Source organism: Etheostoma cragini, chromosome 20 (genome assembly GCF_013103735.1).
Source record: "Etheostoma cragini isolate CJK2018 chromosome 20, CSU_Ecrag_1.0, whole genome shotgun sequence".
NCBI classification, from domain to species: Eukaryota; Metazoa; Chordata; class Actinopteri; order Perciformes; family Percidae; genus Etheostoma; species Etheostoma cragini.
In genome coordinates this window covers 15,633,045-15,695,786 of record NC_048426.1, presented here as the reverse complement: position 1 = coordinate 15,695,786, position 62,742 = coordinate 15,633,045, and the positions used below count along the sequence as shown (strand labels likewise).

Below are 62,742 nucleotides of genomic sequence, written 5' to 3'. Positions count from 1 at the left end.
GTTTGAAATGTTAATAAAACCAGTGATTTTCTTGCTGCTGTTGAGGCACTGCTATTATTTCGAACACAACTGTATAGTAGCGGATGTCAAAATACTTTTGGTATGAAAGAGGGTTGATGATGATTAAAGGCAAAAACAACATACATTTGTGTTAAAACAAACAATAAAAACTCATCTACACTGTTAGAAGTTTTTGTTGGTTTGTTTTGCACCTCCACTAATAAAGATAAAGGTTTCCTGTTCACAATAGAGCCATTGTTCTCCATGCCACAATTGGTCTGACTCCTCTTCTTCAGCACATCAGAAAAGACCTAAAGGTCTACAACCTTGTGGAGTTGATTGGGAGGCACCCAGATCTCTGCTCAAACCGGTTTGTCCTCAAAGAGGACAATAACAGAGTAAATATGCTGGACATTTCATCATCCACATTTGCTTAAATGCTTTTATTTGACAGGATTGTACATGTTGTATAGCTGCATCTCTTTTTGTTTATTGCACCATCATCTTTTCATGACTTGCTGTTATTTGGTGCACATCATTTTGGAAGAATATAAAGTATATAGTGTACACTGTTGACTTTTTTTATTTTATTTATCTTTAGATAGATGCTTATTACATAATGAGCATCCTATTGCCTGAGCTGAGGGAGAGGGGAAGTCCAAGGCATCTAAGAGAAAATGCCATCATAAACTTCTTCCAGGACTTTCTGCAAAACATCAAAATCACATGTTTGATTTATTTATTTTTTCTTACAGCAAACAAAACTTAAGTTTTCAGCACAAATTGTCACACAAACAGTTGTTACTTGAATATAACTTATAGCTTTCTTCTACAATCATTAAGTGTACTTAAAAAAATAAATAATGCAGTACGTGCAGGCCGAATTGGGCCACGTTTTGTATTTGTAAGTGTATTTTTTTATTTTTCCATCGTAAAAAAAAAAAAGCTGATTTGTTTAAAAATTGTTTTGGTTTTGTTGTTGATCAATCATGCATGTCAGGATGAAGTCCAGGGTGGTGGTGTGAGCCTTTGACCTGAGGAGCACCACAAGGTCTGAATGAAAAATGTCTGGAACGGCAAAAACTCAAGCCTGTCGGTCCTAACAGTGATGCAGTGGTAAAGTTAGTTTAGTGGTTAAGGCACAAAGCCCTTCTTCCTTCAGAAAGGACAGATTTTGGAATATATGTAAGATTTGAACACCACTGCAACGCACAAATTCCTGGTTACCACATGTGTTACCTACTTGTAAGTGCCGGCACAAATACAGCGACTCTTCGTGTTGCACATATGAGTACATGCAGCGAGTTCAGAGATATGACAGAAGCTATCAGATTGAATGGAGGTTTCAGGCAAATTTAGAAGCCATGTTTTCATGACCATCCATGTTTTATTAGCCAAAGTCGGCCAGTATTGTTTGTAAGGCCTTTTTAGGAGATGCCGTTAAGGGCAAGATGTTTGAAAAATGTTCAGTGAACGAGTCACCATTTTGTGTAAAAAGTCAATGTAACACATTTGCATGGGAAATTAGTGCCCGATTCCTCAGTAGCATGTTTTTTGTACTGAATAATTACAAAATGTGTATTTAAAAACTGCAAATGTGATGCTCCGTTTCTGTTCCTCAGATCAAAGTTACCAAAGAGCTTTCAAATGTTTTTATCTTCCACAGATGTAGTACTACTTTTCATGTTATTGTAATTGAAATACACTTTCTAAAATTAATTTCTCAATGCAAATCAAACTAGCTTAAGCTATCTGAAATAACAACATGCCAATCTCTAGACATGCGGAAGGGTTTGTGATGATCTGGGGGGGGGGGGGGGTTATTCCAAAGGCCAAGGGAACTTTGTTGGGATGCATAGTATCTTAAGTCCATGAAGTATTTGTTTAAGGCATCATGTATTTATTCATTACAATTTAATAAAAATGGTGTTTCTAATACATTTATTCATAACTATACAACACATATTTAATTATGATCACTATAAGGCTGATAGGTTTGCAACTTGTAGATAACTGTACGGAGATAACGGCATATATTGGTGGGCGCGTCCAAATCCGTGGGCTTGTGGGACATGTAGTTCACATTCCGGTGCAAAGGGGACTGCGTGTTGGCAAATAACGTCATTACCCACAAGGTCTTGTTTTGTTGCGCCTGCGCAGTTAATGTTTTCCCGTCCATGTGTAGGCGAATCACGTGTAGAGAGAGACCGTTGATCGTCATGTCTCTGCTGTAGCGAAGCTCCGTGCTAGATTTTATTATTTGCCTCCAGTTGTCGCTGCGATTTGTTTTGACAGCTGCTTGTTTTCTTTGCTGGTAACAGTTTACCGAAGAATGAGCGAAAACGATGACATCGAAGTCGACAGCGATGTATGTGGTTTAGTTTCCTTTAGGAGTTACGTTAGCTAGCTAAATTGTTAGCCAAACAGCAACTTTAACATTCATGCCAGCCTAACGTTACGCTATCTGATGGAGCTAATGTTAGTTAGCTAGCTAGCTAGTTGGGTTTCTTGGCTAACCCTAGCTAGCTAAATTTTAAGACAAATAGGGAGTGAGCTATTTGAAACTAAGTGTTTTGTCGCGATGATTGGCTGACTGGCTTGTTAATGAAAGTCAAGCACATTAGTCAGGGGAATAAATTGTGTGGTTTTACTGTGGTCAAGTGAGCCGCCGTTTGTGAAATCCAGTTAAACCAGCCATCGATTGGCTTTGGTAGCTTATCTATCTACATGTACAATTACGGTACAGGTACTGGAAGTGGCCAAAAGGCACGTAACGTTACGTCTTCTTGAAAATGTGATAAAAGGTTTGATAAATATATTTTAAATAAATATAAATGAGCCTTTACTGTAAATACTATGATAAAATCGCTTTAATAATCCCAAAAGATGAACTTGGCTGTAATTCTACTTTACATTTAAGAGAAAATAAAAGTAAAAGTCACTTTAAAGTCAATGTATTGTAACTCATAGAGCATGCCTTCAAAGTTGAACATAAATAGTTTTTTCATAAACATTAAAACTACATAAAAATGCTTTCAAATGTTATATCAGTCGAGGAGACTCCGATTAGATCTCTTTTGTTGTAGTTAAGAAATGAGGGGACTTCCCACACATTACAATTCGTATGTACAGTGGAGGTTGGATTTACATTTATGTGGAGTTTCGATATTGCTTCATTGGGTATGTGGAATGTGAGAGTTATAGTGTGTTCCAAATCAATTCCAAATCACACCATGAGTGTAGTTACTGTAGCGTAACTTTTAACATCCATCTTGGCCGCCTTAAGCAGTGTTACTGTAATTGCATTAATACACGCGCAACAAAAACCCAAACGGTGGCTGTGCAAAATAGCACCCTAGAGACTATGTTAATCTGTTGTTTACCTGCAGCTTTGTGGACCTTTCAACAATATGTTATATAACAAAAATCCAGTTCTCCTGCAGGACGTCGCACTGCATTTGAAACATACTTGCAACATAAAAAACACACCGTTTTTTGCTAATTTCAATTACCCATGGTTTACAAACCAGCTACATTTAATTGCACATAATACATGTGCTGTGTTGTTGTAATTGAGTATGCGTATGAAAGCATGTCAGATCCTCAGTCTGGTCACATATTTCTCAGAGCCTCTTGCAGCTACATGTAAAATGTGTTTAGCAATCTTATCCCAAACTATATTTGTGTGTTTCTATACATGTTTACATTTATGTGGTTGACCTGGTAAATTGTTCAAATGACTGTATGATAACTATAAGATCAAGATATGTGTGAGAAGTTCCCCGCCATCTAGTGTGTCTTAAATATTTGACGGACATTGCACAAATCAATGTCTACTGCCAGTCAAGCCTCCAGGAGCTTTGAACTAATTTGAGTTCCTGTGAAGGACAGTTGTTGGACAAGGTGTTAAGACGGTCCGGAAATGCTGGTCCAACCCTTTCAGCAACTGAAAGCAAACAGTACACCTTCAGTTGAAATTCTGAAACAGATCCCCTACTTATAAACATACTTGAACTACAAGTTCCTGCTGTGAGATGGCTGGAACAATTAGATTTCCACTTGTACACACAAAGACCTTGTGAAAGATAAGACAACTTATTCAACTTCAATCTTAAAAAACACATGGTAATCAAGTAATAAACTTTCTCATGACTTCCTTGGTTTTATCTTGTGTGCTTTTGAACATATGACATGCATTGTAAATATTAAAACATGGCCTGTCCCTTGCAGGCAGACAAGCGAGCCCATCACAATGCGCTGGAGCGCAAACGCAGGGACCACATTAAAGACAGCTTTCACGGATTACGAGATTCTGTGCCTGCTTTACAAGGGGAGAAGGTGAGAGGAAAATATATGCATTTTCTACATTCTATAACCCTACCAGCAAAGACATTTGATCTTTTTAAGGTAAGACTTATGTCAGCTGTCTATCTCAGGGCACAGCAACCTTGTTCCCATAAAGAGCCATGTTTAGATGTGCGACCATCCATTCATCTTCCTTAATGCTAGCGTACTAATGGCATAAGCCTGAGCTGCATGTCCTTATGAGGGAAGAAACCAAACTGATGCCAAAAAGTGTATTAAGTTGTGCACATGTCGTGCACATGCCAAGCACTTTTTTGAAATGCACGAGAGCTGGATGTTGTCATCTTGCACTACTATGCTTTCTGTCCTGATTCTAGATATAGATGACGTTGACAGATAAACCAATGTGTCATAAACCTGTGTCATTGAGAACACAAGGCAAAATTGGATTTTACTTGCATTTCGTAAATAAATCCTTTTTTTCCGATAACATAATTTTTGTGATCGTTGGGAGCTGAAAAAATGATCAAAATTCAATTGGACAGTTCTAGTTTGTACCCATCGACGTCTATGCTGTTCGGTTGTGTTCTGCTAAGACAGCTCTCTTAGAGGTCGAAACCAGAGGAATGGCAAAATCATGGGCTCGTTTTAAAAGGTGCCTTTCCCAAGCAAAGCTAGCCACGTGTCAGTCAGGTCCAAATGATGCGATTTGAGATTGTCCATTTCAAGTCTTCATTGTATTTTTACAGACTTATGCAACTGCTCTATACTTTTCAGCATCTTCTCCCACCTAACCAAGACAGATATGTTTGTAATTATAGTCCATTTCATTTATCATTAAATTAAATCCAAGTGCAGCAGTCACTGGTATTCAGTGTGCATGTGTGACGGTGCTACCACATGAAGGAAATAGCTGTTTTTGTGCTAGGTCATTCTACATTTTCTAAATGTGCTTAAGGTTGCTGACCTTTGGAATAGTCTTGTTATTTTACTCTTATTTTGTAATCCAGATTAAAAAAACTAATTGCAACATGCATTTATAACACTGTGATCACTGCATAACTGTGTTGGCACAATTAATGTTGTTCTGCCTGAACAGACACTGCAGCTTTATTCCCACGGCTCTCTGAAATTTTTGCTGACAGAGTTCTGTCAAACAGGCTTCCCGAGCACAGATTCTAGATAAAGCCACCGAGTACATCCAGTACATGAGGCGAAAAAACCATACCCACCAGCAAGACATCGATGATTTGAAGAAGCAGAATGCACTGTTGGAGCAGCAGGGTAAGTGAAAGTATTCCCCTTTTTGTTGTTGTCGTTGTCCTTTTACGTAGAAGTGTGATGTGGTCTTTTAGTCCCAATATGCAATATTTGATGAGATCTCCTGCAGTCTTTGTCTCTCTGTCTGTGGGTACTGCAGTTCGTGCGCTGGAGAAGGCGAAGGGGAACACTCAGCTCCAGACAAACTACTCTTCTGACAGCAGCTTGTACACAAACCGCAAAGGCAGCGCGGTGTCCGCCTTTGACGGCGGGTCAGACTCCAGCTCTGAATCAGAGCCGGACGAGCCGCCCAACAGAAAGAAGCTGCGCGTGGAGACCAGCTAGACTCGGGTCGCCCCCTCCCTCTCCAAACAGACTCTTTTTGCCCACCAGCCCCAACTCCTCTCACCTGTCCACACTCAGTCCTGCCTTCTAACGCCAGTCCAGAAGACAAGGTGGAGACTGTGAGAGAGGTGCTATTATGTATAAAACGCTTCTACCTTCCTTTTTCCTCCGGGCAAGCATCCTGTCACTCCGTTCGTGGCCCAGCAACAACTTTTTAAGACCCCCCAAGTAAGGCAGCTCTGCAGTTTTGAAGGACTTTATGCTTTTTTTTTTTTAAAACCTCATTATAACTATTCGTAATCAGATGTGGAGACGACAAGGTATGACGCTTTAGTAAAGCTACACAAAATATATTATTATTTCCCCCTCTTCTGGTTGTTTTGGATGACCTCTTTGCAATCGGTTGGGGTTGTGAGACTTTTTCGACCTTTGACAAAACGGTAAATAGGGATAGTTTACCTTTTTAATATTCATACTTTTCCAGAAAAGAATGTGAAGTTGCTTTTGAAAAGAATTGTCTGTTATGCAATATGCAACCCTCCTTATTCAGTAGGTGGCTGTTTTTGTCTTGAAAATGTATAATCAAATGAACCCCTCTATTTATAGTGACTCACTGAAATTGATTTCCTACCCTCATGTCTGGTCTCCCTTATGTTTGGCGTGAGTTTCCAGAGAGCACAGGAGGATCAACAAGTTGAACTGCTGTTTTAGTGGATTTTCCACAGGTTCAACTATTTATTTTCCTCTATTTTTATTATCAGATAAAATGTAGGTATAAAAAAAAAAAAATCCCCAAATGGATACTGAATGTTAGGCAATGCAGTTAAAGGGCAGTGACCTTTTATTTTTGTTAATGAAAGTCCATTTCAGTGTGTAGTATATAACACTGTATACTCTTTAATGGTGTCAGTCCTGCGAAGAAAAGCCTTCCCTTGAAATATTTGCCTGTGCTGGGAACGTTTATCTTTCTTTCTTTCTTTTCTTTTTGCAGAGGTAAATTAGTGTGTATGTAATCAATATTTGTTTGTTCCATTCCATGGAAATTACAGGTATGTTGTACATACTGCCAACGGTTGTCTTGCAAGTTAAGGCAAACCTTTATTATGAGACTATAAATAAAACTATTTTATCCTTTTGGGATGTATTGGTGTCTCAACATGTTTTTAATAACATCTTATGATAGCTTTTGTACATTAAGTTTCCTGTTTCCTTTAACTACTTTCTTTACGTGTTTGTTGTTGGAGGGAAACAGCTGAGGGAACTCATTACCAATCCCAGTTAATGAAATAATCAGATGTTTGATTACATTTTAGAGACTGCTATAGAATCAAAGCGATCAGTGATTATTTAATGAACTATTGTAGGATACACATTTTTAGATATAGAAGACGATTCTGATTTCTTTCGATTTTTCACTCCGTTTCAGATATTAGTCAAACAATGGGAGCATCGGGGGACGGGCGCAGGTTACCAGGCCAAACTCATCAAATCGCCGGCAGAGTGGGCGAGGTTTACGTAGTCTAGGTGGGGGTACCATAGACATTATGTACCAAGGCTACTAATGAGGAGACAGACGTCATATCCTCTAATGGGGCGTTGCATTAAATCGAGAAGAATTGAGGGACTTTACACACGATTATTATTTTTAAAGCCTTATTCTGCAGTTTTCTTCTATACCTTTTAAGATTCAAATTTTTTATTCAAATATGAGATTAAATATTTTTTTTATAAATTGCCATGACATAGTGCTCTTTGGATGCTGTTATATAGACCTTAGTGGTCACCTAACACCATGTCTGAAGTCTCTTTCCCAAAAATGTATTCTTGGTGCAGAATAATAGCAACTAGAGCCAGTCCCACAATGAGCTTTCCTTAGTATGTGCCATTTCTGAGTGTGTACTAAACAGAATGGAACTTGTGATTTCCCCACAGGGGATCAATAAAAGTTCAAAATTATTATAAAAAAAGGCACAAGGTAACGCTGGATTTTCAGTGTCTATTAATTTGCAAGAGGAAACTTAATAAAGCCATTTAACACTAATTTTCAAACAAAGCAATCTATTGTATAACTTTCTGTGCGCTGTACAGTCACCACCTCTAGCAAAGGCCGAACATATCTTGGAGCAATGCGAAAGTATCTCAGAGCTGACCTGAGGCCTGTACTACGAAGCAAGAGTTGGTGTTAACGAGGTAACTTCAGGCTCAACCCAGTGTTGTGTGCGTGGCGACGGTGGATCACTCACGGGGAGCTTGGCGCGCGGGGACCGGACATTAACGTTACGTTAAGACGTATAGAGACCGACAACCCCCGTTGCCCCCATGTTTTGACAGATGACTGGTGTCAAATACAGAAAATGTTCTCTCTCTCTCTCTCTCTCTCTCTCTCTCTCTCTCTCTCTCTCTCTCTCTCTCTCTCTCTCTCTCTCTCTTTGTCAGGTATTCTAACAGTAGGCCTAGTCGTAGGCTACAATGTCTTCCTCTGATGTAGAAGTAGCTTAGCCAACTCTATAAGTGAGTGTAGGCTACAGTGGAGTTGAGGTGTTTGGTAGTCCTTCTGGAAGTTATTTTGGGTTACAATTTGTTTTTTTAGAGAATTCTACAAACAAACAGCAATACCACAGGCCAAGCAATCAGCCCTTTCCAAACAAGCACATCTTAACGGTCACTTTACTAGTTTGTTAAAAAAAAAAAACATTTTGGGATCAACCCTGTGTGATTGTCCCAGTTTACGCTCCCACAGCAAGAATTCAAGCCGCATCTTTAAGGATGCTGGTTGGATGCTGCCTTCTGGGGCAATAGGTAATGTTTAAGAACACACCAGCCTGTCGCAACAGCTGGCACTAGCTGTGTGTAAACTGTGTTCTGAATACCTTGAAATTACCGGAACTCAAAGTTCAAATGTATTTTTTACGCAGTGTAAAAATAGGAGAAAGTACTAAAAAAACATGAAGCAAATGGGATGCATTTATCACATCGTGTGGTTTAAAAAGCCTACTCGGCAAAATCGAACCGAAACATAAAATAGACTGCTATATTTGTAGCAAAAAACTGCTTCAACAACCGGCTTTGTAAAATTGTGCAAGTTGTTGTTTTAATTGACTTAATTTACAAATCCCGAATATAGAAGTGCGATTGTCCGAGGGGCCCTGGAGGCAGCACACAGCAGTGAGCCAAAGCTACATAGAAGAGTCATGTTTTCTTCTACATGTTAGTTTTTGGTCATGGCTAAACAGTACGACTTTTTGTTCAGGTTGCTCATGCTGGGAGACTCGGGGGTCGGGAAGACGTGCGTGTTGCGAAGGTTCACAGAAAGTGAATTCGATCCTTCACATATTTCCACCATCGGTAAGACATCCAACAAGTTTTCAGTGACGCGTGTTTCGAAAACTCCTGTGGCTGTGTGTTAGCCGCAGATTGAACCGGATTAACATAGGTGAATATTTTTTGCAGAATGAATGTCGAGATGGCAACTTTTTAACTAGACTTTCTACCAAAATTGACCCAAATTTTCTCTTTTGTTCAAAATGTGTAAACTGACCTCCTTGGCTAGTAGGATTAAGTTAGTGTACTAAGTGCATCAGGTCTTAACAGTCCTGAATCTGACTGAAAATGTCTTAAGAAAGCAAAACTGATCTTAAAATAATTGCATTTTATAACAAAGATATGCCCCCTAAAGAAAGATAGGGGCATATCCTCTCACACATCCTTTGGTTAGAAAGAAAAAAGAGAAAAGAAACAAAATCAGTGTAAAGGTGTGTAGGCATGGATGTATGCATCTGTGTTTATGTGTGTGCATGTGTTTATGTGAGCAGTAGGTAGGTAAATATAGGCCTATGGTGTATGCGTATGTCATACTGTGTAAATAAGTGAAGCATTAAATTGTTTTTTATTTACTAAAGGATAAAAATAGAGAACGGGGAGGACCTGGAAAGTTTGTTCATGAACTACTTTCTACTCCTTTTTTAACATGGGATTTTCTTGTTTGAATTACTTACAATAATTTTGGAAGATTGTGCTGAGATATACATTACCTTATTTATCTGTCATTTTAATTTTATGTGTGTGTGTGTGTTTGTGTGTATATATTTTATATATATATATATATATATATATATATATATATATATATATATATATATATATATATATATATATATATATACATTGTGTGTGTTAATAAAGGATATAGGAGAGGTCTGAAAAAGCTGATAACTGTCACAATAACAATGGAAACAACATTTTCTCTGCCCTCCAAAGTGTGTTTATCCTGTTTATTATTACGAACACGGCACTTGTAGATTGATATGCACATTAGTGCTTCATATCACACACATCTCATAAGCCTAGTTTCCTGACTGTTTGATAAACTGATGACTTGGAGGAAAATGGTGTGGGAGTTTTAGACTAAGAGTAAAGCAAAGGAAAAACAGTCACAAACACTTTCATTGTTGGCCATGTAGTTAGTTGTGACTGTGAAAGAAAGTCCCGTAGTGTAGCGTGAATTCAGGCTAAAAGGTTTATGAACTGCAAGCTGAAGAGCTGATTTGAGGAGAGCTTTACATGGGATTAAACCCAGTTATTTAAGAACGTGCATGGCAAGTAAATTCCCATTGCTTTAAGATCCCTGATGTTGTGATTGTTGTTGTTACATTAGACCGCTTCCCTCCAGATCTGCATCCCCATTTCTCACAAACTGTGTCAGTTCAGAGAGCTGCGGCAACAAGAAGACACGGACACGGAGGTTGAACAGAACGCACAGCTTTGCATATATTAAATAAACAATCTCAAAGGAAGCAAGAATGGGACATTATTAACATGCAAGCTTGTGTCAGTGCATGGTAAGATGGTAAAAAGGCTTCGTGGTCCATGAGAATCCATGTTTTAAAGGTGACACGTGCCATAAATTAACACTATAAAGAAGTGATTTATTCTTTAGTATTGTATTTAATACATTTGAATTTCAACTAGTCTCTCCTGAAGCCAAACATTAGTGTTACCTAGGAACAGGATTAGGATTTTTATATAATTTTCCTGGGATGTAGTTTAGAAGCCACATTTTCTGATTCATTAAAGACTTAACATTCAAATCAAATGCATTTGAACGTAACGTACAGAAATTCTGCCAGCCAACAGAGTCATTGATCATTTTAGTGTCCTTCATAGCGGAACTTGAAAGGGAAGTACAAAAGACGGGTGTAAAGGGATGGCTCACACAGCCGTCCCCCTTCTGAATCAGGTTTGTGGTTCGATCCCTGGCCCTTCAGTTCCATGTTGAAGTGCCCTCGGGCAAAACACTGAACCCCAAGTCTGCTGTAGAAAAAAGGCCCATAAATAATTCTGTCTTTTTCAAGCAAAAATGCCAAACCTGATCTTGTAACATCTTCTCTAATCGGAGGCTTAATTTGCTGCTTTATTTTGTTTTTGGTGGTAGTTTATTAAATTGCTGGGTTTTGGATTGCTAGTCAGACAGAACAAGCAATTTCAAGGGATGTTGTTGGCTTTACAAAAGTTTGATTGCTATTTTTCACAATTTTCTGACATGTTTTTTGATTAATTGTATAATCGGGAAAAAAATCAGATGAATTATTATTGAAAATAATAGGTCACATAGTATATTTAGGACATTAATACAGTATATAAAAAGTAGGTGGGAAAAATGAGAAATTCTTAGATGCATCGCGACAACAACTTAGTTTAGGCAAGAGTGCAGAAACAAAATTCAGAAAAATAGCCAAAATTATATATTTTTTTGTATAAATACACATGATCTAATAAATACGTAAAATAATTTGGCAAGACACATAATCTGTTTATCTTCTTTTATCACATTACATCTGGCCACCTCATGTTTTATGTTCTAAGAAGCCAAGAGAGCCTTCCATAATACATAGTATGTAGACTGAACAATGAATATATTTTATATTCTAATATTTTATAATTTTTAGGTTTTGTGTCAACACTGTTAAGGGGTTGCTTCGATCTCAATGCACAGGTACTGCAATTGTGTATGATGACAATAAAGGCATTCTATTCTATTCTATTGTAAAATGAGTTTTTTTAGTGGGCTCAGCATACAAACTAAACTAAAAGTGACTTAAGAAGATAAACAGGCTGGCAGCTGGTGTTATTCTGCCACATTTCTTAACTCTCTCGTCTTGTTACCCAGCAGTAAAAACACACCGCTGCAGCTCACATCAGTTGCAACCCCCTTGTGGAGACACAATGATTTAAAAGCTGACACTATGCAGTGCTAGAGATGTTATTCATTAGGGATAATGGTGTCTCTGAGCAACCCTCTTTTAAGTGCTTACAAACACACAATAGCCCATGGAAAATAGCACAAAGCAGGATTTTTGCATCAATTTGCCACAGTTGCATAAGTGATTCCAGTTTGACCTTGTTAAGGTGTTCGCAATTGCATCACAAATTGCTACTGTCATGTGTTGACTCTGTTTTTCTGTGGAATTAAATGTAATTTTCTCCTTTATTATTTTTTGGCAGGAGTAGATTTTAAAATGAAAACACTAGATCTCGATGGAATCAGGGTGCGAGTCCAGATATGGTAAGTTATGCATGATTTAATTGCATTCATAGAACGCTGACGTGCATATTGTGTGATCTTCTTCTGCTGCGTTTGGTCGTCTGTGCAGGGACACGGCAGGTCAGGAACGTTATCACACCATCACCAAACAGTATTACAGGCGTGCACAGGTGATCCCTCCATATGAACAACAAGTTACCTTCATTGGTTGCTGTAGCATTCATTCTTTAATCCTTCTTCGTTGATTCTCGACCAGGGTATCATCTTTGTATACGACATCACAAGCGAGTTGTCCTTTCAGCACCTAGTGAAGTGGGCCAGTGATGTAGATGAAGTAAGGCAATAAGCACTCTCATTTCACTCTTACGGCCTTCACAGTAACCCAGTATTTGTACCAAGTCTCTGACTGACAATATGATTAATACCCCTTATCTCTATGCTGTCTGTCTTGACTTTTGTTTTACGTTGTTGTGTTTTGCAGTATGCCCAAGACAAGGTGCAAAGGATCTTGGTAGGAAACAAGTGTGATGAGGAGTTTAGGAGGCAGGTGACAAAGGACCAAGGAAACAAGGTTTGATTTAACCTTAGTTTTTTTTAATTGTCTTTTTTTTACATGTAGCTTACTCAACAGCATAATAATATAACTTCATAAGTGATGTTGTAGATATACAAAAAGATCCTAAAGTACATCATTTTGCAAGTTTTTCTGCAATATAAGGTGACCAGGATTAAATGGTAAGCAGACATTTCTAAAGGATACACAGCTAAATCTAACAGTTTGGTTTATCAGTTTGGAAATTATTTCACAAACTATGGTACGGAAATACTGTATTAATGTGAGTTTTTCTTAAACATTTTAGTTGATGAACAAATTGGTAGGTTGGGTAAAAACAACTTGTATCCAGTTTCCTAAACCCTGTGTTCTTTTACTTGTGGAGAAAACTGACCAAGGCAAATAAAATACCTTTTTGTTGTATTTATCTCAAACCATATCCGTCTGGACAATGCAGCTAGCCGAAACTTATGGGATGGAGTTCTTTGAGACCAGCGCCTTCAACAGCATGAACATCTGTGAGGTAGGACACCTGATGCACCTCCAAAGAAACGGTGTGTCACATTAGAAATGTGCACACATACTGCAGGGTATTTACCCGCTGAATTCTTGTTTATTATCTTACATATTTATTTTTCACTTCCTCCTTCCTTTAGTCCTTCACTCGCATGACAGAATTGGTGCTGCAGGCCCACAAGAGAGACATAGACAACTTGTTAGGCTCCCTCGATGATTATCTGGAGAAGGCCATTTTGGAAGAAGACAGTGAAGGCCTCGACAACAACACTCAGAAGACCTGCATCTGTTAGAAAGAGGGCCATCACGGTACCATGGCTCATACTGTAGCTAAAGACATATGTTGCCAACTGTGACATGACCCAGCCCTCCTCTGCTTTTGTCATAGATACTGTGACCTGTTGGCCAGGAGGGCGCTCCTTTGGTTTCACTTTTCCTATGTTGGTGCAGTGGTAAATGCAGTTACCAGCTTCACTCACTCTCTTTACTTTTCCGCCGGTGTAATGCAGTATATATCTACAAATTGACTGGTGACAGGTGGATCCCTTTAAAAAAAAAAAAAAAATGTATTATGACAAGGCAGCCAGACGACAGAGTTGAATTATTTACTTCTTGGAACTCAAACCAGAGTGGATTCTTTTACACAATGGGCTTATTTCTTCTAGAGCAACAGTGTTTTGCCATGTTCAGTGACCTTTCTGAATGCAGTGCATGTTGGTTTACCATCCTGAATGTTTACAAGTATTTGTTTCATAAATGTGACTGGCATTGCTTACTGTATGTTATGCCTTTTAAGCAGTACTACAGCTGCTTAGAACATGTTTCCGGGGTCTGCTCAGTTGCCACGCAAACGTCATTTTAATGTCATGTTTGAAACTCAAGGATGTTGCGAACATTTTTGCTATGTTTAAGTTAATAAATTCCGATTAAAACAAATTTATTGGATATCTAAGCCTTGCTGAGTCACACAATTTTGGATTGAGAGGAAAGTTAGGTCCACAGGCAGTTGGGATGGGTTCATTTATTTTTCATCACCTGCTGTGTGTGCTCTTTAAATCTTTGATGACTGAGAATACTGATACATACAATGCCGAAACATCCTATAATACCATTTGACCATGTCAAAACAGCACATACTCAAAATACGACAGAGAAATTCTAAATGTAAACCCTTTTCTAAGCTTGTCCAAAATAGGATAGAACATTGTAAATGACGCAAACCCTACTTCGTGTACAGTTACATCAATCTGCTCCAACTGAAACTTGTAAAAGAGTATTGTATGTCAGGTGCGGATCAGTTTCTTGCGGATCCATTCGACACCCACAAAAAGCAGCGAGTCAGGTGACCAAGCAGTTGGATGCAGTCACAAGTTGAGATCCCCGTCTGCCTCCAGTGAGGAATAACAGGAGTCGAGATGACGTTCATCGCCAAGACCTTCTACGACCTGAGAGCCACCAAGCTGGAGGGAGACTCTGTGGATTTCAATGTGTTTCGGGGACGGGTGGTCCTGATAGAGAATGTGGCCTCGCTCTGAGGAACCACACCCCGGGACTTCAGTGAGCTCAACCAGCTTCAGAGCAAGTACCCTCATCGGCTGGTGGTCCTGGGTTTTCCCTGTAACCAGTTCGGCTATCAGGTGAGTTGAGCAGCATGGTTTCCTCAGACAATTTGTTATGACCCTGCAATATCTGCTCTTAATATAAACCTAAATATCTCATGCGTATACGCCGATGATGGTTTATTATTCATGTGAAATGTATCAATTCACCTGTTTATACTTCACCCAATTAAGTATCTCCAACACTCGTATATCGGGTGGTTTGTTTGCTATAGTGTAATCAGCTTGATTTATTTTATCATTTTCACAATATGAAAATAAACACTTGTGTTTTGCAGGAGAACTGCAGCAATGGTGAGATCTTGAATTCCCTGCAGCATGTGCGTCCAGGCGGCGGCTTTCAGCCCAGCTTTACCATCTTTGAGAAGTGTGATGTTAACGGGACAAACACACATCCAGTCTTTGCCTATCTTAAAGACAAGCTCCCCTATCCCGATGATGACCCCACCTCCCTCATGCAGGACCCCAAATTTCTGGTTTGGAGTCCCATCAGCAGGACAGACATCTCTTGGAACTTTGAGAAATTCCTCATTGGCCCAGAGGGAGAGCCCTTTAAAAGATACAGCAAAGTGTTTCCCACCATTGACATAGAGCCTGACATTCAAAGACTGTTAAGATTAACCAAGACCTAAGAATAGCCTCCACTTCTTAATGACGTCTCATCCATCACAGTCAAAGCTGACATGCTGTCCTCCACACTTTTAAGCCTTATTAAATGAGGGTGGTATTCTTAAAAGCTAAGGGAATATTATCTGAAGCCTTATAAGTGCTTAAGAGTAGTAGAGGAATGAATTCAAACTGTCAAAATGTGGGTATACTTCATAGAAACGATCACTTCTAAAGCCAGATATTTTCTCATGGATGTCCTTTTGTTTCTTGTCCTATGCTAGCCTGGCCAGCAGATGGTGCTACCGATTTGATCATAAAAGAAAGATAACTTATTTTGTTCATGCTTTTATGAATTAAGATTCATCACACACACACACACACACATACTCTCTCTCTCTCACAAAATGTTTGCACTGTAATAAAACCCAAAAACCAATAATCTCTCTCACTGATGCATCTTCTTTTAATTGGACCAGTGAAGCACCTGCTATAAAGATGTGTTCCTCTGATAAAAAGGTTGGTTGTCACTTCTTGACAGCTCTGTATGGGCATAGCACTGATGCTCAAAATACAGTGGGAAGGATTTGGAATTAGGATACATGTGGTCACAGGCCATTCATCTACAGTATGCATCCTCTAGGCTGCTGATTCGTTCTTTATTTGTTGAGATCTCTTTCTGCCAATTCACAGGATCTAAATTTCCAACTAAGACATGCTGACACCAGTAGCCTACAGCTGCAGGAATGATTTACTACCGCAGTGGCATTTAAAGACGATTCCTAATTAATGCATATACAGGAGCATCACACTGCTACTGTCTTAATGTTTAATTGTATATGTACAGTGTACACTGTTTGCAAGCTCTACATATTAGCAGTGGCTTTTTTGCACATCCGCTCACATCGACATCAGCTGATGATGTCAGAGCTACAGATTACACAGGCCGAGCAGTGCCCTGATGTCTTTGGCAGGTTGCTGCGGGGACAACAGTCACCGGATACTGTTGTATTTCCGTTTGTAGACAGCCTGTCACTGTCTTTGCATATTTGTGTTGTTGGGATACATGAGAACATCTGATTAATATATTTCCCACATGCCTGCTGGTATGTGGTTGACACTCAGGTAAGCATTGTTGTCTATTAGAAGCAATAAATATTGGAAGAAGAACACCAGGGACCTCTTCTCCACTCTCTGCACTGCTCCTCTGCACACAGTTTGCAGAAAAATACCACCAAAGATCGTTTGTGTTTAAGTGAGGTGAGACTCTCAATGAAATTCTCACCAAATAATGAATAATTAAAATAACAGAACAAAACTCATCACATATACATTTGTGTTAAATGGCACACAAATTATGACTTCATCTCTTGAAAATACTTCCATAAATTTGCATGGGTGTTGCTCCAAATAACCCAGCAACTAACTGCAGCAACATCGTGTAAATAATTACAATAAGCACACTAGTCTTTACAACAGGAAATGTATAGCACTGTAAAAGTTCATCTTAAGACAGTTTTAGAAACTGCTTTGAACGTTCTCCAAATTTTTTCCAACAAACATTACCTGTTTTTAACAGGAGATTTGCAACAGTAGGTCAAAGGTTGCTGGGTTAAATGAGTCTTGCACTATAGAGCATGTGTGTGGTTACAATATTGTCAGTAGAAATTTGACCAAACTTAAACACAAACATAGTAAAACATAAAAAGGTGTGTAACTGGATCTACAAATAAAAGGATGTAAGTAAAGATTTGGAGTTTACAAACTATGTTTTCAACGCAGAGTGAGAGCTCTTCATTTCCCTCGTCTACCCACTACAGGTGAGCGCTGTTGCCACGGAAACGTTTGCTTTCCCCACGAAGCTTTCTCGCGAGACTCCGGGGGGAGAGTGCGATAGAGAGAGATAGCGAGGGGAGGCTGCCTGAATGATCTCATCCCTCCAGCAGCTGCATAGCGCAGCGAGGCAAACCCGTAACTTTCTATCAAACTTCAAAGTTGCCTTTCTGAGGACGACACCGGGCATTTTCGGTTTAAACCGGAGCAAACACGTTTCCCGAGAAGGTAAGAAAGAGTGCTACGCAGTTTGTGTTTCGGACTCCCAGGACCTTGTTACGAGTTGAAACAAAAGGAGGAAAACCAGCTTCGTAGTGTGTGACATCCAAAAGCTTGAGGCAGAAAGGGGAAAAGGTGAGCCGGGAACGTGGTGCTAGTCATGTGTGGGGTGTTTTTTGTGGTAAAAAGGTGCCTAAGGTTACACAAAACATCTGGCGGCTGTCCGTGAACGACAACGCTCATCTATGTGCTGTGACAAGGTGCAGTGTGGAGCCAGTGCGCAGTCAGTGCCACCACTGCTGTTATTTTAACTAATGGGGTTGGTGGTAGACGAAATGGACTCGGTAAGAAACGGTTCTACCCGACTATAGCACCGAGGCTGTCAACATATAGCCTATATGTACCCGCGGCGTCGTTGTGTAGCTATGTCAAGGGCATTCTTATCGCTGCTTTGGGGAGACGTTTTACAGGTGGCATCGTGCACACTAGGCTACATATCTCCTTGTGTAACTGTCACCACACGAGAATCAGTATGGTGTTCCCCGTGTTTCATGCAGGTGATCTTCATGTGCCACATCTGGCCTGGGAGCTCTGATTTGTTTACAGCATTGCCTGGTTCATCAGTTTGTTGAACAGATTAGCTCAAGATGATTGCAATTTGTTTCATCGATTAATCAATATAGCCTACCATGTAACATTGTGTACCACAGCGTGGTAGTCATGGGCCGCCATGGCATTCTGATCAGATATAACCCAATCAGACCCACCTTTGCTAAATGTATTTGTTCATAATGTGCAGAATACACACAAATCCAGAATTTGATGTCCACTATGGGCATAGAGACTGTTTTGAATTAGATATAGAATACAGATCAGGGCTACATGATAGAATGGGAAGTATTTGGCAATGCAGGGCAACATGGCAAACAGAGGTTTGTTTAAATAGCAACATCCAGCAAAGTGTGCCAACCTTTCAAAGTTCAATGCAGAATTGTGCCCAAAACCAGCATGTTTACAAAATATCAGCTGTAACAAACCAGTCACAACTATGCAGGTATAGGGCCATAGACAGGTAGGACATGGAAAGTCATTGAGCTCCCCTTAGACTGAATAACAGCGCCTGCTCCAGTGGCTTGTTGGAGGTGGATAATTTAGCATGAGTCTGCTGCAAAAAAGGAAGCTTGGGAGTTTAGCTTTTGGCAAGGATCAAGGATTGTTAGCATTCTCGATAGGCTTAGCTGACCTGCGGTGGGCATGACTGATCATACACTGCACTGCAATTTTGACTAGTGAGTCTAATCTCAGCATCGTCCTGTCTAAATTAGAGCTATTATTCACACTAGAATGCTTCTTGCTTCTCTGATGGGGTTTCTTATAGAGAATTCCTCTTATGCAAAGGCAGCAGCCTTTTATCGCTGTTGAGGAAAGCATGCATCCTCTCTTTTTATCTGCCACAATTGGCCAAGAACTCTGTCTTTTATGCTGTTGTCAAAAATACCTTTCAAGGATTAGACATTACTGCGTGGGCCTTAAACATCTTATTTAAGGAGACTAGTTTGCAGCCATAGTAGCACTAGGCTTATATGGTCATTTTGTATCCACGTGTAAACTCTAAAAGTTCCTTCAGAAAAAAAGCCATTGCTTCTCACGTTTCTGATTACCATAAATAGTCCCCCCTCCTGGTTTATGACTGAAGGACAGTGTTTCTATTTTAACCTTTTTCATCATACTTCTCACTCGCAACCATAACAATTGTTATTGTGCTTCATTTGTCGTAGAGTGTTTTGAAATGTGCACAGAAGGAGGCTTCCTGTTGCTAAGTTGAGCTCATGTTTCTATTGTCTCTTGTGCATTGGCTCGAAGGGAATAGCTCGAGCAAAGATAAAAGACAACAACAAGAGGGGCATTGTGCAGCTTTATAATTTGCCACTGTGGAATTTGTGGGTTGCAATTATGCTAAGTGGCCAGCATGATGAAATGCTTAAATTAACTGTTTACATTTTATGATGAATAATGGCATTATTGTTATGATTAATTCTCAAGTTCAAAGTGCCTTATTCTTAACTGGTGCCATGGTTTTAATGTATAAAGAAGGTTTTTGACCACACTCCTTTCACAGTAATGTGCTGCTTGTTGGTTACACGCTGCTGTTAAGCCTGTGCCCCTGTCAGCGCTGGCTGCCTGTTTCTGATGACAGACAAGACTACAAACAAAACAGACCTTCAGATATGGCCCTGGATGATCTGGTGCACCAGTGTAGCCAATGTCGGCTCCAAGGCCAATTCCTTCATGCCGGTTTGTTCTATGCCAGACACCAGCACGAGTCATGTATTCATGAGTTTTGACACAACCTTCAGTCATAGTTTGAAATATATCACTTTTTGTTGTTGTTAAAAAAAAAAAGGAAGCTCCTTTAGTTTTCACATGAGTGGTATGTCTGGCTGGTATTAGTCAGCCTGTAGTCAGATGTCAAATGACCTGATGGTAATAGGGCCTCCAGCGTTTCTTTCGTGTGATTGTCTTTTTCGCTGGTGACTGAGGGGGTTGATGAGTTTGATTGTAATGAGGTGTGACTACGGGTCCGCGTTTCCTGCTTGCTAAACTGTTGGAATGCTGTGTCTTTGTCTGGATCGGACGGTCCACTGTATACCAGCCAATGGAGGAAAGCAGAGGGCTTGGAAGCTACAATAGTGATGATGTAATCCCTTTTCAGCGAAATGTCACAGAATAATTGTGTGCAGACAAAGGAAAATTCCCCTCCTTTTCACCCCACCTGCCACAAAGTTCGGGGAATTTTTCGGACACTGTAATTATCTATGCGGGAGATTCTGTATTGGTCACCTCCACTGAGGGAGTTTAGTAGTCGGGTACAGGTGCAAAGTCTTGCTACTGACTCTGATCCGGACCTTAGCTGATTGACAGTTGTGTCTCCATTTGGTGGTCCGTTACAATACTTATACACTCTTAACTTAAGCAACCTTTCCAAGACTGGGTTCTGTCATGCGGCTTCCAACTCTCAACCCCAAACCAAAACCCACAGTCATGCAGAGATCAGACGGCGTGTAATTCCCCTTTTCTGTTCCCATCAAAACTCATGCGTGCTGAAAATGGTCCGACATGGCCTGGAGATTAGTAGATGGAGAAGACAAAGTTAAAGTTTGACAAACGACCACTTAAGAATAACTTAAAGTGAGACAAGGGGGGGGAAAAAAACTTTCCATAGTGAAGGAATTCTGATGACGACGATGATGATGTGCTGCTGCAGGCTGCCTCGCTGCCACGCAGTGATGATGACATGCTCAATATTGTCTCGACACGTCTGCCAGTTGCTACACTGTCTCTGCGCTTGGCCTGCACACTCTCTCCCTGGAACAGATTACAGAACTCAGCCTCTGAGAAGAATCAAAACACCAAGCAGAGCTGCAGGCCCATGCCCCATGCAGAGCTTATGTGGGCAGCGGTGGAAAATCGTTCCACATACAAAAACCCCAGAGTTCTTTTTTGCTGTTGTCCCTCCTGTGGACGGAAATCTGAGAAGCAGGCAGGAATGCATGAGGGCTTGGTCATGGCTGAGGCTCAAAACAGATCTCAATCCGTAGGCAGGTCTGTTCAGCTTGTCCTCATTCCTGTACATGCTTACAACTGTTTTTGTTTCTCTCAGGAGCCACTGTTACCATTTGATTTGTAGTAAAAACAGGAATGCTGGCACAACAATTTCAACACGGGAGGTTTTCTCCTGAAAAACCCTACTCTCCGAAGTTGAAGTTGAACTCTATCTGAGCTGTTTTTAGTTCTCTAATATAGTCACAGCATTCTTTCTGTAGTTTGTGTTGTGCTTTTTTTTCCTGTACTGAAACTCAGAAAATCCCTCCTCCATATTGCTCCAAAATTCCACATCCGTTGCTTTGGAACCAGGGAATCCATTTCCACCCTGTGAGTTCCTGCCTTGCTCTTAGTAAAGCTGAGAAGGAAGAATGAGACCACTGTGAACCCGAGGCAGCCTTTGCCACATTTTGAGGACTTTTTTAACAAATAGAAGTCTTCAGGTGGACTGTGTGAAGTAGGAACGTCCCACTCTGCAGTGGGTCCATACAGTATTGTGTTACCTCAGCCTTTAACAAAAAAACATATACTCAATATTGATGTTGAAATAATTAGTCTACGGTGTAAAACAGAGCACTGTCTGATGAATAAAGCCATAGTCTTTTTTTTCCATATTTCTCCAGGTGCAAAAAGTAGATAGGGCTGGCTAATAACAAACATGGCTACTTTCCCAGCCTTTCCTCTCTCGCTGCCTGTTTCCTGTGTGTTTCATTGATGTATTCCTGGATGCCCTGTCTACAGCTTTGCTACACAAGAACACATTTGAAACTTGGAAGCTGTCTTGTACATGTAAAGATGGACATGCGCGTAATCAATACAATTTAAGAAAGTGTATATTGTACATGTTTTGCCATATTGTTTCTATTGCAGTGTCGAAAAACCAGCAGCCAAACTGCGTATCGGCAATATTTACGTCATTGGGACGCTTTCCGTTCTGATCCTTGCACGTTATGATCATTTTGCACTAAGATTCTTAATAAAATGAGAAATGGTACTTTTGCCAAGTATGTAATTTACACAGCAATATACAAAATAGGCTTTACCAAGTGGTTATTTCGTATAGTCTAGAATATTTATTTAATAAATTACCAGAAAACATTCTATATAGTGATATGTACCTGTACACATCCTGTTTTGCTCTCCTGAACATTCATCTTTGCCTAATTTTAAACTGACCCTAGTAGCCAGAAGTTAAAATACCCAACACTAGGTAGCCAAACCCTATGGGAGATGCAAATGAGGGCTCCAGTCAAAACTATCATGTCTTCCTCCTCTGTGACTTGTGGGGATGCAAAGTCCTGGTTTTTGCCAGCTGGGGGAGGAATACAGGGGAATGGTGCTGGGGCATGTTAATTGCATTCTGCTTCACTCTGTATCCATGAGCCAAGACTAAAACAGTAGAATTACTGGGACAACCGTCTGATGTTGTCTGATTAATAAAGCAGACGTTAATTTGCTTGCCTTGTGCTGGCATGTATTTTAAAATTGTGATTTCTTTCTTGGGTGTTTATGAAAACAAGAGTATTGCAAACACTGCACCCTGGGCTGCTGCTTAAAATGTGGCTTGCATGGAACTGGCACAGAAGCATGAAAAACCACAGCTGTGAGTGTGCCAGTAGGTGCAGTGCAGTGCAAGCCAGCAGCAGAACGCTGTACAGGTTTGCACTGTGGTTTTCTGGCACAGCCTGTGATTTAGCAGGGCACCACTGTTATGCAACACTAGCTGACTTATCGCAGTCCAAATGACTCTGTATGAATTGATTAACTCGGCTGCCTGCCTGTTTATAATTGGACTGCGGGTGCACTGGGCTATGCACTGGACCAGTGCCAAAATCAATGACTGTAAATGGTTTACCTGTATAACTTTGCTACGCTGTTGTTGTGGATTCTGTGTCCTGATCACGCCTTTCCATGTCCTGAACTGTAGATTTAAAAACAATTTGCCATTTCTGACAAATGATTCTGATTATTGAGGCTCACCTGAGCTTTCTACTGAGTCCTGAGTTGGGGAATCCGGCTGCTCTCCAAGCTGTAGGGGACAACACAGTCAGCCAGGCAGACATGGCAGAAAATCCCCCTGAGGTTTTATGTAAGGATAATAAGCCCTTCCTTTGCGCCCCCCCCCCCCCCCCCCCCCCCCCCCCCCCCCCCCCCCCCCCCCCCCCCCCTGCACTGGTTCTCATATCACCTCACACTGAAGCTGTCCCCCTGTCCCCAGCATTAGAGCCCATGTTGTTACCTTTTTAAATCGCTTACCTGGCGAGATCCTATTTTTATATTTCTGGCTTAATCCTTGCAAACCAAAAGGGTTTATTTAAAAATTGTAGATTACGTCTTGTGCCCAAGGCACACACTTAATTTGCGGTGGCAGCACAGCAGCCATTTGGCCAATGTGAGGGTATATTAATCAAACTTTCACCTTGACACTGGCATTCCACAATGGCTTACTGTGTTCTCCTTTTGAATGCTGCTCCTCGGTTGAATATTAGTCTGTAAGGAAGCCTTATACAGTTAAAATGCATTTGGTTGTCAAATTAGCTGATGTGTTTTACCCTGGTTGCTTCAGAGGTGTATTTGTGGCCAAGCAGCTGTTGATTGATTGATAATTCAGTTGGACTGATAAAAACAAACTCCAAAGGATGTGTAGAGAATCTTATGATAGATCTGATTACATTATCTGGGGGGCCTTTTAAAGCTGTGGTCAATGCTGCTGCTGCTGCTGCTTCTGCTGCTGCTGCTGCTGGGAAGCTTTTGTGTCTCATGTTTGCTCAGCAGGGTCCTGACCCCTCCCAAACCTGCCTAATCAAACAACTGCTCCTCTTCTATAACAACACCTTGCCACAACCTGTCCAGACAGCCTTGTCAAAATAAACAACAAACCAGCGTGTCATTCACAAACTATTCCATTCTTAAAATGCCATTTCAGCCAAACAGAGTTCATATTCTGGGTTTCAAGTTCTCTGTGTGCTTTCTATTTCTTTGTTACTCACAGTGTTTTCATTCCTTTCCCTTGCCAGTCTGTTATCTGGTCTGAGCATCTGTTTGTGTTTAAGCAACACATACTGTACAAGGTTGGTATTGCATGGGCACATAAGGTATGGTTGTCTCTGAAAATACTGGATTGTTTCTGAGATTGTAATCAATTAAAATGGACTTTGCTTTCTTGTGGTTCTTTGTAGTTCCTCTGTGACTTAGCTTTGCTACCTGTGTAATCAGACAGAGGATGTGAGAGGACAAAGCAGACTTCCAAACATCACAGGCATCTGTCACATTGACACCTCTGCTGTGAGAGTCTGTCAGGCCACTTTCGATTGATCTTGCAGCTCATATGCAGTTGTACATGAAGACCTAAGTGCTCCCTGGTCCTGTCCTCATCCCACACCCACACTACATATGCAGACTCATCAATACAATCCCATTCACTTTTGACAGTTTGAAATACAGTAATAAAGATAAAAGAATAACACTTGCAATCAAGTTTAACAGCAATTTGGAACTGGAGGCTCACTAATCCTAGGCAATCGGGAAGCCAAGAAGACTAATAAATAGGGCTGTCAATCGATTACAATAATTAATCGATTGATTAATTGCATGATTGTCCATAGTTAACTCACGATTAATTGCAAATTAATCTCACATTTTTTAATCTCTTCTAAATGTACTTTAAAATGGATATTTTTCAAGTTTTTAATGCTCCTATCAACATGGGAGCGGACACGAATGTTTGCTTCATGCAAATGTTGATTATAATTGCAACAATCCAAAACCATGACAAATACTGTCCAGGATATTCTCCAGAATAACCTCAAATGTGCTGCATGATCAGAAATAGACTGAAAGTATAATATGGCAAACCCATGCCCATCAAGCAACAACAGATGGGAATATTAACCTGAATGAAACTACACTTGATAATTAAGGTTAACTAAACATCCCATTTTCTTAAGCAGCTCAACACAGAACAATTTACTTCATTATTTGTGCTATCGCTATCAGCTGAATGCTTGGCCAGCAAGTGTTTTTTGAGACTGTACATACTCCGGTGGTAACTCGATTCACATGGACAGTATGCAAATAACTTTAGTCTTGAAGAGAGAACCATCTCAGAGGGCTTTGAAACAAAATTAGCCATTCAAAAGACCCTTTTCTTTATCCATTTCTGCTCTAGCAGGTTTGTTTCTGCTAGCCATCCACCACTGCTGCATCCCTTCCGAAATTCCCAAACTACAGAGCGGCCCGAGGCCCAAATCACAGAACGTGCATGTGGTAATCGCCGTTATTAATGCATTAATTTTGACAGCCCTAATAAAATCATGACTAGGTATTTTGATCCTCCTCTGAGCACATGTATGCTTGTTTCCCCCCATTGACCGTATATATATTTATATTAACGGTCTATGGTTTCCCCCCATTGTTTGTAGTAGCCATGGGCCACAGGAATAAATGTCTGTATTGGCCTGAGCCCAACAAGGAGGGGCACTGGTCAGGTGACCACTACTCTCTGATGGGCACGCACATGCACACAGCATTTTTGTGTGTGCGTTTGCGTGTGTGCGTGTGTGTGCACATGTATGTGCGGAGAGAGAGCTTTTGCACAATCTAAATACCATGATCTTATCAACATTTTTAATGACCCACTCAATCCCAGTTCAAACGTTCCGACAGCTCCACATCTCTGCTCCCGCAGATAGTGATGTGACATTGATCCAGTGGAACGGTCAACATGATTCTGAACTTGCTGTGTGAGCAGCACTGCAGGCTTACTCTTGATATGTTTGCTTGTGTTTTGTTTGTGAGTGCCTGTGATCAGAGAATGAAGTAATAGCAGGCTTGGGAAGTGTTTCGGACCCCCTGGCTGAGCCCCCTTCTCCGTCTCCTGGCACGTGGAGAGGCTGAATTATAGACGGCAAATGCAAAGTATTCACTCAGCCCTCCTCCCTGCATCAACACTGTTAATTATACTGTTGCCACTCCAGCATCCCTTCTATTTTAATCCTCAACTGATGGAAAGTGCATCATTCAACACACACACACACTCTAGCACACATACAGAGGCGTGTGCTTACCCCATGCTGAGCTGGGGGTATTTGTTTTGTTCACTGCTTTTCAGATATTCTGAGGTGCATATTGACCTTTTGTTGGGCAAATAGAGAAATCGCCTATACCCCTATAAACATAAACATCTTTCTACCCCAGTGCCCTGTTAAAAAGGACTCTGCTGGGAAATGCTCCCAATACATTGGGTTTAATTCAAGTGGCCTGCTTGCTCAGTTCAGCAATGCTACATTTTGTCACACACACATAAGAACTGAATTTGTACTACAGTGTAACAAGTGCAAATATTCCAATATAATAACATTATAGCAATTAACATACAGTTGTTTAAATCAAATGCATGAATTCCAAGTCCCCTTACAGCCTCTTATAGGAGCTGTCAGTAAAAACTTTTTTTTAGAGAGCTATGGGTTAGTTTTGGAATTCAAAGCTCACACTGAAACATTCCCATATAAATAACAGATCTTTTTCACCTGGAGGAAGTGGTGTGCTATTTGGCGTAGTGCCTGTGTGGGAACCGGTGCCAGTACGTTTCTTGCCCGGGGCAGGAATTAAGTTGGAATTGTCATATACAATTTGAAACCTTTTGTTGGTTATCATATCTGATATTAAAGTATATTTGCCTTTCCACTCAACCTCAGCTGGCAGATTTTCATGGGTGGCCAAGGCCACTGATTATTCTGTATTCAGTAACCCAGTAGAAAACCAAACTCAGATTACTGTATCACCTGACATAAACATAAACAAAACCTGTGGGGTAGTTTATTTGTGTTTTATCCACAATGCTCTGCTCTTTCATAATAATATGTTTACTTTGGCTGCAGCTTTCTTTTAATAATGCAAAAAATTGATGGTATAAATAATATGTTTGCGCAAATAATTACTTAAAATTTAATGTGAGGGGTCTTTCCAGGTTTTGGATGGTTACACAATAGCCACACATGCCAATGATTATTATGTGAGTGTGAGTATCAAGCACCTGCAGTTGAGGGTCTTGTCGTAGTGGCAGAGTGAAATTTGAGCTTTACATATCAGCTTTGCACACAATGGCAACACTCCCAGGAAGGTCTACTACAGTCATCTTTATGGTCCTCCATCAGTCTAGTTCCACTTAAAGCTATAGTGCGTAGTTTATGTCGCCCCCATGAGGAATTCTAAGTAATGACAACAACACCGTGGGCACGTCCACATGATATAGCCTTCCGTGATCGCACATGCGCCCAAACTTCTGCTCCGTGCAGTTGCTAGTATGCAAGGAGGACACGGAGGATTAAAAAAACAGGATGGACTCTTCAGAAGAGGTAATTATCTTCACTAAAGCTTCTGCGCGGGAAAGTCACCAGACGGACTACACAGAAACACAGAGAGAGTTGTGTGGAGCTAATTTGCTTTGTAGCAACTCATTTGGCAATGACTTGAAAGTAACAGATGTCCATCAATATCAAAGTTAATTCACTAAAGCTTTAAACACACACAACCCACACTGCTGACCAATGACCCACCTGCTAATAATCAACAGGTGTTTAACACATTCATACCAAACTGCTGTGTCTGTAACTTATGACACACACTCACACACACACACACACACACACACACACACTCTACACACTACACAATCATAATCATAATAAATAATAATCTCTAGAAGTGTAGAACCAGAATTCATTGAAATATAAAAGATTTGTTAAAGGTCACATATTATGCCTTTCCGTGTTTTCTGTCATATCTACAATGCTATAATGTTGTATTTTTTTCAACTAATGAGGTAAATGTATTTTAGACAAATCCCTCTAAGCTAAAATGTTCAGATTTCTAACTATTCTGAACACTCTGGTTTCAACCGTTTTTTCTACTCTTGGCTAAGTGTTATGCCACTCTGAGCCGGCCTGCTGTGATTGGTCATCTGCTCCGAGTAGGCAGGACTGGGGTGTTTTTTTTGTTTTTCTTAAACCCGCTGTGGTGTTAAAATCGGCCCATGTAGCTACATGTAAACGGCAGTAAACAGTGTCACTTTGGCTGCAAGTGTTGTTAACATTCTCCCCAATTCTGGGTCACATTACCCCAGAAACATTTTCTTTTAGTGGTATTCAGTTTAAAAGCCATTATTTTGACTGTAGAAATTGCTTCTATATGCGATTGGTGTCAACTGTTAGCTAGGGTTGGGTATTGTTTGGTTTTATACGATTCTGATGCTGAACCGGTACTTTTAAAACAATTCAGATTCCTAAACCGATTCTTGACTAACTGAAAAAAATGACATTGAAGAAAAGCTGTTTTTGTAGAATTTAAAAAAAAATTAGTAGTTAAATATATTACAGTATGTTGCTGCATGGGTCAACACATTCAATGTGCTTTCCCCTTTGCACGTAATAGTTTTGAAACATTTGAATTATTCTGCAATTTCGGAATCCTTAGCTGTGAAATCGAGCCACACTTTCGACTGCTTCGCTTTGGGCATTTTAAATATTTTAAATGCACTAAAAGATAGCTCGCTAACAATAGACCTGCAGAGCAAGTCTACTAGCGATCACATGCAGTGAATGGTTAATATGCTTTTATGTCCGATTTGATTTTGATTTGGCCCAGAAAGAAAATTTTAAAAGTAGCCTACATTTACAGTAGCTAGCTAACGGTAGACTACAGAGAGAGTGTGATATTTTTACGTTTGTTTCGGAGCGGTGGGGGGATAATATTTCAGTTGACAACATTAAGTGGAACCGAAATGAGGAACCAAAATTTGCGTTCTAATCCGGTCTGATTCCTAACGGCGTAGGAACTTGGCCACCATGTTTAATTGCATGCTTTGTACATTTCATCATTTATTCACATTAAGAGAGATGAGGGAGAGAGATTCAGCAGATCATTTTGTTCTAGGCAGCCCTGATGGCTACACAAAGACCATAACTTGACAGAAAAATGTAATCTTAGTTTGAGACAGGTATAGCAGAAATAGCATCTCTGTGAGCTGTCAGGGGAGAGGAAAGAGTTGTCTTTGATGTTAGCAGAAGTTAAAAGCAGTTTGGATGGTCTTATTTAGAAATAGCTATTGTCCCATGAGTTTGTTCTTATATTATATCATCTGGTTGTCTTTGTGTAGTTCCTGTAGAATTTGGTGTTTAACATTTATCCGAGTTTTGCTTTGTCAGGCATGTGGTGTGGGAGCCTTTGTCTCTGCGTGTACCTGTCCATGTGCATCAGGAACTCACTGTCTCTCTAATGGAGTCCTAGGGTTTGAGGCAGACAGAGAGGGCAGGGTGAGGGAAAGTGCAGCCTTGAGCAGACTTTCACTTTTTTTAAACCTCAGCTCCCAACTGGAGCCACCTCATTAGAATTTTTTACATTCCTCTTCAGGCAGCAGCACACTGCTTCCTCCCCATTGCTCTTTATAATGCACAGCTTTAAGCTGACAAGCTTAAATCTGAACCTCCGCAATAAAGACAAGTAACCTATAAAACCAAATATGAGGAACTAAACCAACTCAGTGCGCAGTCTCTGGAGATTCATTTATTTAAGGACCATGCAGTTTCAGTTGATGTGCATACTTTTAAATCAATTAAATACAAGCCTGACTTTTTATTGTTTTTTGTTTTGACTGGAAAGCTAATAGATTAGATAAGAAGTGTTGTTCCTTCTTTACTCTGGACAAGCGGACCAGCTGTTAGCTGTGCATTTAGCTTTTTTTTTTTTTTTTAATTATAGGTAAATGGCCCTCTAGGAGTTAGAAAAAGGCTTTCATTTTTAAACTCCTAGCCCACCCAGCTAATGACATTGGAAATCGGACTGGGTTTACTGTTTCTAACTGTAAACTATGTTGAGTGTTTCAAGTGTCTATTTATCCTGCTGTCTCTCCCACGTTAAATGTGATACACTGGTGGAGTACTTTCTGAAGAAGAGAGGAAGGATCGAGGACACCCTGCTGAAGATAACGGCAATGAATACATCCTGGCGCTCCTCCAGAGCTGTCTTCTTGTGTAAGGCTGTGAGTGAAATTCACTTTGCCAGTGGTTAGCTATGCCCATTACTCACTGAACTGTGCTGCGGTGATAGCGAGGGGCCCAGATATGGGGCAGAGCAGCAGCACATCACAAAACTATGGTGATGATGAATGTCGATACACCGCCGTTTTCTGAAGTGCTCCAACTACACGCATTGTTTGCATTGCATGTGTGTTCGGTTGAACGATTCGTCGGTTCAGTTGTCATTTTATCGTGGCTCTCCACTTTATCCTTAGTTGGTCTTTAAGATCAAACTCTCAGTAGAACTTGGCTGCAAAGATAGAAGACTGTAGTTGTAAAGTGATGGCAGACTTAAAAGTGTTTTATAACTGACTATCACTGTGACAGTCAGTGTTTCACTTCTCTCTAAGAATTTGCCCAAACATGCCCTACTTCTCTTCCCCCCTTCACACAGACGTTCATCACTTCCTCTACTGAAATTGGTGGAATTCCAGGATGTCGGCTCGCAGTTGTATGATGCTGGTATCGTTTGTCTGCCAGCGGGGTGTCAGGTTTTCTCAATCAGATGGGCAGGTTTGTGCTTGGTTTTCAGCCAGATGCAGATGCAAGACAGAAAAGGAGTTTAAAAACCTTGTGCATCTGCTGTGCTTTTAGGCTTCTGTGGTTAGGCTACACTGGATGTGTAGAAACCTCAGTTAACCCCTCACTCCTCAAAACTCCCTCCTTGACAGGAAATGATGTTGCTTAGAAGTCTGTGGATTTGTTATTATTGCGGCAGATTTTTGCTTCCGAAGTTTAAATTCTCTGTGTGACTGGTGCACAGCCTTGTGGGAAAGCTTGCTCACTGTGGAAGACTTTAACTGCAGTCTGGCTCCAGTCTGTAGCTTTCTTCAGGTTGTTCCCATAGTGCTTCCCCAAATCTCAGTCATCTGTCAGTTAGAATGTGTTGCGGCAGCAAGTCATACTCAAATGACACAACAAGTAAGCCTTCTTGCTATTTTCTTGGCCACGTGAGCCATTCCTCCTCCTACCTCTCTATCTCTAATGTATATGTATTTTGATGTTTCCCATGTTTCCAATTTTTAGTTCAGTGTTTGCTTCATCTCTGTTTCTCCAGTTTCCTTTGTATCTCATTCCAGGTTTTTCTGGCAGGCCTCATATACACAACCACAGTGAGGTTCCTGTGCCAGGCAATTTTCAAAGACTTCACTATGTTGGAATGGGGCCCCAGTCTTGCCCGGGACAGAGGGACCTTTGTGCCTGCTGCCCAACAGCCCAGTCAGCTCTTAGAGCAGGGGAAGATTAGGGGACAGGGTGAACCAATGGGCTAAATGGTAGGGTGCCTGTTTGAAAGCAAGTGGTGTCAGCCAAACAGCCCCTTAGCCCCATTCAAGCACGCAGTAATTACAAGCTTGTAGGGCAATCCTTTGGCTTCTTTGTCTCAGCTTTGGAAACACTTGCCCAGTCCACAGGGGAACTTCATTCATTCTCTCTTTGGAGACCAAGGACGAATAGTCTTTCAACTCCAGCATGCTGTCCTTTGTCTCAGGGAGACCAGCTAGCTAAGCCAGCTCAGCAACAGGGATCCCCCTCAGGAGCAACCCACCTCCAGGAGACTTTGAGAGTGTCTAGCACCCCACCGTTTGACTTGATGATGACTCAAGTCTTTGCTTTAGTTGCTCTGATTTTTGTGAGTCAGATTTGAAAGACTCAGACCCTAGGTTTATATTTGTGATTCATCCCAGTACAGTTCTGCTGACAGACAGCAGTCTGTCAGCCACCTTTAATTCCCTGTATGTGTGTGTGTGTGTGTGGAATGCCCACTATCTGAATCACCTGTAACACATAAAGGCTTTTATAGGGCCATGTTATTCAGATCAGAGCACAGCCCTCTGTGTCTAGACTCGTCACTACAACCGTAACAACAAATTGTTACAGCTCAAAGGTGTGCTGTGACATCCCCAGCCCTTAATCTGCATCTGTACATTGCCTTTGCTAACATCTCAACGAGCCAGACGGACCAGCTGGGAGGTCAGAGCCCCAATTACAGGAAGTGTACCTCATGTTTAAGCTGTTTGGACATGTTCTAGAGAGTTGTGAAATAAAACATCTGTTTATTTCTGCACAGGGTGGATAGGAGATAGCAGAATGGGTTGGAAGGAGACTGCATTGTTTTGTGGGGTTTCTTACTGTTTCTCATTCTTTTAGCCTGTCTGTCTGCCAGTCACACAAACACAAGGCCCACTTCTTCCATCTCTGTGGCACACTCCTTCCTTTTTATCTGACAAGCACATGAAGCCAGTCATCTGTCTGCGTGTCCATTAGCAAGGAGATCAGCTGCCTGTTTTCAGAGGTGTGTGTGTGTGTGTGTGTGTATGTGTGTGTGTTTGTACGCCTGTTTCATTTGTGTTGCTTCCCTTCTTCTGTGTATCCCTGTGGGTGCTCTGCAGCATGAGGAAATAAGGCCCCACACTCTGGGACTGGACCTGCAGTGTAGCATACATTCCCCCGTCTATTTTAAGTCTTATTTATGTCAAAGAAATTAGTTAGTAGGACATGAATGAGTTTTTTTTCATTCACTAATGAGGTTTTATTAATCTGCTGTAGACACTTATTCTACTCCCATGCCCCAAAGAATTGGTGCCCGTTCATTAGAGAAGTGTAAGTTGGGTACGTTCATTATGTGACAGATGAAAAGGTACTGTATTTTATATATTATATATTTTCTTTAATCCAAATTTTAATTTTTCTTGCTGAAGATTTCATATAATATAACTATGAAGCTGTTATATCCTGGGTTGTAATTTGAAAATTGCCCTGTCCATTTCATTTGATGGGGATTCGATCTTTGCTTTGGTCGGCTTATTATCAGACTGTTAGACTCCATGTGAAACCCTATCTAATGAACTGCTTGCTTTAGGACCCTGTTCATAACTGACTATTGTTTGTGGTTCAAAAAGGTTGACGTGTAGAAGCATTATTTTACTGACAGTTTCACAAACTTTTGGACTAGAACAGGAATTAAACCTGTTAGTTTTTTGTGCTGCATGTGTTTGCTTGATATTGATCTAACAGAAAGATTTGATTTGAAAGTGGCAATGTAATTACCCTGTTGCTTTCTCCCATTTTGTCAAGGCGATATATCCAGGGCACTGATCACAGCCAAACAGGTGTATAGTCATCTGGTTTTCCAATACTGAGGCTCTTATTTCAACAACTTATTAATTTAAGACCTGCTTCCCAAATTGGTTCTTTTACTTTCAGTCATAGATATGTGAGGGAAAGTGGTGTGAGCCAAGAAACAGATGTTTGTGAAAGGCCTGCAAAATATGACCTCAAATCAGAATCCTAATTAATTTAATTTGACCTCTAACGATAAATGAACGATGTTTGTTTTGTTGTTCTAAATCATCTTTTCTGAAGTCAAAATGTTTCCAGACAACAGACACTGCAGGTTTTTTGGGGGGTACGAGTTGCTCAGTCGACACAGACTAGGTCTATACTTTCCATGCGGCTGACTGGTCCGGGCGAAGTCCCGTGACTACACACTTAGTAGAATGTCCTTAAGGAGAAAATAGGCCTATCAACAGAAAACAATATCAAAATTATTGTCATGGGAAAAATACGTCGATAACAGCTTCAGCATTTTGGTGCACATCATTTTTGATTAATCGTTCAGCCCTAGTCTGTGGTTATCTTTTCTCCGGACCCTTACTGTATGTACTTTTTCTTTTCTTTTCAGGATACTTTGTTTGGAGAAAGATAAATGCCATGTGGCAGTGGCGACACAGTTGAGGAAGCAGAATGCAGGCTTGAATGCCAAAGAAGTGGGCTTGCCCTTTCACTTTGTCTGCCTCTTCACTTGTTGATCCAGACAATCAACCTGCTCATGAAGTCAGGGACTAGAATCACATCCCAAAGGCAGCCATGTCTCCCTACTAAGTGCCTTTAGCCTTTTGCACTGGTGTCATGACCAGCCTGAAGCAACCACCCATGGAGCGCACCGTTGGGGGTTCCATCCCCGCCACTGATGAGTTTTACACCCGCCACCTCCGTATGTTCAATGGAGGGGCTGTGCCAACACGCACAGACAATATCCATGCCACTGTGAGTACAGGAGTGCCTAAAATGGGTGTCCGGGCTCGAGTGGCTGACTGGCCACCAAGGAAAGACATTGCAGGAGTTGTGTGGCACTCAGCTACAGAGCCTGAGAACTCTATTGTGCCCTCTGCTGGAAAAAGTCACATTAAGTTAGGCTCCGTAATGAGCCCTCAAGACTCGTCAATGCTGCGTAACATTCATAATACTTTGAAGAATCGAACCCAGACGCAGGCCAACAACTACAGCCCTGACACTCGATACTTAGCCCCAGGAGACTATAGAGGCCCTGCGCATAGAAATCCACGGCAAAGACGCATCCGTCAGCGGAGCAACAGCGACATGACTATTAGTGAGATGGAAGGCAGTGGAGACAGTGGAGAGGACTGGGGTCCAGCATTGGGAGCTAAATGGTCCCCACTTCATCGCGAATACGGCAGCACCTCCTCAATAGATCAGCATGGAGCATCTGGAGAGAGCTTCTTTGAAATGCTCAGGGGCTATCAAGGGGACAAAGTTGACCAGCGTAGCCCTGCTCCAGAGAAACTGGAGGACATGCTGAATGTTGGGCCCAAGCAGGCCAGCATTGATCTTCAGGAGGATGTCGTAGACAGCCCGCCTCCTAAAGCCAGAGATAAGCTCCCAAAGAGACGGACTAAATCTGAGACAGGGGGTGAGTCTATATTCCGCAAACTTCGGAACGTGCGGGGTGAGTCGGACTCCCCTAGAACGGGGTCTGACGTAGAGGAGAGCCGGACAGAGGACATGGGCCCCCCTTTTAAGCCCTGGGTGTGTCAGAAAGGCTTTGCCCACTATGACGTTCAGAGCATGCTGTTTGACCTCAACGAAGTTACTCAGTTGCGACAGATTGCAGGCAAGAGGAAAAACACCACCACAGGGGCATCTGCTGCTGCTGTAGCCTCGGCTTCCTCCACCCTCTCGTCCACACACAGCCTGCCTTACAGCTCCCCGAGTGGCAGCCAGGAAGAGCTCAGTTCTAGGGACAGTCCTGGTCTGGAGGCAGGGGATGAACAGAGCAATGAAATGCTGCTTAGTTGCCCCTGCTTCCGCAATGAGATCGGTGCTGATGGCAATGGGAGGCGCAGATTGGGATTAGGTGGGGCAGGGTATCATGGGCTTGTGGGTGGTGGAGCAGGTAATAGTGGCCCAGGAGCCCTGAGTGGGGAAGGAAACTCGTACGAAACATCTGTGAGCATGCACTGCACAAATGCTGGAGTAGCAGTGCTTGAGGGACCAAAGGAAGGCCCCAGTACACTCAGCGAAAAAGGCAAACAATACATTGTGGAGCATGTGGACCTGGGAGCCTACTACTATAGGAAGTTCTTCTACCTTAGGGGTAAGATTCATTTATTTGCTTTCATTATATACTCGTTAGCATATGAATGTGTGTTGTTTAAAGGAGTTAAGTTTTATATTTCCCAACATAATTTTTTTATCGTTTCTCTGCTGCTTCCTTCATCTCAGAGCACTGGAACTATTTTGGGATGGACGAGTTACTGGGTCCAGTGGCTGTGAGCCTGCGCAGGGAGAAGCTGGAGGAGGACAAGGAGCACGGCCAGCAGTATAACTACCGTCTCATCTTCCGAACCAGCGAGGTCAGCCATAGCTTCCTATCCTTCCTACACCCCAACCTCAACCTCATCACCACATCACACCAATCCTTCCTGCTGTGGAGTGAATCTGCCCACAGCATTTAACAATACCGCCCATTAATATTTTTGTACTCGCAGATTTGGGAGTTTTGGTTGACTGTGGGTAAATCATTTTGGTGGATGCTTGCTTGGGTCTGCTTGGGTATCCATTTACAGTACACCTTCTACAATTGTGTGTAGTTAAATTCTAATATGCCTGCAACACAATACATACATACATACATACATACATACATACATACATACATACTTACTCAAGACCAGCTTGAGGTTACCAATCTCAGTCCTTGTTTCCTATTATACAACAAGCCCCGGGGCTATTTAGCTGTCTCCCAATATCAGCAACGTGTGATAGTGCACTCATCTTCCAGCCTCCAAGGCCTGTCAGAGCCCAACAACCTCAAACCACTGTGTGGAGAGTGTTTCCGTAAAAATAGACTCTCATACTTAGTTGCTAAGTTGGCTGCCATTGTCCTCTGGTTGGTTTGGGGATTTTGGGTTATGGGATTCATTATATGGACTTACATTCCCAGACAGAGGTTAAAGTAACTTGCTGGGGGCTGATTGTTGTGGACTGGAGTAGGACAGGTGCATGTGATTAAACCCACACACATTAAACTGAAGTACCACAGGACCCCCGCCCTTATCCTAACTTCCAAACATGGGGAGCACGGGTCCATTGTAAACACAGGCCCTGTACAGCCTCAGACTCGTAGGAGAGAAAGTCTCGGTATGTTCCAGCTGCTCATGATAGCCAAGTGATTGAGTTCACTCCCAGGGCCCAGGACAATGCAGACTTTGTGTACACAGAATGCTTAGGCAAGCCCTTCCACCTCTTCTTTCTGAATTCCACTTTCTATTTACGCAACGCTTATGGGTCATAATTGTCTTGTTGTTTTATGTCATCTTCTTTAAGGGTACAGTAAGGGGATTGTATAACTTGACTGCAGCAACTTGTTTCTTTTTTTCTTGATCTTTGAGCAGGCATGTTTTGCTCTCAGTATGTTCCATCTCCAAGAGAAAGACTTGGATTCCTTAGATGCCTTCTTTCTCTTCTCAAACTTCTCTCTGTAATCTCTTTTTTCATGTCTCCCTCTATATAGCTTACCACTCTTCGAGGTTCTATCCTGGAGGATGCAGTGCCTTCCACGTCTAAGCATGGCACCACCCGGGGGCTACCTATCAAGGAGGTACTGGATTACCTTCTCCCCGAGCTGGATATGTCCTGCCTCAGACTGGCCCTCAACACACCCAAAGTCACTGAGCAGCTGATGAAACTGGATGAACAAGGGGTAGGAGGATAAAGCATGAGCAAGTGTTGTTTTACAGAATCAGAACTTTTTCTGCCTCCCCTGATTTTGTACAGAAGAGGAATTTTTAGTTCTGTGATTTCCATATTGTACTCTGTCTTGACATGAACCGGTAAAGAAAGATTGTGCTTCTTTGCTGTCCCCTAGCTGAGTTTTCAGGTGAAGGTGGGGGTGATGTATTGCCGAGCGGGCCAGAGCACAGAGGAGGAGATGTACAACAACGAGATAGCCGGTCCTGCCTTGGAAGAGTTCCTCCAACTGTTGGGGGAGAAGGTTCGCCTCAAGGGCTTCACCAAGTACAGAGCCCAGCTGGACACCAAAAGTAACAACTTCCAAACACACCTCTAGATTAAACACATACACACATAAACCTGTGTCCTGATGCATCTTTAAAGTAACCAAATGTTGTAGTTGAGATGCCTGGTTGTGTAAGATTGTAGAAAAAATGTATCTTTTGCTACCTAGCCCATGACCTCTACTTTTTATTACTAGCAGTCCTGCTGCAAGTAAGTTTCACTTTAGTTTCATATTGCACATACTTTATGTGCTTGTACCTTGCTCCTTAAACTTGCTTTCAGTCATATATTTCCTTTCACTGGATCTAATTTTCTCTCACCAGCTCTGTCCTTTCAAAACTGTCACTATATATTTTTTTCTTGTCATCTCTCTTCTCTACTATCATTTTCTCTCTGGTGTGTCTTCTACAATAGCTCTTCAGTAGTATGAATGAGTGCATGTGGATAATTGCATCCATCTTTAGGAAATCCGGCTTGACTCAAACCAACATAGATTTGGTGATTGAATGACAAAGTTTATAATTTCCTGTTTATGGCCTTGTAGCCCACAAAGTACCATGGAATTATAGTCTAATTATTTAAACATTTAGACACTGATCCTTTTTCTGGAAACTGTAATGTTACATAGAAAGGGAAAGGGATCCACTTACACTCGAGTAATACAGTTAATTGAGCATTGGTTTTAACGGTAATCCAAGCTGACATTGAGCCACAGTTCACTGTTGTCTCGATGATTTGGCTTCGGTTAAATTGCATCCTATCTTGTACAGAAACCACTGAGCGCACAGAATTCACATGTGAGAGAGATGGATGGCAGTAACTGTGCAATGGATCTCATCCCTGTATTACTATTTTTTCCCTGTAGCGGATTCCACTGGTACTCACTCCCTGTACACGACGTACAAGGACTATGAGATCATGTTTCATGTTTCCACTCTACTGCCTTACACACCCAACAACAAACAACAGGTAAAAATTGAGAGCCCAACCGTTGTGGTATACCATTAGTTATGTATCAGGAAATTCCTTTGTTTGGAAACGGATGGAGTAAAGAAAACCTTAAGGGAAGGGTGTATGATTAGATGCATGATATGACTTATGGCTCTGTAATCAGATTTGATTCTCATCCAACTTTCATTCTAAAGAAACTTCTATTGTTGACTGCCATATCATTCAATAGAGTGTACTATATGATTGGTATGACTTTGCCTTCATATTCAAATCCCATACTTCTCTAATTAAGACTGTTGTTTTCCAATGACTAGTTACTGAGGAAACGCCACATAGGGAACGACATTGTGACCATCGTGTTCCAGGAGCCTGGTGCTCACCCCTTCACCCCGAAGGCCGTTCGCTCTCACTTTCAACATGTCTTCATCATTGTACGGGTGCACGATCCCTGCTCTGACAACACATGCTACAGGTGGGTCTTGTATTTGACCAGCAGAATAATAGCTAAACTCTTTGAGCATGCATACATGTTATGTGGTTTGTCAAAGAAAGAAAGAAAGAAAGAAAGAAAGAAAGAAAGAAAGAAAGAAAGAAAGAAAGAAAGAAAGGAAGGAAGGAAGGAAGAAAAAGCTGTGTTGGTGTTTGTGGCATGTTTGCTGAACAAAACCTCTTCCTGGATAAGTACAGGTTTTTAAAAAACCTACCAAACCTGTGAATATATTTGACCGTATCAAGAGACTAAGGAGACTCATTACAAGTTGAACTAGGCCAGGCTGACCAAACCCAGTAGCAATATTGATAGTCTGGTTTTAACTTACCATCTCAGTGGCGCATTGGACCCTTTTTACGGGACCCTTAAAAGCTCCACACCACTTCCAGTGCTACCTGCGGTGTTGTTTTTATGAAGGTAGCTACAATAGCATTAAGACAAAAGCATTGACTGGAAGGCATGGGCTGGACATAAAAGCCTGTTGTGTGACTGTCCTGTCTTTCTGGGGTATGTATTCTCATGTCTTCATAAGTATAAATTATTTTGATTAAGATCAAATGTAATAGATTGACCCTACAGTAGCTGTCCTCCTCCTCTTCTCTTCCGCTGGCTGATTCTTAGCCTCGTGATGATCAGACTGCAACTCTGTGGTGTTCACACTCATGCCTCCCCACACCACCTCACACAGTTTCTCCGTTCTGCATACACTAATATTACACACACATAGTTGCTCCCCTTCACTCTCTTACTCCCGTTTCTCCTTTTTACCTCTTTCTCATTTTCACTTGCACCCTACTACACACACATGCCCACACTTTGTCCCATGCACACTAATTCACTCAAAGGCTCAAACACTCATATAATGCAACCCCCCCCTTATTTCTTTCTTCTTCTTCTCTTTTCCTCCCTCCCTGCCCGCCACTTTGCCTTTGGGCAGCATGAGCTAGAATGGTCTGAAGGAGTTAGCGCCATGCACATGAAGTGCTCTCTTCACCCGGACATGCATGTGAGTGGGGAGGATTGTTCAGAGCATAGTCCCTCAGAGCTCACAGAGTCTATCTCAGTAGCGGACGGTTCAGGCCAGCCTTTTGTCTCTCAGTTTGCAACTACATCAAATTTGGGCTAATTTTTTACAGACTTTTCTCCTTTCTAGCTAATATTTTTTTTCTGACCAATTGACCAGTGGACACCTTTATTCAGCTTGCTTTTTGCCTAAAGGGGGCATGTTTGAGTTTAAACTCTGGGACACGAGAAAGGGTGAAATGCTGGTTATCCTGGTTTGCCTTGTTGATGAAATGGAGAGGCTCAGGATACAGAGTCCTTGAGGACAATCTAGCTACCCCACCCAGAGAAACTCACACACTTCTATTTCTATGCTGTGGATCAAGGCACCAAATGTTAAGACTTCACTCCTGACTCTTTGGTCACAAGTCTTTTCACGGACGCCTTTCCCTGATGGTTTGGAAAAGTTTCTGGGTTGGGACAAGAGAACACAGGCTACAAAATTTGCTTCACCACATTGAGTAGTGTGTCTTGAGTGTCGGATTGAAGCTACAGAACAAAATTGCATTATCATCGACCCAATGAATCTTTTTGTCACATTGATTGCAAAAAAGATTCACGGTATTGTGAAGTAATGAAGAACATGGTTGGTTTTTGGTGACACCCGGAGGTAAGTTAAACAGTAGTTGTGTTAATTTATTTATTTGTTTATTTAACAGGGACAATGTGTGTCCATTGACTGTCCTAGAATAAGCTTAATAGATATATTACATTAGCGGTCCCTGGGTAAGAAGAAGTTATGGCATTAATGTTAAAGATTTAGAAACAGAGAATGTAGGCTACACCACAACTTGTACACATTATACATTTGCAGGTTGTGTTGTTGCATGTGGGATTTCATGCAGTGATTTGACTTTGCCACTTACCACTTACTAAGTTCTATGGATTTTAGCAGATCGTTAGTCACACATTTGCAAACGTATAGATCGTCAAGCGCAGAAATACTGGCTTGAAACCTGATTTCCCACAAAGAGATGGTTTCTTTAAATTGTTTGCCCTCAGTTTGTGTCTTCAAAGCTTGTGACCATGTCAATAATGGGATGTCTTTATTAATAGAGCTAAAAGGAGTAAAGAGTAAGTTATGATTTGGTGAGTCATCCAGTTATTAATAGCCTGTTGTTGCCTGCTGCTGAGGTTTGGATAATACTCAGGTCTTATTGAGCCAGACCAGAGCATTAGAGGAGTAAGTGGCCCCGGGCCAGCGGGGTGCTAATCTGCTGCTTTCAACCGCTGTCTCAAAGTCACACGGGGCCATCAAGGCAGATTGCATAACTAGACCTTTGTAAAGGAAACGTAGGCTGTTCGTGTTTGCTAGCCTGAGCCAAAGCACTGTTTCTCCATACCATGATGTAGCAGCGAGCTGGCTTGTCAACTGGGATTGGATGCATAGTATTTATACGCTGGGTTTAGTCATGCATAGTTTGCAACATTTCTGCTAAAGGCTATGACTGTTATCTGTTGAATGGACTGGACTGGATGCAGACTTGTCAGAACTGTCACATTAGCTTATCTTAGACCATGTCATGGACGAAGGGGCTTTTTGTGTATATTATTCTACAACTTTATGTACAGTGCTTTGAAAAAGAAAGGGGACCCTTTGGAATTACCTACATTTATGCACAATTTATCTAATTTTTGTATATCTTATATATATATATAAATAATATGTGGTTGGTCTGATCTTTAGCAAAGTCACTATAATAGACAAATACACAGTGTAAATTAATGACACTCAAATAATTGTTTTGTATAGCATATTTATTACATTTTCTTGATTAAAAATCCAAATAGGAAATAGTGTGTGAATCCCTTTACAAATGGCTTATAAAAAAAGTCAGATGTTCCTATCAATTGTAGTTAGCGGTTAGTTGTATCTTGTTCTATACAAAACATCATGTTCTGTGCAAAAAATTAAATTACTGACACTCATCTCTTCACAAGCTGATATGATCCTAACGTCATTCACAGGTAAATATCACTAGTGACAAGTGTCACTAGGGTAGCGATTTATGTCTCAGCAATAAGAAAGATATAGGGCAACAATGGTGCTGCTGATAGAAGGGCACCATAGAGTAAAGCACTCAAATTGGCAACCCAAATGTTATTTAATGTTACTGGGACAATGTTATGTGAAAATTTGAAACAAAAGACTACATTTTTTCACACCTTACATGAACATTTACCAACCATTTCTGAACAATTACTTATTGAGAAAACAATGGACTCACACATGTTAAAACCATTTTTGCTAGTTTAAGTTTCAGGGTAGCTAACAGTCATCTGATTTTTCATAGAAATTGGGAGATGTAACACGGAAAGGCCCCTAGACACAGTAAAACATGAACTACAAAATAACTTGGACATTATGAAATTCAGCCTGGCCAATGTGGAGATGTGATCAACACAGTATAGGAAACATTTGGTTGGGTCATTGGTTTAACTACTTACCATACTCACTTTTTTTACTACCTGACTTTGACTTGTTCAAGCAAATATTTAAATAAATCCACCAAAACATGTAATTGTTTTTATGTTACTATTTCAGGCAGATGTAGCTTGTCCATTATTGTGAACTTTGAGAATATTAGACCACATTTTCTGATTAAAAAGATGCAAGAAAAACATGCTACACTTACTTTTAAGTGACACTACTGGATGTTTATACTTAAAGCCTCAATGTATGCAGCCAAAGTGTGTATAAATAGGCTGCCAATTAATACCAACTAAATTGAATAATACAAGCATGTCGTCCCAAATAGTAAAATAATCCCAATTTGTTTAAAAGCACACTTTGCTGAATTTGTTCTACATTAAGTAGATTTTTATATGAACAACAATACTCACACCTGTTAAATAATTTATAGTAATCCAATTCAAGGACATCTATTGTTTGTAAATGGAATAGGAGCACTGGAGGGTAACAAGAGAAGCGCCTTACCTGTAGGAATTTTAACGCACTCCTTAATACTCACAAGTGAAATAGGTCAAAGGCAACAATACTTGTGATGTGTCTCCCGTCGCTGTTTTACCATGTTAGGTTTGTCCTCCTAATGTAACTTTCAGTCCCAGCTATTTGACCATCATGGAAATAAGTTATTTTAACTTTTACTGTTCGTTTGTTTTTCTGTGTCATATTTCAGTTTCATGTGTTTTGTGCTTTTTATATTTATATGTATTTTATTTTGTCTTCATACATATCCAATAGTCTTCTCACTTTTTTGTTTTTGTATATTTCTACAGTCATTTGTCGAATACTGTTTTATGTATGAATCAAACCAAACCATACTTTTAAAGTGCATTGCTGCAAAGGCCTAAGTTATGGATTTAATGTCTGTTTAATTACATACTATAGTCTCAAACCCTTAACCTTTTTTCCCCTTTCTGCAGTGTGGCTGTCACCCGTTCCCAGGACGTTCCGTCCTTTGGCCCACCAATCCCCAAGGGGGTGACCTTCCCCAAGTCCACTGTCTTCAGGGACTTTCTGTTGGGCAAAGTCATCAACGCCGAGAACGCAGCCCACAAGTCAGATAAGTTTGGTGCCATGGCAACACGCACACGGCAGGAATATCTTCGAGACTTGGCAGAGCGTCACGTGACCAGTACTCCTGTAGAACCCTCTGGGAAGTTCCCCTTTATCTCTCTTGCACACAAACGACGGGAGAAGGTGCGTCCATACAGCGGGGCGGAACTACGGAGCCTCGGGGCCGTGACCTGGCAGGTTCATGCTGAAGATCAAGTAGCTGGTGCTGAACGCGAATGCCTCTTGGCCATTTCAAATGACTTCATCATCCTATTGGATCAGGAGGCCAAAGCGGTGGTGTTTAACTGCGCCACACGTGATGTGATTGGTTGGTCAACTGGGAGTCCCGCCTCCATGAAGATCTACTATGAGCGTGGCGAGAGTGTATCTCTGCGCTCCATCAATAACAACACAGAAGACTTTGGAGAGGTTGTCAAGAGACTGGAGGTCAGTGGGGCACCACTACTGTTCATGACAGTACATCTCATTAGCACACACCATCTGCTGTAGTTATCAGAGGTTACACTGAGCCCAACACAGCATCTCTGAAAAACAGCCTGTAATGAACAGGCACAGTCCTTTTGGCTTTCACTATGTGAATGCACACTGCTTTTATCATCATATTTACATTTTAGCTAGTTATCTGCAAAAATGATCCAATACAGGTAACGACTAAAATAGTAGAATAAACAAACATTTCAAAATCAAGCACCAAATGTCAATTAGTATAAAGGTTAGGTCCTTTTGGAGTATCCCTGTAGCCAGTGAACAGTTGAGTAGGAAAAATGTGCTTTTGTAAAGTTTTTCAGTGTTTTTCGCTATTCTACCAAGTACCAAGAAATAGGAACTAAGTATTGTTAATGTTATAATAGCAACATAAGGGCGTAGCCTCAAATTAGACAGTCACCAAAAAGCAACAGCTTTTTTGTAGACTCTATGATTATAAGCTATGCTTAGCACAATCCATAGTAATTTGGTGATATGATATTACTGAGGTTTTCAGTGTGGTCTAGGTAAGGCAGTGCTTTTTGACGGGGCATTTGAATCATTCTGCTGACAATGCAGTTCTAGTTGATAGTAAACAAAGTAAAGATTTACTGTTGTCTTCTACCAGTACTGGCACGTGCCCTTCTTTGCAAAGTAGAAATGTGTTTTTTTTCTTTCATGGCCGTTTTGCCCATCATAACATGCATGCTAACTGCATTTAACTGGAACTCTGCTCCTTCTGTGATTTGCTACTATTTTTACTATTACTATTCTGTGTGCTAACTAGCATTTTCTCATCAGTTAACTTCCCACAGGTAGAGGAAGAGCGAGATAGGGTGTCTAATGCTAGTTGTAATATACTACAGTTATAATAGGAGTGTACAGAATGTTTTAAATTCAAGTGCTTAGTGTTTATAGTTTGTGACTGAAATATGGGCCTTAGCTGGGATGGGATTAGAGCTAGCTTGAAGACAAAATATTAGTTTCCTGCAAAAACCTCTGAAGGGTTCTGTGAGAAATAGTTTTATACATTATACATTATGTCTTCTCCTCTTTCTCTGATTCGCCCCTTTGCACCCCCACTCCGTCACTTTACTGTTTGTAGCTGTTGACCAAGGGCAGTCAGACCGCAGAGATGACGTTGCGCCGTAACGCCTTGGGCCAGCTGGGCTTTCATGTCAACTTTGAGGGCATTGTTGCTGAGGTGGAGCCCTATGGCTATGCTTGGCAGGCTGGGCTCAGGCAGGGCAGCCGATTGGTGGAGATTTGCAAGGTGTCGGTTGCTTCGCTGTCTCACGAGCAGATGATCGACCTGCTGAGAACCTCTGTTACTGTCAAGGTGGTCATCATCCCTCCACATGAAGACTCCACACCACGCAGGTAGAGTAGATGTAGATGATTTAGAGACACAAGAGTAAGTCAGCTTAATGCAGTTGTCTGTTGCTTTTTAAAGCCGTCCCATTCTGACTGTGAACGTGTGCCAACAGAGGCTGCTCAGAAATCTACCACATGCCACTAGTGGATTACAAGAACCACAAGGAGGGCATGCCCTATGAGTTAAAGTTCCCTTTCCGTCCCACCAACAACAACAACACCAAATGGCCACGGACCTCATCCAGCCCTCAAACACGCGCTGCTGGCACAGTAGGAACGCTGATCAAGGCCCCACCTTCAGACTTCAGTGACCGTAACTCTGCTGTTATTCCCCGAAGTGTGTCCAGCGACGGGCGACCCCTCAACCCCAAAAGGTTGCAAAATAAATATAATGCTGTTATAAAACGTGCAGACACACTGAACAAAAAGCTGTCTGGCTGCCGTTCACAGTTGGTCTTTAATGACATACTTGTGCATCATTATAGATTTTCCCCAGGGAACGACAACTACGCTCTTGCCTGCTCTATTGTGATGGGTCGCACACTGCACAACACAAACTCCCCTTCCAGTCTCCCCTACACAGACGCAATGAGCTCCAACCAATGGAGGCAGAAATCTATGCCTGATGGGTAAGTTCTTCTGCCCCTTACCATGGGTTACTAATGGTTAATTGGCCTGGTGCACTACCTGGCAATATGGTTGACCTTCCTCATCTCCCCTATAGGTTTAATAACAACACATCCCGGTCCCCTGTGTCATCTGTGCGGCATGTGGCAGGTGAAGGGGTCAATGGGATGAAAACGTGTTCTAGCACTGGTGTTGGATGGATCCGAACTGGGGAGGGGGACAAAACCAGTGCAGGTAAGGGGAACTCCGGCCTTAGTGTTAGAGATATCATTGAATAAAACAGGACTTACTGTGCTACCACTTGTCTACAGCTCTCCTTACCCATATGTCTTTGCGTCCCATAGACACTGTGGTTTCCAAGGCAGTAATTCCTCGACTCCAACCGCCAGAGCAGGGCCGCCAAATGTCTCCTAACAAAAGCACTAAGGTGAGCTGGAATCAACAAGCACCATGTTGTATGTCATCTACTTGTTCCTATGTGATTGCAGGTTACGAGTTGTTAAAGGAGGCCCTGGGTTAACCAGGATGCTAAGGTTTAATCACTGGTAAAGATTATGTGCTTTTGAATAAGAGCTACAACAATTCTAATCTCCACTCTTTAAATATTGACAGTGGATTGAGCTTTCAGTATCATTATGGGGGGAAATATTAAATATGTACAGTAAAAAATAACCAATAACTAAAAATGCTAATTGGACTTGTCATCTCTGAATAGCCGGATGCTCCGTATTCATCCAGCCAGTCTAGCAGCAACACACTCTCAAGCAACGCCTCCAGCTCCGCCCACAGCGATGAGAAGTGGTACGAAGTGGGCTCACGTTCAGGAGTGCGGAGCGATCTTGAGCTCAACGGATATCTTCAGGGCACCTCCACTGACAGCGGCATCGATGCCACCTCCTTCACAGCCACACAAAGCAGCACAGCTTCCTCCACTGGTGCCTTCAGTGCCAAAGACAAAATCCCATGGCAGGATGACCCAGCAGGCAGCCAGAGGGCCTCGGACTCTTCACCTCCGACACCAGACTCTCTCGTTGCCATTGGAGGCAGTGAGATTCCAGCAAAGAGTCCACCAGCCTTTCCACTCGTTCCCGATGGTGGCTCCTACAGCCTCAGTGATGCTGCCTCCCACTCCAGGTGTGCTGCTGTTCTGTTTGACTCAGCTGTAGGAAACTGAGGAATTTGTGGCCTTTGCATCAATGTTTCATTAAACAGACACTGATTCATTGTAGTCCAGATATATCCTTTAGTATCCCAGATGGAAAAGTCCCAAGCTCTGCATTTTGGCATTAACAAAGGGAGAGAGAAAGAATTAAATGTGTGTGTGTGTGTGTGTGTGTGTGTGTTTGTGTGTGTGTGTGTGCGCGCATGAGTGCGTGCGCGCATGAGTGCGTGCGTGGCTTTGCATTTGTATGCATCTCTGTCTCCTGGTGTTCATGATAGAAAGGAAGTGCTTGATGTTGCTAGAAGTGCAGACTGTGAGTTCAGCACTGTTTCCCCTCTTCTAAATCCCACTTCCTTTTGAATCAACTAAAGCTTTCCTCCCGCTCCTCTTCACTCAGCCAGAAATAACTCCCCTCTACCAGACCTGTGTATTGGCACCTTTGTTTTATAGTATGTGTGGTGCACGCACATGAGCGACACAGACACAAAAATTGCTGTTTGAAAATTCAAGCTTTTATGTCAAAGTATGGAGAACTGTTATTCGAAGTTGCTAGAAATAAAGTGCAAGGACAGGGCGTCCTTTTCTTTTTATCCATAAAGTCATCAGTTGATCCCATCTGCAGAGAGAGAGAAAGACAGTAATGGAACAGATTAAGATAATCTGTTTATGTTCTGTTTTATATATGCAACCACTGCTAACATATTTTGACAGTTTGCACTAGAAAGAAAGCGGCGATCTGATGGAATAAATTTTCAGCCAAATAATAGATATTGATGCTTCATCAATCATGCCAATTGAACCAAGGCCAAAATAAAATCTAAACAATTGAAACCCTGACAAATTACTAGCACTGTACTGACACTTCTGCAGCCACTTAATCTGTTCTTGGTGCTTGTATGTTTTTATAATTATATAAAAATCAAGGGCTGACACTGATGACTTTCTTTTTCACACTGTATGTGTTACCTGCATTTCTCCAGCACACTCAGTTCTGGCCTCTCAGGGAGTCCGATGGATCAGGGACAAGACGAGGCAGCGGCTGCAGCCACCTCACCCACGTCACCAGGGACCAAGAGTTTCTACCCTCGTCAAGGAGCGACTTCAAAGTACTTGATTGGCTGGAGGAAACCTGGGGGAACCGTCAACTCTGTGGAATTTGGAAGCACTCGCAAGTAAGATAGGAACTGTCTTCTGCAGTGCTGCATGTTGAGAAAAAGGATCATTCAGTGTAGAAATAGGTCCCACTGTTGGTGATGTTGATGTTTGAGAAACTGGGTAAATGACTAAGTGTTATATTTTGTCTCTCAGACCGTTCATTTAATGTGACTTTTCTAATTCGGCCAACACTGCCACCATGTGGTGTAGCTGTGTTTTTAGTGTTTTATTTTTATTTTTATTGTGTGGGTCCCAGAGAAGGGTGACTAAACATATTATCATTTTTTAGGCAGCATACGTCTAATTGTTTGGCCCAAGGGGTGATTGCGTCATTTGTGGTTGGTGACAACTGCTGTTTTTACTCTGTACAGCTGCTGAACAAACCACAGTTATTCCTGGTGAAGTAATAGAGTGGTGAGAGAGTACAGTAGAGAAGTGTGTGATAACTTCACAAAGACTGGTTGCAGTTCCTTGTTATTCACAGATTCCAATCCAGTCTCAAAATTCAAACTGCTGACCACAGTTTAATCACAGACCTTCTTTGTTGTTGATGTTCTTGAACACCTCCATTACCTGTGCATTCTTATTTTCTATTTAATGTGTGTTATCTGGATTTAAGAGAAATCTTTCTGAGTTGAATCTTGCTTTTATCTCCAGACGGCACCAGAGTGATGGTCTGCTGGGTGGTCAGCCGCAGCTCAGAGCCAATCTCCGGGGCTCCCAGTCGCCCCAGCGGCACACTGCCAAGTCCAGCTTGGAAGAGGATTTGAAGAAGCTCATCACACTTGACAGCCCTCCACCCACTACAAGTGAAGAGAAGGTACTGAGAAAGGCTGTGGCCTAACTGCCTAGACTGACTCTATTAACATTACAATGATATCTCCCCAGGGGTACTGCATTTGTAAAATGTTTGTTTTACCTTAGTCCTGCAATTTGTCTGTTTCCATCCCTATCTGAAGCCAATGTTTCCGGGTCCGCTAGCAACTCGTCGCTCCCTCCAGCGAACTCTGTCAGATGAGAGTATTTACAGCGGCCAGAGAGAGCCATCCTCTAGTGGACAGCGTGACACGCCAACTGATCTTCTGTTCAGCTGCTCCACCGTGCCACGCTCTCCCACCAATCGCCATTTACCGAGCCGGCGAGCATCACACAAATCCCTGGGTGAATGTTCAGTATTTAAAGCTGATCTTAGCGGAGGTGGCAGTGTGATACATGTTGTTCTGTGAACCTTTGTTTGTAATGAAATAGGATAATGTGATTTATACATAGTCTTCACATAATAAGGTTTGTAAACTTTACCACAAAAACAGGAAAATAGACACTTCAAAGGCTTCAAATCTATCGCCTACAATCTCAATTTAAAGGGACCATCACTGTTGGTTGCAATATTTTTCAGTTTTTCTGTAATTGGAGAACAGATACAAATGCTGTCCACTGTGGTTTACTTTGCTGTTCCTCCTTCCCTAGGAGACTTGTCAGCCCCAGAGAGCTTAGAGCAGGAGCAGGAGAGGAAGAGGCAGCAGCTGCAGGACGCTGTCCTCATGCCACTGCCTGACACTGGGGCAGATGGCCCGCTGGACTGGGCCCACCTGGTAGATGCTGCCAAGGCCTTCGAGGGTAGGCACATGTCGTGTTTTAATTTCCTCCAAATCATTGGAAGTGAAGGTTAATTACTGGTGTTACTTTTCAGTAGTATGTGTGGCAGAAAATCCCAACTGCCATCTTTATCCTTACCAGAAGAGGGCACTGTTAGTCTATATTTGTTCTCTCTCCAAATCTAATCATATGTCTTTTAACTGTTTTTTATTTAGAGCAGAGGCTGGTCTTCCTAGCAGCCCAAGAGGAGAGCTCTGTGGCTGAGAGTGCAGCAGCCACCAGTCCCCAGCAGGCTGAGCCTCAGGCAGCCCCGCCGAGACAGCCCTCACCTGGGTAGGAGGCCTTACTGTGCCATAAAACACCATTCAGATTTCACACCAATAAAACACTACTGCACCTGGTATCACAAATAAGCCCTCCGCTCTGGTTGACTGCATGCTAGTGTATAGGAAAATGAAAGTAAACCTCCACAGGACTGGGGAAGAAGGCAACTGTTGACTGATACACAGCTTTAACCACTGCTTTACTCTGTGTCACTGTTCTTTCCAGCTAATGTCCTGGTTGTCCTTTTTCACAGAGAGATTCCAGCCTGCCTGATGGGGAAGGTCAGCCAGCTAGAGTCAATGGTGAAGGCACTGCAGGAGGACTTGAAGAAGGTGAGTCATCTTTCAATAAGAGGGAGATCTTTTAAAAGAACAAACACACAGACTTAGACTGACAACGTGAAATATTTCATTTGTTAATTGTTGTGAAAAAAATGGGACTTTAACATCCAGTAAGTATCACGCAGCTGTTAGGCTACAGACAACTCTACCCAAGATCAAAGACTAAATTACATTTTGTTTTCATAGGCTGTTTTTTTATTTCTTATAATGGTGTTTTCCAGACAAGGTTTTCTGTAATAAAACAATTACTGGAATCATGTTCATGCAAATTTTAACTTAAGCCCTATTGATGAAATTAAATCACATTAATAGGGAAACCAGCAAGTCTGTTGTTGAACCTCAAACCTAAGGTTACATTGCTCACACATGTCTTTGTCGCCACCAGGAGAAGGATGCCAAGGCATCACTGCAGGCTCAGATCCAGAGCCTGCGAGAGGACAACCAGCGTCTCCTGGAGGAGTCCTACAGCGCCTCAGCCAAGCTCAAGAAGTTCACAGAGTGGGTCTTTAACACCATTGACATGAACTGATGCACATTGATGCAGACTGCTTTACATTAGGAGTTTGACCATTACGCAAGCTAATCTGAAACTTGGTTGTTCAGTGCTGCACAAACAAAAAACTCAACAACATGAACTGTTTCTCTCTGGCTTTTACAAACCAGTGCCAACATTAATTTACATGTCATCCGTCTTTAGCCTTGCAGATCTGTGGTATAATCACCATGAAAGATTTTTTGGTAAAGAACAGGGGAATAGAAGAACTGTTTGCCAGTTTTAAACAGCATGCACTCCCTCCCCTAGAAATTTCACAAATATGATGCTTTCAGTCCGATCTAATAGATTGTTGGTATCCTTGGATGTCGGAGACAGCAAGATGTTCAAACCAACCTAAAGGGATTTAAAGTTTCCTAAGCATTTCCTGTCCCTATGTAGCTCCCCCAGCTAACCTAATTACAAGCGAACAGATTTCCACTTAAAAAGCTCCAACCCAATTTTAAATGTGTTGCTGCAAGAGTTTGTGCCACATTCCACTGCTAACACTTTCTAAGAATTAAGCGTGTTGTAAATGACTTGCTATTCAATTTTACCCATTCAGTGACAAGACTGATTCTTTTTTTTATTGCTAACCAAAAGAAAAGTACTATATAAGGTGATAGGAGATGTTGGCTCCCATAAGTCACTGTGCTTTTTTGGTAGCAGTGTGGGTAGACAGACAGACAGACAAACAGACAGACCCTCTGCATAGCACATATCATATCTGTAAACACTGTAAGGTCAAGTCTTTGTAATTATATCAAATGTTTAACTTCTAGAGGGTTAAAGGAAAGTAAAGTTGTACAGGACTACTGGTCAGCTGATGAAAAGAATATATTGTAAAATCACACAACAATATAAGTTCCATAAAGAGAGAGAGTGACAGTTCAGTGTCACTTATTCAGATTATTGTAAATATATTTGACGCTAACCTTTATTTTCTCACTTCTGCCCTTGATATGATGTGTGAAGAGTATTTATGACAAAGATGATGGCCAAGAAAAGAAAAAAAGGCATATACGTTTAGAGATCTGCATGGACTTATGATAGTCAGTCTCCTATAATATATTATATATATATATATATATATATTTATATATATATATATATATATATATGTATACTTTAACTCTAAACTGAGTTCAACAGTATAACCTTATGCAGTGGATTGATTGACAGTACCACCTAGTGTTGCCCTCCGTACACAGCATGCTAAAAGGCCTCAATCTGATCCTCAATTCTCTCAATAGATTAAATCGGTACTGCTCAATATGATTACATAGTAAGATATTATGTAAATCCTGAAATTCAAGCTACAGAGTTCTCTGTAGTGTGTAAGTCTGCTTGTAAGCCTGACCTCAATTTGGTTTGTGGTAGACCAAACAAAGACCTTATTTAAGCCTTATAACTGTTTCCTTTTGTATTCAGATACTGTGCAACTGTATATAAGGAGAATTTGATATGCATCAGAATTTGCACCTTCATTCTTTTTTATTGATTCTTTTTGTTTGTGTATTTCTGCTTTACTGGCTAGGATATAGTGGAGAGTGAAAGGAACAATATGGAAGATAAACATGGGAGGCATAAGACAGGACAATGATCATGAGCCGGACTCAGATGAATGAGTCCCAGGCGCCTAGCACAGCAGATCGCCCCTGCACCTTCATTCTTAACATGTGTGAGAGCATGTGATACCGTTTCCATTGAGCTGTGATGTGTAAAAATGTTTATATCTATTAAAAATATTTTGTTGAATTACACCATGTCTCACATTGTGGTCTTTTAGCGTAGCATATAATTTGATTTAGACAACACTAGTATCAATATAAAGACAGGTTTTCTTAAAAACAGGAATAGCCAATAAGTGCTAGGGCCATCTGAGTTAAATGGATACCTGGCAGGAGGTGGTTGCCTGCTGTTGTTTTTAACCAAGAGTTGTAGTTTTTTTTTTTTTTTACTAGTAGGCAGATTACACAAGTCTGTTGCCCTGACACTGATGGACCTTGATCAGACAAAGTGATGGATGAGGATAGGGCTGAAACTAACGATTACTTTCATTGTTGATTATTTTCACGATTATTCGATTAGTTCTTGATGTGTGTTTTTCCAAAGCCCGTCCTCAAATGTCTTTTTTTGGTCCACAAATCAAAGATGATGCAGTTTACTGTTACAGAGGAGTGAAGAAACTATATAAAATATTCACATTTAAGAAGCTGCAATCAAAGATTTTTTATATGTATATAAAACATAACTCAAACCAATTAATCAATTATCTAAATAATTGGCGATTGATTTAAAAGTTGACCACTAATCGATTAATCATTAATCTCTGTAGCTATAGAGGACGAAAAACCTGAGAGACACCAATATGAAGTAATGGACAATGTTGTATCCAAGATATAACAGGAGTGTAATGTCTTGCAGAGTCATGGCCATGCTGCTGCAAAGATGTATTTAGACATTAAGTTAAAGTGACAATGCTAACATAACATATTTTATTGTAACAGATAACGTGTTTTCCTAGGTTGGTTTGTCATCTTAGTTTAGCATGTTACTATGCTAACTTTTGCTCGTTAGCACTAAACAAAGTTGTGCCAAGCTTTTAACATAAACTGAGGCTTTACATTTTGACTTTAATGGCTAATTACGTATCCTAAAGACCTGGAATATAATTATGTAGCAAGTTTTATGGCAGTCATCCAACACTTAATGAGATTATTCAGCTGACCGACCAGCAAAGCTAACATTTTCCCTAGAGTCATGCTGCTAGCATGGTTAAAAAGAGGGAATTTCCTATTAATAAGACTATCTTTGGAAGATACCAACATGCATTGTTACCAAGATGTCTAACATAGAAAACATGTAAAAGTAGACTGCTCAACGCAACTTTATTCATATAATATTGGTATATTTCTTACAAACGTACCCCAAAGTGCTTCATATGGCAAATTGAAACCACACAAAATATATATTTCTTGCAAGACTAAAGATAACAATAAAACATGTTTAAAATCAATAAAGACATGGCTATAACATTACTCCAAATTGAGAACCCAGATTAAAAATATCCTTTTTACCAAAAAAAGAAGAAAAATACCAAAGGAGATTGCCTTTTAATATTTTTTGCCATTTTAATGTTTTTCTCTTGCTGCTTTGCTAAAGTCTTATATTACCTTTGGTTGAACTTCGAAACACACTGCAGACAGCCTCCCATCTCCTAAATTACATTGAAAATGCATCAAGAGGGGATTTCTGCATGGCTAGTATGGACAGAAGAAAAAATTAAAATGACCAATATCTTTTTCAGCATACATATAGGCCTTTGGATATTGTTTTACGACATAGTTTAACAATTGTGTAAGGTTCTTTCGACAATGAATGTCTCCACATGTCATGTGTGGGGCCATTAGTGTTGCTCTCTGGCAGTGGTGTGGCTGTGAATGGTCTGCTCAATAATTTAGCATTAACGCAGATTATAACAGGGCTGGGCCCCTTAAAGCAGATTAGAGAACTCCCTGTCTATCTGCCTATCTGCCTAACTGCCTGTCTGTCTGTTACCTTGTTAATGAATGCACTCCATAATGCCAGAGCAGCTCATGGGACAGGAAGATATGCTGATTGTAGGTCATTGCAGTGTGGTTCATGTGTGTGGCTAATTGTTATCAGAGGGGATGGGTGATATGTCATATTGCTATATTTGCGCTATGGAGATAGGAAACTAGTAGTTGTGATAGCAGAGCTCTATTTATATGGTGGATGTAATATACTAGGAGTTGGAATCAACAAAGGCCTTACAATACAATATCACAATTTATTTTGGGGGGCTTTTCCCTTCATTTGATAGTTTTGTTTTAGTTTAGTTTATTTATATTTTTGTCCATAGGGATGGATAGTGCCAGTGGAAGGACAGGAAAGGTGGGAGAGAGATGGGGGATGATACGTAGCAAATGGCCACAGGTCGGACTCCAACCCGGGCCACTGCAAAGGACTCTGGCTATGGGGCGCACACTCTTATTGGGTGAGCTAGAGGTCGCTCCTGAGCCTGATTTTAAAAATATTGCAATATTCTGCGATATATTGCAATGTATTACCTTTTTTTCCAACTTTAAATATTTACCAATTTCAAATTACAATTTGTCAACAAAGATTAAAAAAAAAACATTTCTCTGTTTGTTCATCCCACTTCAATTTTTATTTCTGCAAAATGGGATTGTCAAGCGGACAAACTGACCAACACATACTGCATATGATAAAAGATCAGTACTTGGTGTTTGTGTGTCTATACAGTATTGCCATGGAAAATATTGCAATATTTATGCTGTATTGATTTTTTTCCCCCCACCCCTAACATATACCTGCTCCTTTTCTTCTGAAAAGTATTAGAGAAATGTGTGGAGTAAGCACCGTGGGCGAATAATTTCACACTTTAATAGACGTGCGGGTGTGAGACCTCAGTTTCTCTTGGTTACCACATTTACTGAGAACAGCAGTTTTGAGTTCAATTTCCTAACTTCTTCTGCTTTAGACTGAAGAAAATTGGTCTTTTCTTGATAAAAATCTGTTCATTCAGGGTCTTTTCTTTCCGTGTAAGGAATATTTGAAACACTTCAAATATTTTCAAAAGGAATTAAGAGAGGTGTTAAGAGAGCCTTTGTTTAGGTAACAGCACACTGCTATAAGGGAGAAGAACACATGGTGGAGAAAAGAAAGCAAGACAGTTCTCTGATAACTGGTGAACTGGTTCTGTCAACACAAACATCTGTATGTGTGGGTCTGTGTGTGTTCACTCTGCATGCATGCTTTCACAAATTGGCCATGCCATTTATTTCTGGAGTATCTTCCTCGGGGGGCTTTTGGGATCTCATTCATTGCAGGGAAAAAAAGGTTCATTCGTTCGGGTTTGCCATTTAAGCTTGACTGATTCCAGAGTTTCCATGAAGAGAGAGGGAAGGAGGAGAACATAGACATGCAAAAGGAGGAACGCTGGAGACCAAAATAGAGTTCCTGTTTGCCATTCTCAGGAACAAAAATTTAATTTAATTTAATGTGAGCATATAAAAACATTCAGAAATACAAATAGAAGTTTTTAAAATATGTATAACTTGGAATCATGGCCTGCTCAAGAAAACGAGCCTAACACACACAGTCTTTTAATGGTAATTGAAAAATGTTATCTCTGAGGTGGCTTGCTCAAAGAGTTTGCAATATATGTTGATAGCCTGCATGTGTGTGTGCTCAGTAACAGTTACTTGTTAGATTAGCATTTCAGTATCCTCCAAAGTAAATGTTTCTTATTTTCAGCATCAGTGGGCGCTGCTGCAGTGTGGATCTCCCTGTCCTCCTTTCCTCTACACTGTGTATCCAGTGTGCATGCTCTGTCTCTCTCTCTCTTTCTCTCTCTCTCTCTCTCTCTCGCTCTCTCTCTCTCTCTCTCTTTCTCTCACACACACACACCGCCTGGCTTTCTCCTCCCTCTCTGCCCCTTCATATTCTGTAATTCCTTTATCCCTCCCCCTTTTCCAACTTGATCTGCCTTTCTCTTGCACAGCATCTCCCTACATCTCTCTCTCTCTCTCTCTCTCTCTCGCTCTCTCTCTCTCTCTCTCACACACACACACACACAAACACTGGCTCTTTCGCTCTTGCTCAGAATCGAGCACATGTAGACATAGGGAGAGGGGTGATGAACGAGGTGTACACATGTGAGGATTTCCTAAACTGCCGGGGCAAGGCAGGACTGGTGAAGAGAGAAGCAGAGGAGGAGGAATAGAGGAATACTGCAGTGACCAGCCAGCTTGAGCTCTCTCTCACTCTCTTTTTTGCAGCTTCACTGCTTTCATCACCCTTTCTTCTTCATTCCCTTCTCTTCCCCTCTGCCAATTATACCATGAACCTGCCTGCTGCTTGTTGCTAAGGGGGAGCTAACCGGGGGAGCAGAGTGGACCAGGCATTATTTTGTTTCTAAGGTAATAAATGCTTCATTAATGGCAACTTTTAGGTGTCACAGATTTGCACTGCACTAGGCTGCTTGCCTGCTGAGATTGAACACAGGTTTGGGAATCACAATCACATTATTGCACTGCATGTATATGGAGCATGTTTTTGTTCTGTGTGTGAACTCGCTGGCAGTGTGTTTCAGCTGACAGGGCGTCTGTTGGCTTTTTTATATGAGCTACTGCAGGGGGTTCTGCCCTGTGAATATGTGTGGTGTCCTTTTGTGTGTGTCTCATAAATTGGTGTTTGCTCGGATGTGAGGTTGTGCATGTGTAGAGACGCACATGCATTGTACATGAGGGCATGTTGGTGCTCTCTGGCTGTCTTTTAGCAACTGTCTATTGCATCCATTTCACTTTGACACAAGCTTTCAATTAACATCTTGGACAGGCCTCTCTGTGGAGTTTGATTTGCATGCTTGAGCAGCTCAATTGGGAGGAAGTTCTCTAGAATTACAGCTTACTGTTCACAAGGGACCTATTGGCTCAGTATTGTTTTCTTTAAGCAGGTGCTACGCAATCCATAGTGCCTGACATTCATTACGGCCCTTGAGGCGGATGCAAAGATTAGCTGTCTAATGTGCTCAGACTCTAAAAAGAGCAAAGACGTGTTAGCCAATGGAAAGTGCTGTACTCCGCACTTCTTTGGGCAATAACAAACAGTAAGGTGAGAGCGTATGATTACTTATTCACTCGTGCGCCTCACCATGCTCTGTGGTTTAATAGATTGAAGGGTTCAACTATGGTGACAAAGCCACCGTACATGTCTGCTGTTGTGCAAGACGGTGGTATGCTGAATTTTAATTTCATGTTTCCCTTCTCTCCGCCAGAGTCATTATCTGCAGTTTTTCAGACTTGTAACATTACACGGCTACAATTACATAATTCAACTACTCCAAATCCCTTGCTAGCGGCTGGCCCTTGGCAAGATGCAGTGTTACTAATTTAGTTAATGTATGAAGGTTTCATATTGGCCCGCTCATAAGTCATTAAGTGCTATCTTTATCCTCTGTGCTTTCTCCCATCAATAGCTTATCATATTACTTTTTAAAAACACAAATACAGTGACTAGTGAGCTGTGTGATAATTTTTTTTCCTGGCAGCTTTATCATCTCACACTTTGTGTTTTTAGAAGTACCAGAAATTATGAATGTGTCAAACTGTGTCATCCACCCCCTCACCTCACGTTCTTCAGCATGGTTAAAGGACTAATACATGGTTTAACCCATTTAGGGCACACAGAACCCTTCAATGCCAAATGATAGAGGAAGCTATGTAGGCTTGTTAAAGTCCAATCATTACAGTAGGTTGTGGAAATCTTTTGTTAAGCAGAATGAATTTTCCTGAGAGAATAAGGGAGGGAGGAAGACAGCCAAGAGAAAGTGATTGGGGCTGTGTAGCGGTTGTAAATAAATCTGTTAAACGCAGCTCTTAAAGCATGAATCAATCAAAAACACAGTGGCACGCATCAACCACAGTTAAACTATCAGCCTCACCTCAGTGAGGGTTCATTCATTATGAAATCAGTTTTTATGTGAAGAAAGATGACTCATCTCCTCACAGCCACATTGACTAGGTGATGTAGGCATCAGTACTGCCATCCTGACTGCCCTGATACACTGTACTGCAGTGGTGGCCAACCTGTGTTCATTAGGGCCCGAGCACTGATAGTCGGTCTGTGAAGGCCAAATTGAAATCAACAGGATTATTATTGTTATTCATGTCTCAAATTAATCACATTTTTGAAGGGCTAAAGATTTATGACAATGGGTGAAAATTTGCACATACTGTACATCAGAACCGGTGAACATTTTGATAGTTTATGGGTATTCTTGGGTGTAACAAAATTACTTAACAGCGCCCCCTACACAATTTCAAAGAAGTAGCACCTGCAGTACGTTTGACCTAGATGTATGAAATTTTGTAGGTATATTTATAATGGCCAGACTTCCTGGAGCAATCCTTTTCACCCAACAGGAAGCTAGCCATAATTAATTTACTGTGCATTTTTTAACAATTGGAAGCTTTTTGTTGATTTGAATTGATTTGTAATTGGATGTCATTTGAAACTGTTTATTACATAAATTGGACACTGTTGCAATAATGTTTTTATCCAAATAGACTATCAATGGGGTCAAGTTTGCATTTAAATTACCACTATATGGAGTTGCACATGTTTCAACCATTTATCCAGTTAGGCTTAGCTATTTAAAGTAGCATTAATATATCCGTACTTTTATCTATATATCCACTCCGTATCTATTACTAAGCTACTGTATCCATTTCAACCATTTCTTACATTTACTAACTGTTTATGCTAACACATGTTCACTCTCAATTCACTCAAGTGTTTGGGGATTACAGCTAACTTAGAATGTGGATATATTTTGCTATAAAAATCAGAAAAATTAAATGAGCAACTCTACTATCTTTCATGGTAACTGCAGAAGTGTCCCACAAGTGCGCCTGTTTGAAAATCACTGCTGTATTGTACTGTCTGCTCGAGATTTGACTTTGCAGATTAGTTAATATTCTGCTTACATAAGCCTACCTGAGCTCTCTTATCTGCCCCTACTGTGACAGGCGTCTCCTTTCCGAGACAGCAGCACACATTTTGGCAGCTGAATGACAATAAATGCTGGAGGAATTTTGGTTCCCGGTGGACATAGAAATTCTGACTGATCGTTTATCATTAGTCAGATTTTGGTGTTCTTCCATCGTCCAGGGGATGCTGGGTGCTGTTTTCATGTTTTCCTCTGTTTCTTCGACAGGACTGAGTGAAAATGGCGGAGGGGTCCAGAGACCAGGGAGGTGTGGGCACCAATGATCCAGAGGAGGACTCCCCCAACATGATTGTTTACAGAAAAGTAAGGCTTACTCTATGTGTATGTGCTACATGTCTGGCCTACATAAAGGGAGAATAACTCGCCAAAGGCAATGGCCCATAGAGAGGCTCCTGACGGCCCACTGGTCCGTATTAGTGTGTATCTACCACTCAGATGTCAGGATGCCATCCTGAAAGGCTCTCTTAGTCCTTCAGGACCTTCTTCTTAACACTGTACTGTACCACCACTATTCTGGCAAACTTCAGCTCTCCAATGTTTTAATAAGCTCTCAATCCCATCGGTGAGAGTTTGGGCAGTGAAAGGTCCTTTTAGTGTCAAGGGTAATTACCTCTTGCCCATGGTGCCCCACTTCCAATAGCTGCAGTTTGATTGGAAAGGGTGAGCAGTATTGGCGGCTAATTATGTGGATGTTCGGCTGGGAGGAAGTAGCTGGTTTTCAAGGGCCGAGATTGGGAACAGCCAATGAAGGGATGGTTATTCCTCCTCAGCTGATGAATAGCTCATTATTTCTCTGCCAGTACTCTGACAGCCCACTTAAAAAAAGTTTCTTATAATCAGACTTAAACCACAGGATCCACCACTACCCCCTGAGCCTGCTGTCTTGATTAGAGCATAAAAAGTGTTCTATGAGATGGCTGCAGTTGACAGATCCTGTCCAACTGTCCCAAATCTGTTGTTTCATCCGGCTACTAATGATTTTCCGTTTAGAGGCAACCAGATTAGTGAAGGGATGGGCAAGACATGATGTGAAATAATTGTTGAAAGCTGCGGTGTCAGTGGTAACATTTCTCCTTTAAGCATGCTGTTTACTTTGTGTTGCTGCGGAGTTTCGGGCATGGTAACAATTTGAAGAATTTTTTTGCACACCTCAATTTTTGTAATGAACACCTTCAGTCTGCAGCTGTTAAAAAAAAAACTTCTTGCCCTCCTTCTAATAACGATGCTTCTGAGAATGTGTGCTTGAACAGAGTGTCACACATCAGCAGCAATATAAAAGATAGTGGAAGTGCATAGCCAGCAAAAAAACACTTTTCTATTGTGAAGACCTGTTGGGTAGCAGTGGGCATTTCCAGTGAAGTATCCGCCAGGAATCCAGCAATGATTTTCAATAATCAAAAAATAATTATTACCGTTATGAGACAAATGGCTTCACTCCCTGAAGCCCCGATTTCATAACAGACATATTTCTGTCAAAAATATTTGTGTACTGCATGTGGGTCGGTTTACTGTGGATGTTGTACATAGTAATGCACTCATTGTTTATTCAGTTTTGTCAGCATCCTTCATGTAGTCGAAGAAGTTGTCGCAGAGAATACAGAGAATATACGGTAGTTGCATGTAAAACTGGGTATCTTCATATATTTCTCGCCAGAACTTCATTATGTAACACTACACATGCCTTGAAGCAACACATTTAAAAGGCAAGACTTTGCTTGTCAGGATGCTGCCTGATGAAATATCCATCATTTAATGTTTTAGTCATACCCAGTGACAACAGACAGATGATTCTGAGAGTGACAGGATGTTTTCCGTGCCTTCCTGCTTTGAAAATGTGAATGTTTTTTTGTGATCAAATGCTTGTTGTCTATTTAGGCACAACATATACATTGTATATGGACAAATACAATAACCAAACAGGCAGAAACAGCAAGAAAGAAAGAAACAGAAAATGGTGTAGGGGTGGTTGCTGAGGTTAAAGCATTTAAATCTTTAGATTATCAAGGGGGGGCTGTGATATCCGTCCATGCCCTTCTTGTCTTAGATTGTGCTCTACTTATCTTAGCTGTTGTATATTCCAAATTTGCTATTGTACTAAAGGCCAGAAACTAATTAGACTGCAAAGAGAGACACAGGGTGGACCACATTTATGAAATTGTCTTTTTTTGCAGCTGTAAAGCCTGCAAACAACAACCTATGTTAATCAAGAGTAAGGGACAGAAAGATGGATTTGACAACACATTTCCAAAAGCAATAATGCAAGGATCAGTACTCGGACCATCCCAAAACACTTGACTTGAAGCTTTTGTGGAAGATAGCTGAGGATGCAAAGTTACTTGGTTAAGCAAAATCATTTTTCACATACAAAGAACTAATAATTTGAGACCCGATATTTGTCTTAGTATATGATCTTCATGCCCTTTAGTTTAATTGGTATAGTTTATTATATTTTACGTCACTGCCACTCTCTAGTTAAAGATGTCAAAGAGGCCAAATAATGGAAAGGTGCTGGGTCTCTGAGGGGAGAGCGCCCACAGCCTCTGGACTCTGTGGGTGGGCAGGCTGGCACAGTGTGAGGCACTGCTTGCAGAGAGGCAGATGGCCACCAATACGCTCAGCCTCCTATGAAAACACTGGTGCCTTTATCCCAAAGGTCCCCTGTCATATAGAAGACATCAGCACCTTACTGCAAAGAGCAAAGGGCTAGTGTAGTCTGAGTCAGGAGATAAAAATATTTTAAAGTGTGGGTGGAACCTTTGTGAAATGTATGG

The 62,742-nt window shown here is 41.2% G+C and overlaps 5 protein-coding genes across 16 annotated transcripts in view; all 5 read left to right on the top strand.

The window, feature by feature from the left end:
• Window positions 1–2,129: 2,129 nt before the first annotated feature.
• Window positions 2,130–7,054, top strand: LOC117935588 (protein max-like). Of its 4 annotated transcripts, none has more exons than XM_034857861.1 (4): window positions 2,130–2,368; window positions 4,231–4,338; window positions 5,466–5,589; window positions 5,726–7,054. In XM_034857861.1, the coding sequence occupies exons 1-4, from the start codon at window positions 2,333–2,335 to the stop codon at window positions 5,908–5,910; spliced, it is 453 nt and encodes a 150-aa protein (XP_034713752.1). In that variant the 5' UTR covers window positions 2,130–2,332; the 3' UTR covers window positions 5,911–7,054. The 4 variants fall into 4 exon arrangements, with proteins under 4 accessions (XP_034713752.1, XP_034713750.1, XP_034713751.1 ...); XM_034857859.1 differs by having other exon boundaries at window positions 5,696–7,054; XM_034857860.1 differs by having other exon boundaries at window positions 5,451–5,589.
• A 1,928-nt stretch (window positions 7,055–8,982) lies between these two features.
• On the top strand, window positions 8,983–14,410 carry LOC117935572 (ras-related protein Rab-15-like). Of its 2 annotated transcripts, XM_034857808.1 has the most exons (8): window positions 8,983–9,075; window positions 9,161–9,255; window positions 12,412–12,472; window positions 12,561–12,621; window positions 12,708–12,785; window positions 12,933–13,022; window positions 13,462–13,527; window positions 13,661–14,410. In XM_034857808.1, the coding sequence occupies exons 2-8, from the start codon at window positions 9,168–9,170 to the stop codon at window positions 13,811–13,813; spliced, it is 597 nt and encodes a 198-aa protein (XP_034713699.1). In that variant the 5' UTR covers window positions 8,983–9,075; window positions 9,161–9,167; the 3' UTR covers window positions 13,814–14,410. The 2 variants fall into 2 exon arrangements, with proteins under 2 accessions (XP_034713699.1, XP_034713698.1); XM_034857807.1 differs by having other exon boundaries at window positions 9,023–9,255.
• A 454-nt stretch (window positions 14,411–14,864) lies between these two features.
• Window positions 14,865–16,263, top strand: gpx2 (glutathione peroxidase 2). The gene is made up of 2 exons (XM_034857809.1): window positions 14,865–15,157; window positions 15,418–16,263. The coding sequence occupies exons 1-2, from the start codon at window positions 14,936–14,938 to the stop codon at window positions 15,769–15,771; spliced, it is 576 nt and encodes a 191-aa protein (XP_034713700.1). The 5' UTR covers window positions 14,865–14,935; the 3' UTR covers window positions 15,772–16,263.
• A 1,350-nt stretch (window positions 16,264–17,613) lies between these two features.
• Window positions 17,614–53,174, top strand: LOC117935571 (signal-induced proliferation-associated 1-like protein 1). Of its 3 annotated transcripts, XM_034857805.1 has the most exons (22): window positions 17,614–17,806; window positions 34,157–35,869; window positions 35,998–36,128; window positions 37,289–37,477; window positions 37,643–37,817; window positions 38,657–38,760; window positions 39,057–39,214; window positions 43,682–44,261; window positions 45,406–45,680; window positions 45,788–46,048; window positions 46,160–46,303; window positions 46,399–46,535; window positions 46,646–46,728; window positions 47,017–47,435; window positions 48,444–48,635; window positions 49,276–49,438; window positions 49,578–49,779; window positions 50,086–50,235; window positions 50,430–50,547; window positions 50,792–50,870; window positions 51,265–51,377; window positions 52,949–53,174. In XM_034857805.1, the coding sequence occupies exons 2-22, from the start codon at window positions 34,384–34,386 to the stop codon at window positions 52,953–52,955; spliced, it is 5,166 nt and encodes a 1,721-aa protein (XP_034713696.1). In that variant the 5' UTR covers window positions 17,614–17,806; window positions 34,157–34,383; the 3' UTR covers window positions 52,956–53,174. The 3 variants fall into 3 exon arrangements, with proteins under 3 accessions (XP_034713696.1, XP_034713695.1, XP_034713694.1); XM_034857804.1 differs by having other exon boundaries at window positions 48,453–48,635; window positions 51,265–53,174; XM_034857803.1 differs by having other exon boundaries at window positions 51,265–53,174.
• Window positions 53,175–57,042: 3,868 nt separating this feature from the next.
• The window catches only part of LOC117935804 (regulator of G-protein signaling 6-like), a 40,861-nt gene continuing 35,161 nt past the window's right edge, over window positions 57,043–62,742 (top strand). For 3 of the 6 annotated variants that reach the window (XM_034858320.1, XM_034858323.1, XM_034858322.1), the window contains exons 1-2: window positions 57,043–57,380; window positions 60,179–60,274. In XM_034858320.1, the coding sequence (XP_034714211.1) occupies window positions 60,191–60,274 (84 nt within the window). In that variant the 5' untranslated portion in view covers window positions 57,043–57,380; window positions 60,179–60,190. Of the gene's footprint in view, window positions 57,381–59,979; window positions 60,275–62,742 lie in introns of those variants that run through there. The other 3 variants (XM_034858321.1, XM_034858316.1, XM_034858319.1) reach the window with 3 other exon arrangements.

Bases quoted from the DNA above. Each gene is read 5' to 3' on its own strand.
- LOC117935588 (XM_034857858.1), top strand. From the start codon at position 2,333: ATGAGCGAAAACGATGACATCGAAGTCGACAGCGAT. The intron at 2,369-4,230 runs GTATGTGGTTTA...TGTCCCTTGCAG, and splicing joins ACATCGAAGTCGACAGCGAT to GCAGACAAGCGAGCCCATCA. The intron at 4,339-5,450 runs GTGAGAGGAAAA...TTTTGCTGACAG, and splicing joins CTGCTTTACAAGGGGAGAAG to AGTTCTGTCAAACAGGCTTC.
- LOC117935572 (XM_034857807.1), top strand. From the start codon at position 9,132: ATGGCTAAACAGTACGACTTTTTGTTCAGGTTGCTCATGCTGGGAGAC. The intron at 12,473-12,560 runs GTAAGTTATGCA...TCGTCTGTGCAG, and splicing joins AGGGTGCGAGTCCAGATATG to GGACACGGCAGGTCAGGAAC. The intron at 12,622-12,707 runs GTGATCCCTCCA...ATTCTCGACCAG, and splicing joins AGTATTACAGGCGTGCACAG to GGTATCATCTTTGTATACGA.
- LOC117935571 (XM_034857803.1), top strand. From the start codon at position 34,384: ATGACCAGCCTGAAGCAACCACCCATGGAGCGCACCGTTGGGGGTTCC. The intron at 44,262-45,405 runs GTCAGTGGGGCA...TACTGTTTGTAG, and splicing joins AGGTTGTCAAGAGACTGGAG to CTGTTGACCAAGGGCAGTCA. The intron at 45,681-45,787 runs GTAGAGTAGATG...GTGTGCCAACAG, and splicing joins GAAGACTCCACACCACGCAG to AGGCTGCTCAGAAATCTACC.